Source organism: Drosophila novamexicana, unplaced genomic scaffold (genome assembly GCF_003285875.2).
Source record: "Drosophila novamexicana strain 15010-1031.04,08,12 unplaced genomic scaffold, DnovRS2.1 tig00000008-arrow-pilon, whole genome shotgun sequence".
Classification (NCBI taxonomy): domain Eukaryota; kingdom Metazoa; phylum Arthropoda; class Insecta; order Diptera; family Drosophilidae; genus Drosophila; species Drosophila novamexicana.
The window spans coordinates 6,310,508-6,365,562 of record NW_020824765.1 but is presented as its reverse complement, the minus strand read 5'-3'; the positions used below and the strand labels follow the sequence as shown (position 1 = coordinate 6,365,562).

Below are 55,055 nucleotides of genomic sequence, written 5' to 3'. Positions count from 1 at the left end.
TTTGTTCCTTACTAGCTCTAAGCATTTAGAGACATTCTTTTAATACGAAACTACTTTATAAATATACAAATTTGAACGTTTGAAGAAATGAACATTTATCAAGCAAGAAAATTATATATTAATGGTTTTCTGACATTTCTTTTATAAGCTACATCTTTCTTTGCAAAGCTCTTTCAAGGGAAACATATTAATTTTGTATAACATATTGCAAGCTCTTTAAATTTTGTAATCTTTGCGGCTCAAGTTGAAGCATAAACTTCATTTAAAAGAAAATAAGAATAACTTTTTTTATTTGATTTTTCTTTTGGTCGCATAACTTTTCATCTAACCCATTTGAACTTTAAAGAGTAGAATTTTCATGCAGAAAAATGGCCTGAAAATTATGAATTGCCATAGGGCGAACGGACAGCGCGATTATATTCAAAATATTATGTTAAGGTCGCTTTTGTCGTTATGCCTGGCCATTTCGTACAGAAAGTAGAACCCCTGTTTAAGCCCTGTGGCACTGGTTAAATAGAATTGGGCAACATATGTATGCGCAGCAGGCCTTAAGCCATATATAACTCACATACATGTGAGTTTATTTGAGTGTTAGTGTTGCAAGGCCATAAATTTATGCAGAAAGCGTAACTAACGCACAGTCCTTATAGAAGAGGCGAACAACTTTTGGCGATTAAAACATTTGTGCGAATCAATTTTTGCCGCTTCGTGACCAGAGCGAAAACTTTTGCCATTGTCAATAATAAATGTAAGTGCCAGGCGTGGGGCTGCTGGCTATGACCAAGGCGTTCAAATGTGCGCGCATTAATCTGTAAAATTGACAGCAACAACAACAACAGCAAAGAGTTCTGTGGCACATTATGCAGAGTTGTGGCAACGACGCACAGTCTGACAAATAAAAAAAAAAGCATGGCATCCTTAAAATGAAATAGCCAATCAATCTGCTATGCATGCATTTACAGTTTTCGATTGCTGCTATCGATATGATTTGTTTAAAAGTACAAAAAAAAAAAAAAACAAATAGGTATAAATTTCAAAAATAAAATGCATAGCATTTGAATAATCCTTAGAATAAAATTGTTAAATAACCAGTTATTTGTGCGTTTTCAAGTATTCAATTACTGCTATATATACTTTGTTTATAATTTTCAAAAATAATCAGTCGATTGCTGCTATCGATTAATTTTGTATAAAAGTACAACAAAAAAAACTTGAGCAAATTAAATAAATAATTTTAATGGCGTTTGAGAAATGTGTAACAGGAAAGTTATCAAGTTACCGATTGCTGAACATTGCATACAACTTTGAAATAATCAATCAGTTATCGATTGCTGCTATCAATCTATCACGCCTGAAATAATCCTTGCTGCCAATTCCATAGTTTCGATTTGATGTCAAATATGCCAAGCTTAAAATACCAGATCTGTAGTTTTTCGTGCGGGCATTCCATATATTCGCACCACTGTGCAACGCTTTCGCGCCTCGCCTTGCCTTTGCTTTGTCGTCTGGGGCGGGGAGTTTGTGAATGCTAAAGATGAATTTACACCATTTTGCCCACAACAAGAAAACGACTTTTCATGTCAAAGTTTTGTGTTTTGCTGCTTCTGCTTCTTCTTCTTCTTCTTCTTGCTGCTATCTGGCAGATACATTCACAATATGCAAAGTAATATTTCATCAGATATGCCTTTAAGCAACTGACAATGCCGCAACTAACATTTATTAATTATGTATATACCATTTATTTGCATTTTTAGCTAAAATTCAAATTTAAAAAAATGAAAATATGTGAAAAGTTAAACAAACAAAAAAAAAAAAATGTGAAAAACTGGCAAAAGTTTTTTATGGCATGGCAAAAAGTTGAAAAGCCAAACTTTTGTGGCTGGTCGATAAAGACAAAAGTCTGCCCGTTCCATCATATGCCATATAGCAGCTCGTAAAATGATCGGAAAGGGTTGCCTTAATTATGCGTCGCAGTTAAGCGAAGAGTCGGTTGTTGCCTGTGGGCGTTGACAAGGCGGGGCTGGGCGGGGCGGGGCGGGGCAGGCTGATGTCTTAAACATTTTGCGGCATATCATTGCTGTCGTTGGCGATGGGCGGGGTATGGGCGGCAGGCGCAACCACAAGAATTTGCGGACAGGGCTTATCAATAATTCGTTTTTGCTCGCATTAAAAAACAACACAAAACCCAACACAAAGACAACAGCAAAAGCAACAGACAACCAAAATATCCCAAAGAAAATCCATTAATAATGAAGACCTTTTAAGCTAGTTGAGAATTTTCAACAGGTTAACAGCGGTAAAAATTAAATATGCAACACAGGTAAATGGGGCAAGAGGGACGCGATTAAATACCCTTGCAAATGGTTTTTTAAATGTTCTACAGTTTATTAAAATACTCATAAAATCCAGGTAACTATATCTACTTTAACAGGGAAATCTTTTGTGAGTGTTTTTATATCTTTTCAGTCATCTGTTGAAATTCTCTTCGTTATTATTATTTTAAAATTTAGTGAGCCCTTTTTTTCCATCTATTGAAAAGTATACTATATAAAGTAAGCGCAAAATTAACAACCTTTAGATGCCTATGAATATTATATTTTCTATAGATATAATCGTCCAAGTCTGTTATTCTAGGTAAAAAGTTATATATATTTTGAATTTTGAGCATAAACTTGCATTGTTTTTTTGGTTGGATAAACGAGACTAATATCAAATTAAATGTTTAATGCTTATAAACATTTTTAAAAACCATGGCTACATTTTATGCCTTCAAAATTACAAAGACTCAACAAAGGAAATGAAGCTTGACAGAAATGAAACTTAACATCAAGCATTTGACATAACAAACATGCTGTCAAGGCGGTAATGCCCGCATTTGACAGGAGCTTTACTTAATTGTTTTGCTTAATGGACATAATGAAATAATCGTATGCATAATAAATTCGGAGCTGTAGCTATGTGTGAAATTTCATAAATTAACTAGGGAATGGCCAAAGGCGGCAGACAGCTGGGGCAAATACAATAACAACTGGAGCAACAACAACCGCAGAGGCAATCAAAGCTAGTCCAATTAGCTGTCTCAAAGGGGGGTATTTCAAGCTGCCAAAGTCAAACTTGCTGCAAACTGTTGCAAAATCGATGCTGACAGCAGTTGCTGCTCCTGCCGCTGCTAAACTGACAGTTAAGTTAAACAATGCTGAAGGGTCGCTGGGGAGCTGGTTGACAGTGGCAGTAGGCAACACATGCAAATCTCTAACGTCTAATTAAAAGCTAGATGGCAACTTTAACATGTAGCTAGCACCTGTGACAGACGCCGGAAGTGCACAAATGGGAAACTGTAGCAAATCATTTGACAAACAGAGTTCGAACCCAAGCTAGGAGCATTGTTGCCGCCCCCTAGGCACAAACAGTCCAAGGCGGATGAAAATGTTATTAGTTGTCTGTTGCCAGTTGTCTGTTGCCAGTTGACAGTTGCCAATTGTCATTGCGACTGTCAAACGCCATGTGGCAGCAACCAGACAGACAATAGCTCTGTTAGCGGCTGCAACAAAGTGTGTGTGCAGGTGTGTGCGTGTGTGTGTGCAAACGGTAATTGAACAACATTTGTTGAATGGCTTGGAACAAATTGCTGCCACACAGTGCAGCACGTACGAGTGACAGGGACAGCAACAACGACAGAGACAGAGACAGAGCGTGTCTAAGTGCTGCAACATCAGGTGTTGCGACTGTGTTCACGTTGTCAACGCCAGACAGGTGGCTTTTTTTATTATTGTTTTATTTTTTTTTTTGTTATATTAACTTCGAGGCCATATGTACTGCTGCTGCGGCTGTCAACTTTTCATACCCTGCAAGCAATAAAAAAAATTGGCCATCAAAAGGGTGTCATAAAGTAGTGCGAGCTTATGCCAGACACACAGTGGCCAATGTTTATAGCTCTTTCTTTTGACTAGCATCGACGAATTTAGACTAGTTTGTCTGTAGTTCATTGATCTGTGCATACGGGCCGTCCTCTAAAAAGAGCTAATCCTTTGGCTAAACAAGAAGCCAGAAGCCGCATATCCAAATTAACTTGTGTATTCTCCCATTCGGTCTGTGACTTGTTCATGAGTTTGTTATCGTAAAACGATATTTTACGTTTGTGCAGCCAAATGTTTAACTTTTCTCAACAATTATAGCTTTAGTTAAGAAATTCTAACCGTCTAGCTGTGTGGCTTACTTCTACGATCTTATAACTTAAAATTGCATTTGCTTTCATGAATCTTACATAGGTCGAAAATTGAGTATAGAAATTTATCGGAAATTTGCAATGTATTTTGGTCTCTAGCAGTCCGATGGCAAAAGTTCTGACTTGCTGAAACAAAACGTGTTGCTTTTTGGTATCATATATATTTCTGGGAATCTGTTGCTCATGAAATTTCATAAGAATCGTTAAATCAATACAGAAGTTATTTGAAACACAGTAAATTCTGCTGAAGAGATTTTCAAGCGTGAATTTACTAGAACATCAGTGTAGCGCTTGAGACATGCGTCATATATTTCTGTTTTTTCAAGCCGCACAATTTAGGCATCTTTCTTCTTCTTGGCAATACTGGTGCGCTGTACATGGGCCACAATATGGCCTTGGAACAGCTGCACTTGGCGGCGCTTATAGCCAAATTGAACGGAGACAGGCGTTTCCATCATAACAGCTGGTATTAGACTCAGGTCCAGTCGAAAGCCGCGCATATAGTAGGCCTTGCCCTGCTCAAAGGGGCAATGTCGAGGGAAATTGCTGTAGCGGTCAAGTATATCGCGTGCGATGCGCAGCAGCGGTACTTGATTCTTATTCGAGAGCAACTGGCAGCCATCTGTGGTCACATTGAGCAGCACAAAGTCCACTGTGCGACGTGGTATTACAATGAGCATGTGGAACTCGTGCTCGTTAAGCGGTTCCAGGAGCGCGAATTCCATGTGCATAGTGCGCCGTTTGGGATTCTTGCTGAGACCGCAATGGAAACTCTTCAGGGGATTTGCCTTTGAAGCACTGCCGCGAATGCATGTAAAATTCTCAAACTGCAGCTCAAAGTCCGTCTGCAAACACATAAAAAACTGCGTAAAGCAATGGCTTAACCATTACGTATACGCACCTTGGCCGCAATCGGTGGGACCAGTCGATAGCCAAAAATAATGGCGATAAATGCCAAGGGCGTTACGTACATTTCGTCGCTTTCTTCCAAACTAAACTCATTAAGCAATAACAAAAGCAATTGAATTGTAAATTTTATTCGTTAATCAAAATCGCCAAATAATGCCAGTAAATATTGTCATCCACTGAGGCTTGACTAATGTGCGACTGAATAAATAATGTTTATCAGCGTGGTAAAATAAACATGCTTTGAACGTTATATATAAAATCAAAGCGTATTTAGATTTGTTTTGTATTATCGCTGTGTGAAAATTTCATTAAAATTGGATTAGTTTATGTGCATGCTGTATGCGAATATGTGCATTGAAATAATAGAATTATTATTTTATTGTAATTCTTACTAATATAGATACAATAATAATAATGATTCTTATTAATGTTCGATTATATTATAATTCATAGAACACATTCCTAACCTTTTTTATTATTTTATTTTATAATTTATTTACTACCTTATTTTTAATATTCTTACTCCGCTTACTTATTGCAATCAAATGAAACCAAGTCCGACATATCTATTAAAATGTACACATAGTTGTCAAGGAGACAAAATATTTTAAGAACAACAAGTTTGTCTTATTTTGAATTATCCTGTGTAATTCGAGATTAATTTTAAATTTGTTTTCTTTTTATATTTTTCTTTTGAAATTTGAACATTTGATTTATATAACTGATGGGATTCTTATCATTTAATAAATTAGATATGGATGTAAGACATTGTTTCTGTATGATATACTCTTTTCCTTTGACATGCACAAAATGTTGTTGTTTTATTATGCGCTGGCATAATAGCGAAAGACTGTAAATATAAAGATTTATGAGAGATATTTTCAATGAAGGGGATTGAGGAAAATGGGGAATAAGTTGATCTGATCTTCAATCTTTGTTACTCCGTCTATCGCGTTAGATTGAATTGAATCTTTACAAAATTACCTTTTTATAAGCCTAGAAAATGTAAAAAGGTTTCATTTATTTTTCCATACTAAGGAGCTTTTAAAAAATTGAATAGCTGGTTATTGATAATTATTTAAATCAAGCCAATTTTATAATATCTCGTTAGATAGCTGTGCTGCGCTTTTTAATTGATTTCATATACAAATTTATAAATATAATTTTGACCCAAACACATTTAAAAGCAGATTGTTAATCATATTTAATGGTTTATTGTTATAAAAAATACTAATAATTATGATGTGTAATTATTAAAGCAATTAGTGCATAATTGTTCACATTACATATGCATATATTTCAGGTAAATTATTATGTACATTTTAAATGTTTTTTAGTTGTTCGTTGTTTTAAGTTGCCTTTGGTTACATGAATTCAACATATTTTTACGTGCTTTTGTTAATTTTAAGCATGGCCGTGCATGTTGCCAGCGCCATGGTTAGCAACGGTATACATATAGTAATTGTTTTAAATATTAATTCCAAACTGACCGCAGACAAAGTTTTTTATGATGTTTAACAACTGCAGCTGCAGTTCGGATGATCCCGAAAAGTTGCTCACCCATTTGAACTGCAGCCTGGGTAGAAGCTGGCGACGTCGCACCTTCTCGATTGAGCTAAAGTTTCGTCAGCCTGTGGCAAAGTTTCTTGTTAACATGGCCAGTGTGCTGCCACGAGTTAACGGTCCGGATTTTACACTGTTCAACCTGAGCAACATCAATGGCTGCCAATTGCTGGCCAACAAAAATCAGATACCGTTTATACAGCTCGGCCGTCTTACAATGGAGAGCTTCAGTAATGTGCCCAAGCGTTGTCCCTTTCCCAAGGACGAGCTCATCTATGTGCGCAGCTTTCGCTCCAATATGCAGAATATGCCCGCTTTCAGTTTTGAATCGGATATGCATATACATTTCGCAGTGCTCGTTAATGGCAATAAGATCATAAAGGGCTTCATACAGAGCCGCGTTCAGCATCATCGAAGCGGCAAAAGGGACGAACTCTTGTAGCCCAGCGGCCATTCGTGCTGCCAATGCCAACAAATCGCTGAAAAGCAACTAAGCAAATGGCATGTGGCAAACTGTTGCAATAAAATAAAAATAAAAATTCCATGCCAATTAAGGTACTTGTTGCGAACTTTGTGTACCCTAACGGCAACTATTTTGAATATGTTCTCAAGAGAGTTGTAACTCTTTATTTTAGGTATTCTTGATAGGAATGAGGCTCTGGGCTTTTATGGAAATTCGTTGCAGTTGTTATATTATTACTCCAGGCTTTTAATACCCTGAACCCATTAAAAATGGGTATAAGGGTATATTGTATTTGTGCAAAGTCCAAATGTATGTAACAGGCAGGAGGAAGCATCTCCGACCTCATTAAGTATATATATTCTTGATCAGCACCAATAGCCGAGTCGATCTAGCCATGCCCGTCTGTCCGTATGTATGAACGAAAAGGATATTAGAACCTATAAGAGCTAGAGACATTTTGGTCTCTTTTTAGATGTAAGTCCTCCTAGTGCCTGCGCAGATCGAGTTTGTTTCCGATAATCGATAACCTACTTTGTTTCCAAGCAATCGATAAAATCGAAATCAATATCCTGTTTTTTGGGCAATTTTGGTAAATAATAAGAGCTAGAGTCACCAAACTTAACATATAGCTTCTAAAATAGAATATATATATGCATTTGATGTTGGAAGAAGAGGGTTTGGGTATCGGGAGCTCCCGACTAGAACCTCTTACTTGTTTTTATTAGATATTTATATAATCCATCATTGCAATTATCGATATCATCGCTAGTGTTAAATAAAACTCTCATTTTAAATGTTATTTACACTAGTATAGTCTATATATGATAAGGCTGTTGATAAATATTTTTGACGCTTAGAACTATGTAGGATTTAAAACATTGGCTTAGGGCCTAATATAAATATGCTGTCGATTATTTTAAATATTTGTAAAAGTGTATCAATTTATACTGTCTAAAGAATCGATGTTGTGAAACTGAGAATGCTTCAAATGTCGCTCGCATTGTCAATATATTTATCTACCCTTTTATCTGTGTGTCTCAGTAAAGCTACTTTCATGAAATTTGATAGACATATTTTTCTCCACTGGAGCTGTCAAATGCATCAGAATAAGACATATCAGCTTCTACTCAAAAGATTTCTAGAAAATTTGCCAGATTTGGCTAAAATGTTGGCCAATCTTCCATATAAAAGACCATCTAATCAACGCTACCCGCAAAAAGTGTACCATTTGCCTGCAATTTTTCTGCGGCCAGCCAAGTGTGTGAAGTTTGTGGCACAAAAAAAAATTGCGAAATGTATTATCGCATTTCCGTGCCGCACTATATGTTGCACGTGACGCACGTTCTGCCGTCCACTGCCCACATATAGTATGCATGCGCATTCATATATAAATATATTGGAATTAAAAATGCTAGTCGCGTTTTCACGTTTGGGTTCCTGTTGGTTCGTTTTCAGATGTTTTCATTTTTTTGCCCAGAGTTTAAGGTAAATTTGTTCAAATGAGCGCAGGCTCCAAGCGTTTGCCGCTGGCCCTGCACTTGTTGCATATTTATTTGTGCAATCTATTTTAATGTTATTAAATTACTTGACTTCAAAAAGGCCGGGTGCTCAGCTAAAGTAGCTCGACAGGCAGAGCAGCCTGCGCTAAGTATCTGGTCAATAAGCTGAGGAGTTTGCATTACTCTTCAGCTTGCTGCTTTAAATGTAGACGGACTTTATTTTAAAATTAAAATGATTTGTTTGCTCTGCAAAGAACCACTTCCACCACTTATATTAATTGTGATTTTTGGCATGGGATTAATTAAAAAAAATAAATAAAAATAAAAAATATTTGTTATAGAAAGCAAACAAAAATGTTTTTCACATAGCTGAGAGTAAGTGAGTTTTTTTTGTAAAGCATTCGTATAGTTTTTTCAACACTTTTTCAACACTTTGCTGAATTCCTGGATTTCATTTTAAAGTTTTTTATTATTTTAATTGAAAAAAAAGTTTTTTGTTTTGTAAAGTTTGTTTTACCTGTTGCCATTTTTTTATTACGGCTTGTGATTTTTGGTATATCAAATAAATAAATATATATTTTAGTTATCTGAACTAAAGAGTTTTTTGTGGTGCATGCCTGTTGTTTCTTCTGTATTACCAATGCATTTTTAATTTTTTCGTTATTCGAATTTCTGATATTGGTTTTAAATGTTGTTTTTTTTTGCTGCTGCTTTTGCCGTTGCCTGTGCAAAGTTTTGACCAACAAACCTTTTAACGTGAACGCAAAGTATGCTCATGGCATCCTCAGCCAATGCTCTGGCAAACACATGAGCAGCTCATGCTGGAGAGTGCTCATATCATCAGTCTAATCATGTGGAATAAGGCGGAAACGGAAATTGCACATACACACACTTGGAACACTATTGCCCGGCTGTCAGTTAAAGTAGCATACGTGAGGATGTACGTGTGGGCTGAAGCCTGTGTGTGTGGGTTAACCAGATTCATGTAGCCATATGTTAGTGGTTGCCCTGCACCTGATTCTCTCCCCGGAGCGGATATGTTGGATATGAAAATTTTGTGGTTAGACATTATGTCCAGCATTTGGTACAGCGGGAAACATACCAGGGATTTTGAGTTTAGCTTATTAATTAAAATTGCATTTACTGTTCAACTGCAGTTGGCAAGTTGTGTGCATAATTTTCACCTGACTGCGTCACATGAGGCTTAGCTAACCGGGCGGGCTATTACCATGGGCCTTATTAACGCTGTGGCAGGCAACGTTTGTTATCAGTGCCAAGCACACATGCCGCATAGTCGCTTATCACTTGACTGAATTTTTGATGAGAAGTCGGCGTGTTGAACGACTTGCTGTGTGTCAATGACACCAGCTGAAAATTAAACCTTTCGATTTCGCTCTCAAAGCAGTATGACAGTTAAAGAGTAGCTCATAGGAGGATGGAGCATATGCTTTTTGAGCTTAAAGCTTTCTGTTGGTAAGTGCTTTAAGAAATTATCAGGTTAAAGATTTCTAATTTACTAATGCGATAATTATAAACTTTAAATATGCTAGAGACAACGAGAAAGCCTTTCGATTTCGCTGTCAAAGCAGCATAACAGCTTAGGAGTATCTCATAGGAGGATAGAGCATATGCTTTTTTAACCTTAAAGCTTTCGGTTCCTAATTGCTTTAAGAAATTATCAAGTTAAGGTTTTCTAACTAACTAATGCTATAATTATAAACATTTAGTAGGCTAGAGACAGCGATAAAGCTTTGAGTGAATATATTATATTGAAGATGTAAATCAAGCTTTAAGGTTCTAACCAAACACTCTTCCGCTCTCTCTTTTTGGTTCTTGCTACATTTCCCTCGCCAAAATCCGTATTATTTTCAGCTAATGCCATTCGCCCATAACCATAAACCTTAATCAATTGCCACTTTGGTGCTTGCATCAAATGTCAAAGGTAAATGATAAGAATCTAAACATTTGGCTAACCCTCGCTCTGGTTCTCTCGCTCTCTGACATTGACACACACACACACACACACACACGCATATCCGTTCCTGTCGCCTTTGGAAATTTAATGCCATTTACTCATTTTCCCATTCAATAATAAAATAATAAAAAAAAAAATATATAAACGATGCTTTCTGGCGCAACAGCTGTCAGTCTTGCGGTAGCTCGGTTATTGTTGCCAGTTGTTGCTGCTGTTGCTGCCTCTCGGAATTTCACTCAGAATTTCCATGAACCGGCACCTGAGTGGTAACCGCTGTTCCTGCTGCCCGTGGGCGTTAAAAAAAAAAATGAATGAAACAATTTATTAAAAACGTCAGTAAAATTTATGTTTTCCACAACGACTTTGGCTTATTGTGTTAAAGGGCCGTCAACGGTAAATAAACTGACCAGGCTGCGTGCGACATTTGCAACATAAGCTTTACATACCCATGCTTTGCTGTTATAGAGGGTATGTGCGGAAAAGCTTGTGAATTATTTCACATAATTAATAACTAAAGCTTCCACGTAGCTGTGCTAACAATAAGGTACCTAATAAATACAATGGTAATAACTAAATGTTATAGTACAAGTTTTTTCGTTGTGCTGCTAGTTGTTACTTTCTGCTACTCGTTATTGTTACTCGTTGGCTTTCAAGGTCTGGGGAGGCTCTTTAGATTGCAATTTAGGATTTTGTTTGTCTCTAGTGGGGCTATTGCCATTTATATTTCTTTTTCCTTTTCCTACTCGTTCCTTTTTACATGGGGATGGGTTATCTCCTGTGTATTCCTTTCTGGTTATTATTCCAGTTATTCTCGTTATTCTCGTTACGTTCTCTCCTTGCTGTTACTGGTGACGTTGTTGATCTACTTCCCGAATTTGAATTTCTCGTCGCTTTGCCCACTCGCTACTTTGCTCCTTCTCGTTGCTGTCACTTGCTTTTATAAGCTGCCTGAATATATTCTACATTCAGTTGTTTTATATTATTGGTCTATTCCTAAAAATGATTTTAGTTTTTGGCACACATCCTCACAAACAGTCGTCCTAGGTGCACATATTTATTCATAGTAGTCCATTTTCTGCTGACTATTTAATAATTTTGTATTCACCGCTGTTTATCCACAAAGTGTGGCACAAAATGAATATTAACAAATTAAACTTTAGCTTTTGTGTGCGTGTGGTTGTTGCATATTCGCTAAACTACACGCGAATGTGTTGTTACAAATAAGCTATGATAAAATCCAAGCAAAACAATTGCAATTGTGAAATGTACTACAAATGATTAACAACGAAATTAACTTGTTAATTTAATTAAGTGTCTGTCATTTGTCTTTTTGCAGTTTCGCCCAGTAGAAAGCAGCGCTTCTGTAGGCGCACCGGCCGCAACCATTCCTATGCCAGCCCGCAAGGGGCTGTTAGCGCCCCAGAACACATTCCTGGACACAATTGCCACACGCTTCGATGGCACGCGTAAGTTACAAAAAAAAATATATATATATGTATTATATACGAGAGTAAGTGAGAGTCAAACAGTTGCTTTTGTTGTCGGGTGCTAAAGATTTAATATACTTGAAAACATTTCAATTAAATAAAGTGCAATAGTAATTGATACTACATCAAAAAATGATTTGAAAAATAGGGATTAATAGGGAATAATAAAGAATATTATTATCACTATATGCAGGCATCACTTTTGTAATGCAGAGTTTTAGCTAGATGTATCTAAAACAGTTTTGTGTACAAGTACCCAAGCTTTAGATAAAACCTTTAACTAATCCCTACTACATGAGCATAGCCTGCAGAAATTGCAGGAAATACAGATATATTAAGTGACATTAACACAGCGTAACTGAACGACTTCGAATAGATTCTCAAATTTGACGACTCAGCGCGATGTACTGATTAATACTTTATAGGCCCGGAAGTGCCTCCCACCGGAAGCGCGTAGCACATTTCGTCACAAAATTAGAATGCCCAGCATAACCATAAAAAGCAAAAGTTAAACGATATTTACTTAGTCCTTCAGCCTTATATAATTTTCAATGTATTATTTATGTGTGTTTTATTGAGCGGGCACGGATAAAACGGGACATAACGGCATGTATGCATAAGCCCAAGCGGCGAGTCATAAAAATATCACAGAATATGTGCACAGAATGGGTGCATGCATACCAAAAAGAAGAAAATAACAAAAATAAAAATAACAAAAAATGCGAACCTCTGAATTCTGACGTTTGCCCACAGACAAGGAACAACATATCGGCAGAAAGGGCGCAGACAAGGGCAAGGACAATGCGTGTCCCAATAGAAATCTGCACTGGTAAATTAAAACTACATATGTGTGTGTGTGTGTGTGTGTGTGTGTGTGTGTTGTATCCTGTCGCCAGGCAACGGAACACACAAAGGCGCCGCAGGCGCATGGAAGCTTGTAAAATGTTTTCCATTTGTCATAAGATTTGTAGTTTTTTCCATTTAATGCCAAACTTCTGTGCAAGCTTTTGTGCTTTAAACAATGGAAATGTCATTAGCTAGAAATTTGTAAGTGCAATGATAATAAGCATGTTGATTTTGCTTTGTCCTTTAACCTTTCGTTTGCCTGCAAGCTGCACTTTGAGACAAATGCGTCACACCGAACTATTTGACATTTGCAGCATACGTGCAAATCGATTCTGGTTATGAGTAGTTTCCTGTTTCCTTTCGAAATGTCAAATAAAGTTATTTATTGTTTTTTATACCCTTCGCTCGTATTTTTTCTTTAAAAAAGGGTAGAGGTGTAGGCTGTATGTAAAGGGCAAGTAGATATGTCTTTAAGTTTCTCCTTCTCAAATAATGATCACCGTTGTATGCGATTTTCAAAAACTCGAGCAATACGTATAGATCTCGATACTCTCTCTCGTTACACTTACACCTAATATAAATAACATATCAAAAAATAGTTTTAACACGGTCCTACTTATGAAATCAATAAAGTTTAAGATTTGAGATTTTCAGTTATGAGTTTCTGGGAGGAGCGTGTTCCATAAGTTTTGTTCTGGTACCTTTTTTATTAATATTTTATTTAGCCTTTTATCGCCTTTCTATGCGTTTTTCGAAAATACATGTATATTTGTTGTCTTAAGATTAAAGTAATGCGCTTATGCTAAGTGCCTGTTTTAAAGGATTTGTCTTAGTAATTTATTGCTTACTATTTAACTTAAACTATAATTGCTCAACTATGTAATTTTCATAAGCTCCCATTATTCCGACAGGACATTTAACATTACTTTATACACGTATTTATAAGATAGTGAACGCAATTTCTGTCGTAGCTGACCTTTCCTCTCTCTCTCTCTCTGTCTCTCTCCCTCTCTCTCTTCCTCTCTCCAAAAGCTTCCTTATGCGATTTTAATTACCTTAATTCTCACAGATTTCAAGACATAATACTAAATAAACAGCCGACAGGCAATCATTTTAAGGGGCCCAAAGCCTGCAAGTAATTTGTAGGCCGGGCGCACATGGCGTATGATTGTTGTTGTGCACAAGTTTAATGCGTTGACAAACTGTGTGCAAGAGCCATAAATTACATACATATTTATTTGCTTTATAGATATATATAAACAACAATTTTGACTTGTCAGCAATTCAGTGCGTACGAACAGTATGCTGCTCAGTCAAGTATTTAATATGCCGAGAACGTGGCCAGCAGTCAAGTTGTATTTTTAGGTCAGTTAACTTTTTCATGGCATCAAATGTTACACAAATTTATTATTAACAAACTTCTTTTTTTGTCAGATTTGCATTTAACTTAATGCTCGTTAGGGTTTCAATAGATTAATTATATGATTTACGTCCAGCTCTTTGTGCGGCTGCATCTGTGTAGTCTTGCATTGAGTGCGAATTGATATTGGTTGTATTCATAGCTTTTCCCTTTGCGAGCACACAAATTATTAATGGCACTGCCAATTGTCGACACAAACAAATAGGCTTAAATGGGGCTTTGCGAGCAATACTCGAATGATATTTGCTCGTATTTGCTACACTATTTACAACTGGCTCGTAATAGACCTTTAATCAGCTGCGGTTCTACAAAACGGAGTCTATCAATTTTCATTTTCATAATTAGAATTGCAAACACCATTCAGAAGCTTAATTAACATGAGTATCGTGGCAGAAAGCGAAGTCCATTAGATACAATTTTTACTTTAATTTAAGAATTTACATTTGCACCTGGTAAAAATGGAAATTAAATGGACTCGCAATGTCTCTTAACCAATATAAAAGCACAATTGATACAAATCCATCAAATTGAAGCAAACAAAAGGAGTTTCATGATTTTTAATATATTTTTTATGTTATTTCTGCTTGGAAAAGGATATCCATGAAATGATTTTCATGTATTCGCATTTGCAGTTCGTTTTTTACGCTGGAGCTCTTTTTTTTTGGCATCTCTCACTGGAGCTGGAGAGTCGCCACACTTTCTGATAAAAAGCCATTGCAAGAATTTAATTTTACTTCATTCTCAGCTCAGATAGAGAAAAAATGAGAACGAGCAAGAAGCCAGAGCGCGGAGCGTAGCTGAAATTTAATTAAATTGGTTGTTTGTTGGAAATTTTTATTTTGTTAAAATAATAAACTGTGCTGGTGGCGGGTCAAAATGTTAAAAGGTTACCAAGCCAAGCAAATAAGACCCAGAATTATTATGAATTTATTTATTTGAAGCCAAAAAGCGAATGTTGTGAGTGGCATTCGGTCGGACAATTGAACAGCAGGTAGTCCATTTTATATAAGAAACGATATCATATGATGAAAACATATCCGACAAACCTAATGCTCCTCCTTACTCTCTCTCCCTCTTGCTCACTTTGTTGTTTGCTTTTCTTTACAGATTCGAATTTTGTGCTCGGCAATGCGCAGGCAAATGGCAATCCAATTGTTTATTGCTCGGATGGGTTCGTGGATTTGACAGGATATTCACGCGCGCAAATTATGCAAAAGGGTAAGACAATTGCAAAGACGGACGGACTGGGGAATTGGCAACATGTTGACGGACAGACAAACAGCTCGCAACACTTCAATACTCATTTCAATGTATTTGTACATTTTACTCAATTGTTTGCCAACGACAACGCACAACAACAACCATGCAACAACAACGACAACATCGCGAAACAGGCTGCTCATGTCATTTCCTTTACGGGCCGGATACAAAGGAGGAGCACAAGCAGCAAATTGAGAAAAGTCTTTCAAATAAGATGGAACTTAAGTTGGAAGTTATTTTCTACAAAAAGGAAGGTAAGAGCCAACAACAAAACAAAAGCGAACCAGAAATTGTGCGTACTTGTGCTTGTAAATTGTTTTCATTTTTAATTAAAAACATTTTTTTTTTTTTTTTTGCTTAAACTTCATTTAGTATTTGAGGTAATTTGCGCGCAACAAAGAGGAAATTACATGCCTCAGTTGTTTGTGGCAGCAAAATGTAAAATATGGCAATTATTGCAACTGCGATGGATGTGGTCAGCAACTGTTTACAGAAATTAGCCGAGAATTGTGATATTTGATAAGCCAAAAAATTCAAAGTTTTTTCATTTGTTTAGGCTGAATAATTATAAGTTTTCCTACTTTAATATTTAAATTTATCATTCGTTGATTCGGGAATCGGACAATAATTTGTTTCGGAAATGCGTTTTCTTCTTTTTAATTGCATTAAAAAAAAAAAAAATGCTTTTTAAATGATCATAATTCTTAAACTAACCTTCTAATTGAATTTGGACTGAAATTTAAAATCATATACTTTTTTGCATAACATGAAATGCATATTTTAATAATAATATCAATTCGGTAGTCCACTTTGAAAATGATTTCTTCCGCTGTTTAAGACTAAGAGTCTAAGTGCTAAGTGTGACTATTAGGTCATAGACTATGCTATGCGGTCGTATTATAAGTATGCTTAGACTTACTCAAATACTTATTTCAATGAATATTGGGAAACTATCAGTAGAACGTGTCAAACCTCAGCTAGTTTTTTGTAGTAAGTCAACTGACTTAAACTCAGGAGCGAACCTCAATTCCGAAACAGCTTAAAGCTTTCACTAAAGGTTAAAGACTTATCCAATAAATGTAACTTAAAGCTTTCATGTGATCGTTATATCCTGCTTAAGCCTTAAAAGTGGTCGCTTTAACTACTGAGGCTGTTCTTTTGCATAATATGCTAATTTTATATATGACTAAGTCTCGTTTCTGCATTAATTGGGTTAACAGATTGTATCTTAATATGTCTTTGAATATCTAGGGCAGCTTAAAGTTGCACTGAGAGCAGTTAGTGTCTTCTATTGCGTTTTATTTGTAAACTGCTACAACAATTTGATACAATATATCTTTCTTTCTATGCGAAAAGCAATCAACACACTTAATTAAATATTTAAGTTTCACTTGCAACAAGTGTCATTGGTATTTAAACTGGTTCTGTGTGCGCTTTCCCACACAACTAAAAAGCTGTGGCTTGCCACGTGACAGAAAACTGTGTAAAGTTTCGAAAACAGCTGCAAAAGGATTATCACAATTGCTGGCCAAGCAACAACAACAACAAGAGCAAGAACAAAAAGAAGAACAAGAACAACAACAAGTAGTGTAATAAGTGAAAAGCTGTAAGTCAATTGTGGCACACGTCCACGTGCGCCGTTTGCACAACAAGTTTTTGTGTGGTGGCAAACCACCAGCCAGTGGCTCAAGAGTTGCCTGTGGCACTCTGTGGGAGCTTTAACCATCTTCGTATTGACTTTTAATTTAAGATACTGCCTGCTGCTGCTGCTGTTTCTGATGCCGCATCAATTTTCCAGTGCGTGGCCTGCATGAGCTGGCTTTTATTAAGTTAGGAGCTTTGCCTTGAACTAGTTTCCATGGACAGCAGCCGCCTGTGGTTTCTCGTAGTCTCCCAGGAGCTGAGCAGCTTCTGGCAAGCGTGTGCATACCCACTTGTTGTGTGTGTGTGTGTGTGTGTGTGTACGTGTGCGTGATTGTGTGTGGGCACACAAAACAATAAATTTGTTCGCAGCATTTTTGCACGTTCGTATCGCATGTTTTATTTATTTTATTTTTATTTTTTGTTGGGCTTTAATGAGGTCACGATTAATCAGCCAAACTACCAAAGGCTAGGGAAGTGTTTGCCTGGATATTATATCGACTGGTCTAGGCTATTAACTTGTCTATAAGTTTTCTAATTAGCACTTCGCTTAAAACTTTTAATAGACTACAGATAGGCTTTCCCGTTTTAGCAGAATAATATTCTTATTAATTATGAGGCAGTTTGCGGTCTGAACACCTCGAGCGACTCTTTCAAACGACATAATTAAAACTGGCAGCTATATAATTGTGGTATACTTAAGCTGAAATGCAATCATTTTTTGCATACCATTAACCGCTAATTAACTCCACCCCGTGGCGCGACAAAGGCTTTCGAGTCGAACACCACGGGCTGCTTATGACAAATTCGTATTTAAATCTTTGCATTTTTGCAGCCACAAGTGAAAATCAATATGCTCCACATGCAAATTGCTCTCAAAGTGGTCAATTGCAGCCCAAAAGGTATAATTAATAAAATTGTTATTTGACATACTCAAATGAAATCGTTGAAATCAAACAAGGCAGGAAAAAACAAATAACTACTAGAGCTATGTATCGTATTTTTATTTCTTCTGACTAAATACCAACTCTTCTGACATTCGTCGGTCATTTAATAAATTGTTATATTTATGTCAATTCAGTTTTTGTTTATGCTTCCTCTATGGCCAATTAAACGAGAGTCGTTTAAGCTGATATTTCCTTTAATGTAGTAGGCTTTGCGTTTAATCAATTACATCCTCCATGTTCCCATTCTTTGCTGTTTTGATTATTTGTGTTATGATTTTGATCAGTATTTCCGTGGTCAAAGCATTTCTTAAGTAATAAACTTGTTCCCCCTGGTTACTTTAGTTATTCAGTAAAAAAAGTTCTTTAAAATTTATCCTTATTCAGGTGCTCCCTTTTGGTGTCTGTTTGACATTGTGCCCATCAAGAATGAGAAGCGCGATGTGGTGCTTTTCCTGGCCTCGCACAAGGACATCACGCACACCAAGATGCTGGAGATGAATGTGAACGAGGAATGTGATAGCGGTAAGTAGGCAAAAAATGGCAGCAAACCAAAAGAAATGATAAGCAAATAAGTATAATAAATAAATCAATAAAATTGTAAGCCTTATATTGCATATGGCCAGGCCATGGCAGCAGATAAAATTGGAAATTCACATGAGTTAATGCATTATTTCGCGCACAAAGTATCAAGCAATAATTAACAATTGACACGCCCACAAAAGTGCACGGTCAACTGTTGATACAATATCCTCAGCACAAGCATAACAACACATATGCCAACCCACACACACACACGCAAACACACACACACACACGCACACACTCACACCCACACACACTCATGATAGCCAAGTATAAGTGTTAAATTATCCATAAATTAATAAAGCAGATGTGCAAAAGTTTGTAAATTGGTTAACCAAACGCCACGTCAAAGGCAAAATGATATATTTAATATATATATATATATATATATATATATATAAATATGAATATGCATATATATTGCCTGTGCGTGCGTGTGCCTGTTGGCGCTTGCTCGGTTTTTCAGTCTTCTTATATTTTTTTTCTATATACATTTTTTATTTTTCCTTTTTGCCATGTCATCTTGTCAACTTTGTGGAATTTGTACTCACTTTGCGTATGCTGAAGTTTTGGTTAACCTGTTCATGTTTCAGCTTTTTTTTACATTTCCCACAACTCGCTGGCATTTGAAAATTAATATTTAAATACCTTACTCATTCGATGTTATATTTTTATTCTGTTTTGTCACCTTTTGACTCCGTTTGCGGTATTTTATTGCGTTGTAGCAGGATAGATTAAATACATTTGTCGCTACGTAGTTTTATTGTATAATTTCCTCTATTTAAATTAAACTAAAGTTAATTTTGATTCAAATTACTGCAAATAATGTTTTTATATTCATATATGTTACGTATTTATTCTAGTATGTCTATCAACATATTATTATTCAATTAAATTTGTTTTATATATATATAAATTCCTAATTGTACAATGGATATAACAGTTATAACTAAGAGTAATGTTAGTTTAAATTGAATTTATTTCAAATTTTAAATTAATTTAATTGAATATATTAAATGTATAAATTAATTTAAGTTAAATTTAAATTAAAATAACTCCTATTCGGATTAATTTCCATTTAACGTATATTCAAAGATGATTCCTAATGATAACTTTTCATTCCAATTTCAATTTAAATGTAATTCAATTTCAACTGGAATACAACAAAAATTGTGGCTCATAAAGTTTCTGTTTCATAAAATATGCGCATAATTTCATTTTAAAAATTAAAACAAACTTTATACAAAACATTTAACATATTCATTGTAAACTTATATTCGGTATAAATTAATTTCTGTGCAATTCCAAATTAATTTAAATGCACATGAAATTTGAATAAGTCTTTTCCGAGAACTTAGTAATAGGCATTAAAACTTTTTGAATTTACTTTATCATTTAGTATTTATCTGTGCTTGTCCTCCTTAATTATATATTAAATATGCTTACAACTGAATTTGGTGAATTAGTTAGCATGAAAATGTCTCCATTATTCTCCAGGGACGAAATTGGTAGAACTAAAGAAATTGTAACGCATGCTTAAATATTGATGTGCAGAAAGTCAACTCCAAATGGTTGCTTCCGAAAAGAAAATAAAACCAATTGCAAACAGAGAATGCCAAGAGAATTGTTTAGCTTGTGCGCATGAAGTGAATTTATTCGCGTAGGTCATTGCGCATCCAACTAATGCGAATTAGTGAGCAGACAGAGTTCTGGGCTTCTAACTAAAGGTGAGGTCGGGGTTGGGTTTTTGAGGTCTGCTTTTCGAGCATTGTTCGGCTGCTTGGTTGCTTGCACTCTGGCATTTTCTGGCAGGTTTCATTTGCAGTTTTATTACCATCATTATTTAGTGGTCGTGGCTTTGTTGTCACTGCTCTTGACTTGACTTGGCTTGACTTGACTTGACTGACTTGACTGTTTTGTGGTTTTTGTGAGCCTTGCAGCCATGCAAAATGGATGAGCTGCTCACAGACAACGGCAGCTGCTTTAATCGCTCCTCCACAGTTCTCACAGTTTGAGTTGAGCTCTTAAATTATTTAGTGCTGATGACATCGTTTTGGCATAATAAACAGCGTGCAACGGCGCCGTTGTCATAATTATTAAAAATTTATATTTAATAGCAGCTCGGTGTGCACAACTGTTGCACAAACTGTTGCATGCGACAGCTGCCACGTCGATTGCAACAGGACAGTTGCAGTTGATTTGGCTTTGCAGCTGCTTAACATGCATTTGTTTTTGACAGCTTTTGGGCTCATATCAATTGGTTAACATATATGAATTTTGTAAGGTATACCACATTAATTACAAAATTGTGTTTAATGTTGGATTGAATAGACTTATAGACTTTAACCTTCCTCTTCTAATAGAGTGTACTAGGAGGTGATGATATTATTATGTATGCTATAAACAATTATATTCTTAAAATATTCTATACTCTTAAGTATTTTATATTCCTAATTTTTATATTGTCCTAACATATTGAATTATTTTATTTTATGGACTTGATATAGTATGATTTTATGTTTCATTGGAAATTAGACTAGAAATTATGTTTTATTATTAAGCGTAGAGTTTATTTCTTGGCTATTTATAGGGCTTTTTTCTAGTTAAATATCAAAGTTTATTTGAATTGTCAACTGCATATACTTCTCAGACACGTGGCGTATACGTAATCTTGTGAAATTTTCCGAAATTAGTTAGTCTTGACATTTGCGGCAAATCACAATGAATTGCTACTTTAGTTGGCGTATAAAAATAAACCACAAAATCATTCTGATTTTATTAAGAGCCTTTGGCATATACAGGCGGCTTAGTTTATATATCAACTGAATATATGGCGTATTCGTAAGCTTGTGAAAATTTCAAAATTAATTTGAGCATAAACTCTGACATTTGCAGCAAATGCCGCTGACTGGTGGTATATTGAGCGGCAATCCACAATCCACATCAATTGCAAATTAAGGCTTGTCAAAGCAGCATATTAACTGTGCTTTCAGACAGGCCAAGTAATTAGGCTGTAAATTTGAAGAATTTGCCATATTTGATGTGGCAAACGGGCGAGATTTCAAAGGCAATTGAATTATCATTCGCTCGACATTTATGTGAGCCGTGCGTCAGCGACAGTTAAAATGACCGTCATTTCACACATCATTAGGCTTGTCAGGAATGCGGCAGCAGCTCCTCTTAACAATTTTTCACCAATGCGGCATGTGCGACACTTTTTCCCAGCATTTTCCACGCTCGACTGAATCGCGCATATTTTGCACTTGTTTCGCCATATTTTTTCCCTTCGATATTTCTGTCAATTTGCTTCGTTTCTTTTTTTTTTTTTTTTTTGTGTATGCATTGAGCGTGCGCTACGTGCTGTTGAAATGTGGGAGTTGGTAACTCCCAAATATGTTGTTAGCCCACGGCCTGGATCATTGAGGTGCCTGGCAGCTTAATTGGCATTTCGATATGACAGCGAGGCTGGGCCGCGCTCGGGCTTGGGTTCGGGTTCGGGCTTGGGCTTGGTTACGGGCTCAAAATCGAAATCAAATTTGTTACGCTTATTTCAGACCCTTGTGCGAAGTAAAAAAAGCGGTTGTTTTCGGTTTGTCAATTGAATACCCTCGTTTATATATAAAAAGAAAAATGTCAATGTTTCTGCAAGAGCTATGTGCTTGTTTAACTGATGCGTATAGAATACATGCTCTTAATAAGTTTAATTGGAAAGTCTATTAAATCAACTTCAATTTAACATAGAAAGTCTTTAACCTTGATCCGTCGTTCCTATGGCTGCCAGGCGATTCTCCAATCTAGGTCTTAAAATATACACTCTCTTGGATACTAGGAAGCATCTATAACAATTTTCATCCCTTTAGCTTTGCCGAGAGCTCAGTTCGCATAGTGGGCTTAACTTCCTAATCCAATGGGTTACATATTTGATACAAAATTTGCATACCCTTTGCTGGGTAATAAAACAAAGAAAAAATACGTTTTTAATAAGCCGGATCGGCACCATTTTTACACTTTGTTACGACATCGAAAATTAAATCCGTATAATTAGTATGCTGCTCTGTCCCACAGTTTTTTGTTTGTCTATTTACTTTTTTTGGGGTCAAATTTTTCACAATCAAGCTAATTGTAATTTATAGCAGCACGCGTCGCCTTTGAGTTGGACGACGAAAATAAAATTAAGTTAAATTTAATGAGCCTGCTAGAGGTTGCGGCCCGGTTCTTTGTGTGCTTGAGATTGTGGTTTACTTTCATCCTGGCACCATACACTATGCATACCAGGCTTGTTTACATGCCAACAAATTCACGGACATGAGTATTTGGCGCCTCACGCCTGGCAACTTATCATGCCTTCGAGCCGGGCTGTGAATTATTATATTTATTCTCATGCTTTTTTCTATTTTTATGCTGTGAACTGATATTTCGGGTAAATATTTGTTTGACTCATGAATTTAAGCTGAAAAAACATTTTTGATTTAAATTTTAATTAAATATTTTGATAGTTGTTTCTTTAGAATCATTGTGGCAAAATAATTGTAAAAATATAATTCATTTTAGTTAAAATATTTTGTATATTGCAATTTGTTGAGCTTTTTACTCAGAAGTAATATGAGCTTGAGCTAAAAAATTTGACATATGTATTTCCATAAGCCATAGCTGCCAGCTGCATTTGCCATGCATTAAGTAAATTACGACACTATGCAGGCTGTTGATAGTGTAGTATTGCTAAGTTCTCAAATAAAGCTGAATTGAAGTCAGATAATATCACAAACTCACACAGACAAACACATGCAGCTTGTACTTTGTGTCGCTTTAAGGCTGAATTACTAAATTTATGATACACATTATCTATGTGTGTGTGCGTGCGTGTGTGTGGTGTGTGTGTGTGTGTGTGTGTGTGTGTGTGTGTGTGTGTGTGTGTGTGTGTATGTCCGCCTTTTTTAGCCGATTGCTAAATACATTTTAAAACAATTGAATTAAACAAAAACTGTAAACAATATAATTGATTCAAACTGTATTTGTACAATATCTGCATATTTTCTTTCTTTGTGCTCTTTTTTCTTACTCTAACCGGCATCATCATTGTAATTAAACCGACATAAAAAACAACCCAAACTAAAAAAAAAATATATATCCAAATCCATAAAATAAAACCTAATAATAAATATAATTAAATTGTCGAATCGTACAACTCGCTTGTGTGCTGCTTGCTGCATCAATTGAAATTATTGTGTTGCGACTCTGTAAGTTTTTGCCCTTACAGCTGCACTCCTGGGCGCTAGATTCCGTGCCGGCTCCAATGCCGGCATTCTGGGCCTGGGCGGCCTGCCCGGCCTGGGCGGACCGTCGTCTGGTGATGGCGGCGATACGGATACCGGTGAGGGTAATAATTTGGATGTGCCCGCCGGCTGTAATATGGGAAGACGTCGCAGTCGTGCGGTTCTATATCAGCTATCCGGTCATTACAAGCCCGAAAAGGGCGGGGTCAAAACCAAATTGAAGCTGGGCAATGTGAGTATGATAACCACACTCAAACCACACACACACACACACACACTCCAACCACAACATCGAATCTGCTATTGCGACCCAAATTCAATTAAACGTATATGGCTTTAAATCCCCTTTTGTTGTTGTCGAAGGTAATGGCTCGGAATATACACTCGGCGTGTAGGGTATTATTCAAATGGAATTTAGAGGGCTTTTCTTTTTGCCATTTCAACAATTTTGAGGGTCTTTTGATATCACTGTTGCATTGGAAATGTTTGTTTCGATTACAATTTTTTGATTTCAAATATTATATTCAACAAATATGATTCAAACAATTTTCGTTTTAAAGGACAAATAGTTAAAATTCGGATAAATATCGATAATAAATTAAATTAATCTTTAAGATTATTATCTTTTATTCAATTTATTTATTATTATTCTTATAATATTGGAACTATATGGAGTTATAATTTTAAAAGGTATTGAGACATATTTAAAACTATTCTGCTTACAAGAATATTTTATATATTAAAAATAATTCGTTAGTATAATCTCTTTGTGCTATACTTTTTCTTCGAGTGTGCCCTTAATTGAATTAACAATTTTCGCCGCTGCCTTTTCACGTTCTAATGCGGCAATCCGTGCATTTAACTTAATCCTTTCACGCGGCGTATTTAATTGAAATTCACTTTTGATGTAAACTTTCTTTTCTGTTATTCTTTTTTTATATTCTATTTTTGTAGAACTTTATGCATTCAACCGAGGCTCCATTTCCCGAATACAAAACGCAGTCGATAAAAAAGTCACGCTTGATTTTACCCCATTATGGTGTATTCAAAGGCATCTGGGATTGGGTCATATTGGTGGCCACCTTCTATGTGGCATTGATGGTGCCCTACAATGCGGCATTTGCCAAAGCGGATCGCCAGACCATGGTCTCCGATGTAATTGTCGAGGCGCTATTCATTGTCGGTGAGTACCACATATGATGATGATGATGATGATGAGCTGTTGCCCTTTTTGGCATTCGGTTGTCCAGTTGATGCTTTGTTACATTTATATGGACAACCTGTTAGCCACACTTATATCCTCATCATCATCATCCTTTAGGGCCCTTGGCTGGCTATTGAATTCAGCTCAAAGCTCAATATGGGTTTTTAGTTTAATTCTCTTGTGTCTTACTTACTTACTCGTTTCCTGTCCTCTATCCTTTTCTTTTATTGCTCTTTTATTGCAGATATTTTATTGAACTTTCGCACAACCTTTGTCTCGCGCAAAGGTGAGGTCGTATCCAACTCTAAACAGATTGCCATCAATTATTTCCGTGGCTGGTTTGCCCTGGACTTATTGGCCGCCCTGCCCTTTGATCATCTATATGCCTCCGATTTGTACGACGGCGAGGTGAGTAATTGTCTCTAAATTGTTTCCAACGCCATTTAACAAATAGTTTTTCCTTTTGTGTCACATTTGAGAAATGAATTCGCTATTTGCATACCCCGGAAAATTGCAAGCTGGGGCACAAGACGAGGGTGTGAGTGTGTGATTGCTGCAGTTAAAATGCACAAGCTGAGCTAAAGCTGGCTTCGCTGGCATTGTGATTGTGTCTGGGGAGTAGGCTTTGTGAGCAGATTGCGTTAAGTATTTGTTGTTTTTATACGTTTGAAATCTGGTTTAAAAGAACTGGAAATGCATTTGATATTTATTTAAATCAGTTGAACAGTTAGACATATGTCCTTCATAGTAACTTTAATCCGCGCTCTTTTATCTATTTTGTATGTTCTATTTATCTAAAGTTAAATTCTCTATATGTACTCCCTCTCAAGATTGTGCTGAAACTCTAATCAATCTTTATTTAACGCTTATATTAGCTGCTTATACTGCACAGTATGTCTAATCACATAAACAAATATCCCCAAAGTAATTCTCAGAAACAAAGTTTCTCATTTTTCACTAACATTGCGTTATATTTTGCGTAGGTCTTTTTGTGTTCATGTTCAACTTCAAGGTAACTCTACTTGTGACCTTTTTAAAAAGTTCTTTCGTAATCTTTATCTTCATCTCAGTTATTAATTGCTATTCATAATAATTGCTTAATTGAAATGTTCGTTAGCTTCACTTTGTGCTGAGTGTTAAATTAACAATTATATTTGCGCATTAAACATATCATGTTGCACACATTGTTGAGCATTAATTTGATATGCTTGCCGTTTGGTTGGCTAATCAAATTTAATTGCCACCGATTCGAGCATTTTGCTTGGTTAAACATATTTAATTGATTTTAAGGTAAAATGAAGAAATCACTTTCCACAAGTGAATTTTATCACCACAAACTTGTATTTGCTGGTCTTTGTGAAAGTCGGGAGGGGTCGAAAGCTCATTTGCAACTGCACTTGGATTATCAGTGAACTTTGCTTTTAGCTTACACATGGCCTGCTGAACCCTCCATTGACATTAAATATTTAAGCCGAATTTCAAGTGTAAGAGGATTTGCATTAAAGTCTGTTTTATCGCATGCATACCGCATGTCTTTTATAAGGGATTTTATTGTTATTTTCGACTTGACTGAATTTAATTCGGCTTTAATAGCTTTACAAATAATTGCATTTAATTAGAATTGAGTTGCATGTAAGTGCTGAGCATAGTTTTCATATTTATTTTTAGTTGCGCAACTCGTTTAAGCCGCTTTTCTATTTGCCCCAGCAAGTGGAATCCTTTAGAGTGCACTTGACGCTCATCAGACGGATTTAAGTCATGTCCTCGCCGACTGTCGGTAACTGAGTAGGTAAATGCGGTGCCATCGTTGCGCCATTCTGACCCAAATGTGTATCAACTGAATGTGAGCTCCAAAAAGTATGCTACGTTTTGCATTATTTGCAGTTGTCTGTCAGGGGTTTCAGGTATTGCTCATTGACCGGACTTTCCTTTGGTCTAGCCTTTTGTCCTGGTTTTTCAAGCACCTAACTTGAGGCTAGAATTTGTTTTATTTGCTTCTTTGCTGGCGAAGTCAGTTTTTTCATTAAGTGCTCCGCCCTTCTTGGACAACAAGAAAGAATTTCGAGGCCGATTGTTACTCGACTGTTAGATACTTTATTTCCGGATAGAAAAGGGAATGGAAAGTGGATGACAGTCATGGAACAGTTGATACTTTGTTCTTGTTATACGTAGAAAGAGCTTAGTTGATTGCTAAAAATATTATTTTCTCTTTGAAGTATTATATTCATATACATTGTAAATAAATTTACCTTGAAACTAGTAGAGATACGTGGTCTCATTTACCTGATCTTTTAAGGAATAGTAATAAACAAATTTAAATAACTTTATATTAAACAAGCCGTGGCTTTAATATGGGAAAGCGCTTGTCCGTTGTCTAGTACAAATAATAATACAAATAAATAATACTACGTTTGATGACTTCAATCCTAAAAATTGGGATTTAAGGAGCCCACGCTGATTCGCCCATAGATGGAAATTTTTAATTTCCGCTTTTCGAAACATTTTACTTTTGCTATCTTTAGTGCCACTTTTATGGTTTAAATATGCCCTCCTTCGCTTTAGCGAAGAGTGTATGCGAAAAAAATAAAGAAATAAAAGTCAAATTCGCTCTTGGCAGCCATTATGAACATTTCAAGTATCCTTCTGCTTGTGTTTTAAGCTGCCATTTTTGTTCTGAGTTAATTTTCAAGCTGACTTTTCACTGATTTTATGCATTGTCATGGCTTTCGCATTGATTGCGCTGCCGACCAAAGTTTTCTTTTTGTGTGTGCCTCGTTTCATTTGTTGACTGTGGCTCGTTAGAACTACCCCCAGCAACAACAACTTTCAGCTTAGCTGTGATTCCTTCCGATCAAATCAAATACATTTTAGCTGCCTCGTTGACTCAAGTAGACAGTTGTGAAATTTTCTGTATACCCGTACTCCAAGACCTGAAGTACTTAGGGTATGTTGAGCTCTTGGGTTAAAGCAAGCATCAAATATCTGACAAAAAATTTGACTACTTAGCTACAGGACTTTGCTTTTAACTTGTAGTAAATATGAGTTGGCTAATGAAGTAGGTTTAAGCATGGGATGTAGTTTTAACAAAGTCAGAACTTGTTGTTGCCAAAAAGGCAAATCCTTGCCAAGGCCAGCAAAAACTTGGTCTGTCTCGATGTTAACTTAAATATGTGTTTACTTTTTAAAATTTTTCGAAGGCCACAACAAAAATGTGAAAAAATCGGAGCGTGTCTTAAGCTTTTTTAATGCCACATTTGGGCGCCATCAGAACTTAACTTATTTTTTTCTTTTATAATACTTAAATGTGTTCTAATTGCAAGCATTTCCGCCTCCCCTCTCTCTCTCTCCCTCTTTTCAAGTTTGTGAGTTTTATGTGGTTTAAAGCTCTTAAGTGGCCGAGAAAAAAAAACCTCAATAATATGTTATTATTTGGCTACTTTTGACAAATTTTGGATAGGTCTTGCGCTCAGCTTTCGTTATTCAAAAGTATTTTCTTTTTGACGTTTTCTTAGCTGCTTCTGCTTACTTTTAAAGTGGTGTATCTTGTTCTCACAGTAGCTGCATACCAATTTCCAGCTAATGCACCAGAAACTTTGCATATTTAGTTGATTTCCAAGTTTTAATTATCTTTGAGACCCAAAAAAAAAAGAGAAGAGAGAAGAAAAAGTTGACAAGAGCTCGACCAACGGAAACGGAAGTTGCCAGCCATGGCATTCAAGTTGAGTCAAGTTACTTCGCGTTGCTTCCGTTGTAGCTGTTGTTGTTGTTGTTGTTCTTGTTGTTGGCGCCTCAACGTGCGACAAAGTAAACAAAATGTGAGCAGGCGGCGCAAAACTTTACCTAAAGCCAGCCAGGCAGGCATTGAATGAAGCAAAGAATGAAGCTAACGAAAGCGAAAGCGCAGCGCAAATTGCAACATGAATTACAATTTTGCTTGACAACGGCACACAGATACACGAACACACGCACACGCATATAAACAGTCACGTGGCGTATAAAAGCGAAAAGCCGTATAAAGGAAAACAAAAGCGTCTATTGTGCCGCTTTTCTTAAAGCTACAACGCCTCGACATGTTCTCTGCTGTCTGTTCATCTGTCTGTGTGTATTATTTTTTTGTATATCCTGTACTTTTACATGTTTAAGGCGTGTATGATATGGTTTTGTATATTGCTTATATTAATACGGTGCCTATTTTTGCGTTATTATCTATATTTAGCTTAGAAAATGTATCTCTTGTGAATTAGTGTGCCGCTGCGAAGATACATTTTAATTGGTGAAAGAATATTCATTGTTTTTCAAAGCTTTGATGCATTTTGTTTTCGAAACAGCAAATGATCTTCAAATGAATGCTTTGCTCATATATTATAGCTAAACTATCTTGGGTTTCGTTATTGCATATTTTATACACTTTGAATAATTTTCACTATACATGAAAAGTTTTATTATGATGCCAAAAATTTTAATTCCAAGGTCCATGTGTTTTTCGTTTTATATACAATTGGCTTGTAGCTAGCTTGTTGCGTTGCTGCAGCTTTTTCTAGGGTATGATGTAGTCGAACTACTCAAATTTGCTTGTACGCTTTAAACGCCTTTTACTTAGCTTCTTGACAGCCTCGCGTATACTTCTCTCTATTGAATTTATTGCAAGGCTGTTGCAGGCTAAATGCTTAGATCGCAGGTTTTTTTTCAGCTCTTTCAGCAATTTATAAACTGTGCCCATTTTAGAAAAGACGCCTCAACAGTTGCACGTTTATAATATTTTTACTTTTCATCATAAAATATATTTTTATATACATAAGTTGCCAGCTTCAAGATTAAATGATAGCTCAAAGCTTCTCTTTAGTCAACCTGCCCGCCCTTCTGGGCAGCCTGATAAGCTTGTTTATGTTTACATTTCGGCTTTTTGATGACAGCCCCTTTGATTTGATTTTTGTTCAACTATCCCATTTATTCTGCTTGCTTTCTTTGTTGAGTTGGGGCGGAAGTTATAATACGGCGAAGGCCGGAAATGCTAGCTAATAAATGGGCATGTGTCAAAATTTTTGGGAACTCAGCGTGTGTTGGGTCTGCATATGAGTATGTGTGTGTGTGTGTGTGTGTGCGTGTACTCTAATGAGATTTACGCCCGAGTAAAAGTGGGCAACGTAATTGGAGCAAACTTCGAGGGGTCAAAATTATATTAGAGCCAAAATGCCATTAGCTGCTATGAAAAGCTTATTACTGCATTTCGCTTGAAGCTGGAAATAACTTTTCAACTCAACTTTAAAACTCAACTCAACTTTTTTGTTTAGTTTACTTTTTGTAGAGTGTATAAAAAGTTAACATTAGCCCACTTTTAAATTGGCATTTACGCCGAGTTCATGAGTCAATTCTGTTTATTCAACTACACCAGGAGTTCCGACTCTTTCACAATTATTTAAAATCATCAACTCACACAATTTATTGTATTTATTTCAAGCTGTTTGAAAATTCCAAGACTTAACACTTATATTCACAAGCAGTTAATGTCAATAGCCACATCACTTCCTCTTCCGCATATTTGTTCAGCTGCGCTTCGTAATTGTTATCTGAATTAAAATCATACAAACAGTCCTTGATCTAGAACAAAATGAAGAATTTAATCATCCGACTTATACCCTAGATAGAGCCATCGATAGCCTTATAGAGACCCATCAACATACCTAGCATAAGCCAATATTTATAAGTAAATAAGTAAAAGTTTATGAATATAGGTTGCTGTAATAAAAAAATCAGTGCAATTAACATGCCGACCGATAAGTTGACCATCGATACGCACGATAGTGTCATCGATAAATTTATGCAGCGCTAACAATGCATCTCGTTTAACAATGTATCTCGTTACTTTTCAACTCTCTCTTTCTCTCTCTCTTTCTCGATGTGTCTCTATGCACAGGAATCACACATTCATCTTGTCAAATTGACGCGTTTGTTGCGCCTGGCCAGGCTATTGCAAAAAATTGATCGATATTCACAGCACACGGCCATGATTCTGACGCTTCTGATGTTTTCATTTACGCTGGCGGCGCACTGGCTCGCCTGCATCTGGTATGTCATCGCCGTAAAGGAGTACGAGTGGTTTCCCGAGAGTAACATTGGTGAGTAGCGGACGCGCAGCATGGACCGACGCATGGACTGGCTAAAAGCCAAGGTCATCTTGCAGCCCATCAGCCCATTCACATATACATAAGTGTTGGGTGTGTGTTAACGTGTGTGTGTGTGTGTGTTAGTTGGACAGTAATTTGGTTAGTTTGCCGCCAGCGTTGATTGTGTTTGCCTGGCTCGTCAAACGCCAAATGAAATTGTTGCCTTTGCCCCGCACCACAAACTGACACACACACACACGCACACACAGTCACGGAAACACACACACATGTTTTGGCTAATGTATTCTGCTGGCAACAGGCACGCTCAAAGTTTAAAATCAGCTCAGGTGTAAAGCTGAAGGGGGAAATGACGGTTATTAACACATTCGAATGACAAAGTTTGCACAAAACTCGTGCGAAACAATATCAAATCAACGTTTATTGTGATTTAAATCTATGTGTGTGTGTGAGCCTTAAAAAGTTTTTATTGTTACTTTGTGTACCCTGTGCTGGCATTGGGCAGCAGGGTTTAGTGTACATGGGAGTACAAAATGCTTTGATTTCCGACGCCATAACTGCAAATTGTTACTTTGTATACCCTGTAGTCAGTTGATGAGTATATACTACTTTTATGTAAAAATCCGGACTTTTAAACTGTTTTCTACTCGCATTGGAAGCCAGACAATTTGTAAGTCAAAATAGCTCAACAATACTATAATAATTAATGAATAGAAAACTTTCATCTTATCTACAATTGTTGTCCTCTTTTTACTTTGTGCACTTTATTAGGGAATCGGAAGGGGTCTATAAAACTTCAACATAATACATTTAGCAGTCCGGAAAAATCATCAAAAACTTTCTTCAATTCCAACCGACATTAACTTAATTTAACCTTTTAGTTCACAAACTTATCCTTTCACTTCTTAGTTTATATACCCTGCAATGTTAGTAAACAGAACATGCTTCATTGTATAGCAATCTTTCCACCTGACTTCTGAGAGTTCCAAAATTCCTTAATTGCAATCAAGTATCTCTAGGGTATATCTTCCATTCACGTCGCTGTTAATTTAACATTTTCGCAGATTAGCATTTATTTATGCATTATGCCATGTGTATTCCCCGGGTAAATTGTAATATTCCACTCTTGATAAACTGACAGCCAGGGAAAATCACATACGCAAGCAACAAATTGCCAGTTACTTTTCACATCAATATGCACTGTGAACATGATACAAAAATTCGAGATAGAAAAATTTGTTTGGCAAAAAGTTCAGCAACTGCCATTTGCCATTTGCCATTTGGCGTTTGCCGTTTGACGTTTCCGTTGCCATTTTGGCCTAAGCATTTAGCCGGATTTGACACGCTTCATGTCCGTGAGGCTCTGACAGCTTACTGACTGATACTTTGATGGACAGCGGCGGCAAAGTCGAAAACTTTTGGCCAAGTCATTGTCAGTTTAATAAGCGGCTGAATTACACAACAAAAAAATAATAATAATAATACGTATGTGTCTGGTGCCATGGGCTTTGCTAATGCCTGATTTACTAAACAAAGTTTATATGCCTTTTCTTTTCTTTTTCGCCTTTTTTCTCTTTTCCTATTAAAATCTTGAAGTCTTGTTCACAGGTTGGCTGCAGCTGCTGGCTGAGAGAAAAAATGCCTCTGTTGCCATACTAACAACGGCTGAGACTTACTCGACAGCGTTGTATTTCACATTCACCAGCCTCACCTCTGTGGGCTTTGGTAATGTGTCGGCGAATACAACGGCCGAGAAGGTTTTCACCATTATAATGATGCTGATTGGCGGTAGGTAATCATCCACGTGTGCTACCTACTCCCTCCCCACTTTCACGAATGTTATATGAAATCATATTTTACTGCCTTTCAACATTAAATTCTGAATTCTCTCCTTTGGCATTCAGCTCTGATGCATGCTGTAGTCTTCGGTAATGTGACGGCCATCATACAACGCATGTATTCACGTCGCTCCCTTTATGAGAGCAAATGGCGGGACCTGAAGGATTTCGTGGCCTTGCATAATGTAAGTATTAATCGGTTAAATGTTAAAGCCATATGTGCTCGCCATTCATGTGGAAATGCAATAAACGCGTTTACACTTTTCTGTCCACGTTGGGCGCCAATTAATTAGGCATATTGTGTAAATAACGTGCATAGTCATCGAAAGCTGTTGCAGTTCCTTGTCTGTGTAGCTTGTTCGATGTCTATTCACGATATCAAAAGTGATTCATGGCTGGTTCTATCCCACATTGTGCGCCAACCGCACAACTGTGCACATTTATTTTTCTATCGAGTGCACCAAAGTGATACTTAAGCCTTATGGGCCGGTCTCATTAATAGTTGATTATCGATGGCAAAACCGCAATGGCCTTGGGCATTGGAAATGAATTTTTGCCCCTGTGGCTGCCAACTGGTCGACACACACGCCTTATGCATGCAGTCCATGTTCCGAGCGCCTACTTTCTCAGTTTCATTGGAATGCAGCTCACATTCGCCATATGCCGCGCAACATTAGGCAGCGTGGGGGCGGATGCCTAGCCAGAGCCATAAGCGAACGATTGAGTTGGTTGCGGTTGCCAGCCACCCATTCCTGTGAAGGGCTATGTTTAGCTGGGAGACGTGACCGTGTCACACAACCTGTTGATGGTGCAATCTTGCACGCGCACATAATACGACGACTGCCAGTGGCTGCATTAGGCAGTTGCCATACGGCGTATACGCAATGCGCAACATAATTAAGTGCGTTTGTTCTGCTCGCACGCATCGAACGCATGCAAATGAGCTGCAGACACACTCAGATAAAAACTGCAGCTCATTAGCTAATGACATTTGTGAAAAGAGAAAGAAGAGAAAAACCCATTATAATTATTATTTTCTCTATCTTCAAAATTTCAGATGCCCAAAGAGCTGAAGCAGCGCATTGAGGACTACTTTCAAACTTCATGGTCACTCAGCCACGGCATCGATATCTACGAGGTAAAGTATGAGTAGATGACTGTATGCGTATGAATACGAGTGCGAGCATGAGTGCATAACAGATATCTGTGTGTGTGGGTCCATTCGTAAATCATTTATGCAGACACACAGAAGTTGTCGACACAGCGCAAAATCTTTGGCAATCTGGGCGGGCGGCGCGGCTCCATTGGCATTTTGATATGTCTGTGCCTTTAATTAAGCAAATGCCTGTTGGGTATCCCATTTATATATATATATATATAAAGACATATATTGCGGTGGAAGTCAAATATCAGTTGTGTGCTTGGTCGCTTATGTGACTTATTGATTGGCATTGGGCAAAAATGGCAAAGGACTGAATCCCCTTTGATTGCATGTCAGCCAGCAGGTAGCTACATATATACAATAAGTTGGTATCCTGGGGGTTGGTACAAAAAGTATTTTCAATTGGATTTAACTGAATTCAATTATTTTTAATTGAAATTAACTCGCAAATACGCTGACATATGTGTATAGCAAAACGTTAAGCGTCACTTTGATGTATTAAGCGTACACTTAAAAATTTGTAGAAAACACAGTTCTATTAAATATGTTATAAACAACATAAAGTTCTTAAATCTCACATAATTTAGTTCTGCCAGCTTTTGCTTTTACTTCCCCATTCGTCTAACTATAAAATAAAAGCATTTACGCTTGATTCTTTATACCAGCAACTTTATTCCCCACAGGTAATGCGATATTCACAGCCATTTATAACTGTTGCTGGCAGTTGAAGCGTCCCACGTTGGGCGCCACATTTAATGGGTGTTCTATTTAAAGCTATTGAAAACTGCTTCTGCAACACTTTGGGCGCCAAATTTAAGTTTCACACATTTCGAGCTGTTTTAATTAAAGAGTTGCATTTAACTTGAACACTTAACAATTTCTGCGAGCTATTAAAAACGACGATCGAATATCTTTAAACTACCCTCGTATGTACAGTTAACGGCAGCTTGTCTGACTGTGGCTTGATAAGATATCGCCTGCATATTTAAATGCTTAAATTGATTTCCATATTGCATTTATATGAATATGCTCAGACCTATTATAAGTTGATGAATTGACTTTTGTTTATCGCCCGAGCTTAAATGATCTATTTGCAAATGGAAGATTGTTTAAGTGCACACAATTTGCAAAAGTTGTCCATTTGTTTTGCGCCTTTTGCGAAAATCGATTCAACACAGCGCCAAGCAATCATAATACCATTTGTAGTTTCATTAAATCTGACCCAGCAGGGGTAAATCTATTTAAGTTTGAGTTTCAACCTGAACTTGGTTTTATGTTTCATGGCAAACTTTGCCCTAACCGCACAGCATACACAAAGTGTGGCAGCTATCCCAAAGCTCTCACTCTCGTTTTTTCTCCCTGTCTCTGTTCCGCTTCATTCAACTGTGGAAGAGCCAAATTGGCACAAAGTTGCATGCAACGCATGCACACTTTATGCAGCACTAGCACGTGCATTTGCCATGCCATTCACTAATTGCCGTTATCATAACAAAAGTCAAATAAAAGTTCCCGCTGGGCTTTTTCCCCTCGGCCACTGGTGTAAACAATTCGTGCTGCAATTTTGTTGCCATGAGCTGCAAATTAATTAGCGCATTTGTTGGGCTGCCTCGCTACGTTGTGCACAACACATGAAAAGTGTGCCGTTGACTTTGAAGTTGCCTGAACTGAACTCCTCCTGACAGCGCCTGCCAGAGAGATCCTATTCAATGTCTGACAGGCACACGCTTCAATGGCTTTGGCCAGGAATTTTGCGTACTGCCTCACGGGGCTTAGACTTGTCTCCACCCAAAACTTGTCTAATTAATTTCAGCGTGCAACCATTTGAATACCATTTGATAGGACCAAATTTGCTTCGTTAAGGCCCAAAATTAAAGCATAAAGTTTAGCTAAGCTAGCTAAGCACTATGTTTTAACTAACTTCTTAAGCCTTTCATCAACACATGCTTCAGGTGGAGTTCGTAGAAGTTGCTGTCAGCTAGACATTGTACAAATTTGCTGAAAATTCGCTTTAAATTGAAAAACTACTTACCCTGGTTAAAAATTAATGTAAAAAAGGGTACCCTTAAATATTCTATATAGACATAGGTCGAACTTTTTCACTCCCACAACTCGGTCAAATCTCATCAGAATGGCACGAGGTTTAGCTTTATGATGAACAACTGCTGTTAATGATTGACAAGCTTTACCAAAATATATATGAGATTTTAGCTGCTTGCCAATTCATTAAAATCAAATTTAATTTAATTATATTTGAGAAACATGAATGATATATATACATCATACACTCATAAGGGTACTAAATAAATTGCATGCAAGATGGGGCGCCAGTTGCCAGGCAGTAAATTAAAATGTTAATTTATTGCGCATGAAAATTAACTGGAAAAATGTCAGAGCTGTTGGCCCCTCGGATGCCCCCCCAAACGTTCCTCTGGCCCATCTGTTGCTCGACAATGCGAGTGTTCATTGTATCAGAAATGGTGTTGGCGTGTTTGCGCGTAATTTTCAAGACAAATTTGGCCAGCATAATGAAACGCCCTGCGTTTAGTTAGGACTGACACACGCCCTTTAACGTTGCGCACAGTTTTTGGGCCAACTTGTTGTTGTTGGCCGCTGCTTGCAATTAGTGTAAAATATTTTACACTTCTTTGGATTTTGTGGTTGAGAAACACATATAAATAACAATTCCAAGTTGCCCCTCGGGGAAATGTTCCATTAAGTAAGTAAATATTCAAACTCAGACACACACGCACACCCGGCGCGTGGTAAGCTTTTAAAACTTTATACATACTTTCATTGGTTAGTTTTTGTTGCTGTTTGTATTGGTTTTTAGTTAAATTTTTGCCCATGTCAACGTAAATAATACTCGAAGGCACGAGAGTAATTTTAGCCAAACATTCCGTATATTCATTTAACCAAAAAATGTCTAACATTTCGTGATGGTTTTGTGGCTAACACAAAAAAAAGCTTCTAATTTCGACTAAGTTGAAACTTATGCACATATCTGTCTCTCATATTATTGATTTTATTACTATTGTGTGCGTTCTGCACACATATGTTATTTTCCATTGAATATTATGCTTCTCTATAAATGCAAATTTCTAACAAATATTGTTTACTGAATATTTCGTAGAACTTAAAAGCGATTAATGTGCATTCAATTGAATTCAATTAAATTAAATGCCAGTATTCTGGGATTACATATACTAAATTGGGTTAAATATTCCATCTGTGATTGCTTCCAGTCAATATTTGTGTCTTATATACATCAATGTTTTACAGATTATTTTTTTTATTAACAATTTAATTAATTTTTGGACTATTTAAAATTTTAAAAGCTTTTTGCATGAAGAAGTTAAAAGAGTGGGAACCCCTGTCACGTTGCAGGCATAAGCCTGTTTTACAAATATTTATTTCTTTATTAATTTAAAATGCACGCCTTTTAAATACTTTACTGCAACTTAAGCGTGTTTTTTAAGCCCTTTTTTTTTACAAATGTTGGTATATTTTCCTATATTTGTTTGAAATTAATTCGTTAATTTGTGAAAAGGAATAATTTTGAAATCTAGACATTGCTTTTTTGTTTTAACCAGCTGCCGGAAAAGGTTAGAAAAGCATTTACTGGCAGAGGTCTTAACTTTCCTGCTAACCTTCCTGTTTGTTTGCTTGTGAAGTCAAGTGCGCCGCATGCCATACACCACTGCACAATATTTGCTCACGCATTTTGTTTACGTCTTGTTGTCAAACAAATTACATGGAAGATACGCAAGCGTACAAATTTTGAGTAATATTCATTCATAAATTCAACAGATAGCCACATATTCAAGGCATATATGTGTGTTTGTTTGTGTGTACTGCAAGCCTCTGGAGGTTATATACTTATGTATCTGAAGCAAAGAATCGAGGGCAACCACCAAACAAAAATGTAAACAAACAAAATGCAAAAGCTTTTCAATTTTCCTATTAATCCTCTCAACAATTTTATCCAATACACTTGCCCGCACCTTTGGGACTGAGACATAAACAAAATGATAAAAAAAAAGCAAAATTCGCAGGAGACAGAGATATTTATTTTACATGTTACGTATGAAAAGTATGGCAGAAAATGACGGAAAAAACTGCAAGGAGCAAAAGAAAAATAAAGTCCAATGCTTACAATTTCGTTCAATTCAATTTGCAACTATGTAGGTGTGTGTGTGTGTGTGTGTGTGCTTTAAAGGATATGTAAGTTTTGGGATCCGGCACTTGACACTCGTGTTTACCATAACCTCCTTTCATTCACTCTTACTTATTCTGCTTTTCTCTCTCTTTCTCTTTTCTCTTTTCAACAGACGCTGCGCGAATTTCCGGAGGAGCTGCGTGGCGATGTCTCCATGCATCTACATCGTGAAATATTACAGCTGCCGATATTCGAGGCTGCCTCACAGGTGAGTCGTATCTATAGCTATGTGTGTGTGTGTGTGTGGGTGTGTGCGTGTGTGTTTGTTTCCCTGGTGCCTTTCATGTTATTGCTGGGGTCGACGCCGCTTTAAAAGCCATACAAGCTCTCAAACAAATGGTCTTATGATGCTGATGCTGATGGCAATGCCAAAATAATCGGCAGCTAACTTGGCCAGGGCAGTCAAAAGTCAACAGACGCACACACAAATACACACACCCAGATCCACACTCAAACACACACACACGCCCAAACAATTGCACAGGTAAAAGTTTCGGTTATTCATTGAATGATTTGCGCGTGTGTGCCTTTTGGCCAACAGCTCGACACGGGCAACGACTGAAGCATGAAAAAGGTTTTAGGCAAAACGTTTGGCCACAAATAAATAGAGACTGAGAAAGAGAAAGTGTGAGGAAGCTACAGAGAGAGAGAGAGAACGAGAGAGAGAGAGAGAGAGAGGGCTAGTCGCAGTAAAAGCGAATGCAACGGTGCGAGTTGTGATGTTTATCGTAGACGACAATGTCAATACCCTTGTCATTTGCCACACTAAGCTGTGGCACACACACACACACACACACAGACACTTACAAACTTACATTTGTGCGTGGTAAATGGTGCCAAAATCTGAAGCGTGCTTCGTGTGCGTCTAGAGTAATTGATTTTCCAATTAAGCTTCACTTGCATTATCGCCACAGGGTCGAGTCATTGCTTTACTAATAAACCCGGAAAGTTTTCCGTACTGTCGACTCCCGATTTTCTTGCCAAGTTTGTTGCGCAAGAAAAGGATAAACAAAAGTTTACAGTTGCTCTCTGAGTTGAACTTTCAACTTGAGTACAGCATTCATCCAATTGTAGCGAAGGACTCAACTTTGGCTGCATAAACGATTTTTGGAAAAAAAAATAGTCGTTTAAAATTGCAACATGAAATTACTCATTCTGAATAAGTAGCACTTGGGACTTTATGGGTACCTGGATAGGGACAAAACATGAATGAGAATTCCGTAAAAGAAAAGTCAAGGATTTTTGTTTGTATTCCAGAATTTATTATCTATAGCGGGGTACAATTTGTTAAACTTGCAATAATATTGCAAATGCTCGAATAAAAGTAGGAAATGAATAATTTTTGTAAATTTACATTTTAAATAGATATCTTTAGTTTGTTACAAATTGGCCATAGAATTCATTTTATTTATTTGCATATGTATACTTATTTTATATTTACAAAAATATTAAAATATTTTTTAAACAAATTTATGCTTTAAATTAAGCGGTTTTGCTCAAGTGTTCTGATTATTTGGTAAAGTCTGTTGCACAAAAATAAATCTTGAGTAACTATGATTGAATTTATGCTGCAATATATTAGAAGAGATAAATATTTGACCAACTTCGTCTTCTTTAGCAATTCGACCAATTAAATTCCTTTCCTTAAAATATTTAGAAATATTTTAAATATTCAAATATTATTAACACTTTCACTTTGGCCTTACTTGAGTCTATTTAGTAAAGTCTATTTATTGCAAACAAATCTTTGACTTAGCATGTTTGAATTTATGTTTGCAATCTGTGCGAATCGATAAAGATTGCCTCCAGCTTAATATAGATGAAAAGAAAAAGCCAGCTTAGCTTATTAAGATTTTGTAAAATAAATGTTGTTGTTTGTTCAGCAAAGTGCTAAGTACGGACATCTTTATCAACTGGAAGCAGACTATTGCATGACCCTGACATTTTCTTAGCCGATTAAATTTTCAACTTTCTCGCACAGCGAATCAACAAAACACGCCAAATGCAAGTTGACCATAAAATAGTAAACTGAACGAGTGTACGACAATACGAAGTGCAAACATTAATAAAGCTTATGCAGAGATGGCAAACAGAAAACACTCAACGACAATAAGCGCGCTTTAAGCCACTTTTCGTGGCAGCCACTGAACCACGCGGCAATATGCAGCTTGTCACACAGAAAGTTCACGATATTTCTATATACTGAAGCTCGCCTGTTGCTCCTTGACCCACTCAACTCAAAGGTGCCAGAGGAATAAACTTGCATCAAATCTTATTTACGTCCATTTCTTACTTCAGTATTTCATGTTCTTGTTTTTGTGGTTGTTTTTGCAGGGCTGCCTGAAATTGTTGTCACTGCACATAAAGACGAACTTTTGTGCACCCGGCGAATATCTGATACACAAAGGCGATGCACTTAACTATATATATTATCTGTGCAATGGATCCATGGAAGTGATCAAGGACGACATGGTTGTTGCCATTTTGGGTAAGTCTTGAGTGCATTCATTTAACTGTTCGATTTGCTGTTGGTTTGAGCGTGTTTGAAGTACTTTGGGTTTTCAAGTCGCGTTCGCTTAAATGGCCATGTTTCCATTTTGTTTATCTTTATTGAAGGCGTTTATTGAACTCGAAAGTTCGTTCGCTTCTCAATGTTTGGCTTTACCATTTGGCCCAGGCAGCCAGCTGCTTGTTTATGCATTCACGACGTTGCCTAGACAAATGGTTGCTATTTTTATGCTTATTGATTCTTACTTAGCGACTGACCTTTTGTTTTTTCTCTGTTTTAAACACACACAAACATTCACAAACACACACACATAAATACACATAGGCAAGGGCGATCTCGTGGGCTCGGACATAAATGTGCATCTGGTTGCCACCAGCAACGGACAAATGACCGCTACCACAAACAGCGCTGGCCAGGATGTTGTCGTACGCAGCAGCAGCGACATAAAGGTAAGCCCAAATGACAACAGCTAAAAGTGGGCAGTACAAAATTAATTACAACTTGTCTAGAAATAGTCGCAGCTATGAGAGTAATCATATGATTTAGGCAGTTATTCAGCTGGGCTTCAAGTCAAATTGGCAATTGGAATCATTTTTGCTGAAGCTTTAATGTGCTTTTAAGCTCTTATAGTTACATAGTAAACTTAGTATTAAATTAAGTGCCTTTAAAACTAAGGCAATGCTTTATATTAATCTTCCTATTTGCCTAAATACCCCTAAGGCTAAAGCAAAGCCTTCTAATTGCACACGCAAAATAATTTATTTACTCATTTTTGATAAGCTTATGTCAAAGCTTTCTAAGTATGTTCTACACTATATTTGTTGCTTACTTTAAAGCTTCCATTTTAATACAAAGCTTCGAAATACTTTCCAAATTGTTCAAAGCTATCTCTCAGTACATGGGTATTGCATGCCAGGGCATTTTCTGAAATGTAATTTATTTAAAGTTTTTTAAATTTAGTAATTTTACTTTTTGAAGAGCTTATATTTGGTGTTAAATGGCTTATACTTATTATGTGTCGCATTTTGCACTCTTTTAAGCCCAAGGCTCAATCCACAGTTTTAGCCAGTGTCATTTAGCTTAAAATATATTTCGCTTTGTATTCAAATGCTGACAAAACTTTATGTGAATGCTCCCCGGGTATTTGAATGTGTTGTGCTTTCTAGTTGAGTTGCGTGGGCTTTTAATTAAATAGATTTTATGTTTATTCGAATTTTGTTAGTTATTTTATTTTTTTCTTCCTTTTATATGTGTGTTAATTATGTTTTTATCGAGGCTGCCATTTAAGGGCGAAGCTTAAAGTTCAAGCATTGTTTGTGCTCTTTTTGCTTATTTGCTTATTTTTGTTATCTCTTGTTGTTTGTTTGCTTCTCGTAAATTTTATCACGTTAAGCGCAGACAAACGACGCGCCGTTCGAGCATTTAGGCATCTGTAGACGACTTTCCACTTGACTGCAACGTGGCATATAGTATATTCAATATTTTCTCTGCGTTTTTTTTCCAAATTTAAAGTGGCTGTAAGCTGGCCGCAAAAGCCGCAGCAGCCGCAGGCGAATTATGTGTGGCTTGCATAAATGTCAGTCAATGAATGCAATAATGTGTCGGGGCGAATTCGCCTGAAAAACGTGGGCGCATGATTTAAATTTAAATTAAGAGATCATCGCTTAATTAGTGGAAAGCATGGCAATTAATTCATAGTTGTGGGCGTGCGGAAAATGCTTTTGTGGTTCTGTTTATCCATTTTCCCAGTCATTTATTTTGCACGCTTTTCTTTAGCATTTACTTTCTCTTTCGTTATTGTTGTTGTTGCTTTTGCCTTTGTGGACAGTTTATTTGCATGTCTGCCTCCACGTCAAAATAAAGCGCAGACATTTGCTTTGTGCTGCACGCAGCGGGCGCTCTCTGAGGCGCCACTCCAGGTACGGCCCGAAGTGGCAGTCGGCCAACAAGAGCAACAACGGGGCGTATGGGTGATACTTAAGCGTAATGTGTGTGTACGCGTGCTCGTCCGTGTGTGTGTTGTGTGTGCGCCAAGATGGTGCACTTGAGCATGTAAAGAAGACGCCAAGGCGCCAACATTATTGAGTGGAAAAAGTTGAAGACAAGCCGACTAAGTGTTGCCCTATAAAAGAGAATGTAAAGTGCGTGACTCACTGAATATATCTAAGGCAAACTGTATTATTTTTATTAACATTATTAATTATTTCATTTTATTTTATTATTTGCTTTAACAAATTGTAATACTTGAATTTATCATTACGCTAATTATTTTGTATAATTTTTTTTTTTATAAAATTAATGAAGTAAATGTGAAAGTTTTACATTATATTATGCGAGAATGTTTTGCTTAAAATGTATTTTTAAGCTGTTATAATTAAGAACTCAAGGAGGAGTGAAAATGGAATTATATGCTCCACACATTACTTTATTTTGCATGAAGTCAAAATTGTAGACAAATACATTGACAGAAGAATTTATAATTGTAAAAAGCCAAAATCTAGCTACAACCGGAGTACATTAGTTTGATGAAATGATATGCATGAGAATGGTAGAGTTTCAGAATGTGTTTTCAAATAATGTATGGGTTATAAATTTAAAATTGGACCTAAAAATTTAAAAATAGTGAAAAACATATAAAAGTAAGTGTAGCTTGAAAAGTATTTGTGAATGGAGAAGTTATTTAAAATTAATTAAAAATAAAATTAAAATTAAAATAATTATAATAATAGTTATATCCAAAACTGTGCGAGCTAAGCAGTCTAAATTAGGCGCTTACTTATGAAGTTATAAAACTGAAATTTGTTACTCATTCCTAAGCTATTTAAAGCTATATTTAAGAGGAAATTTTAGTTGTAGTCAATGTTCCCCATGGACCCTGGCCTTGTTGACTAAAAATACGGTCTCCTGCTGTTGGGAACTCATTGAGAGACCCCTGCAGGCAGGCAGGAAAGGCAGGCAACAGACTTGAGAGTAGTGCATAATCATTTAACATAAAACGTTTTCGTGTTTTCGTTTTTGTAGGCGCTCACCTACTGCGATCTGAAGTGCATACACATGGGCGGTCTGGTGGAGGTGCTCCGACTATATCCAGAGTATCAGCAGCAGTTTGCGAATGACATACAGCATGATCTGACATTCAATTTGCGTGAGGGCTACGAAAATCAAGAATCGGACATTGGACCCACATTTCCGTTGCCCAGCATCAGTGAGGATGATGAGAATCGTGAGGAGGCCGATTGCAATGGCGAACAGGATAAGGAGACTCCAGCTGCTGTTGGCGGCATTGCAGGCGGTCCTCTAGCAACATCAGCATCGCCTTCGCCGCATCACAGCATCACACGGTCGCCGCTGCTGGGCATGAATAGTCCGCGTCATCAACGATTGCATCAGCGTGGACGCTCCTTGATAACCCTGCGGGACACAAACAAACGACAACGTCCACTGAACATGGCTAGCAGCTTGGATCGCAACTCCTTTGAGGAGGTGGAGCCCCCAATTGAGGAGGAGTCAGGCAAACGTCCCTCGCTGGAGCGTCTCGACTCACAGGTGTCCACACTGCATCAGGATGTCGCCCAGCTAAGCGCTGAGGTGCGCAATGCAATTAGCGCGCTGCAGGAAATGACTTATTCATCCGCTGCCATGAGTTCGCATGGTTCGCTCAAATTTCCACCGGCGCGTTCCATTCCCAACATCAGTGGGGTTGCGGCCGCACGGGCTGGCCTGGGTTTGGCTGGCGGCGATGTGCCGCTAATGGGCGGCACTTTGGCCATGGGCATGGTTAACGAGGCGGCGGCCTTGCAGCGCAGCTCCTCGCATCCGCCCGAGGTGTGGGGACGTGAAATGCAGCTGCCGCCCATGGCCACAGCGACCAGCTCAAAGGCCGCCTCGCCGGCCAGCGTGGAGCCAGCCACACCGAAGACGAGTCGCAGCTGTCAAACGGATTTCTATCGCATCGATTTTCCCACCTTTGAGCGCTTTGTGCTGGCCAATCCGCGCCTGGTGCTGGGCCTGCTGGGCATTGAGCCGGCCATTAAGAATGAAATTGAGCTCTTGCAGCAGAAGCAAGTGCTGCAAATCTCGCCACTTAATACCATCGATGAGTGCGTCTCGCCGCTGGCAACGGAGCCCAGCTTGAGCAGCTCCAAGGAACGTTTGCCGCCGCCGCCGGCAACTGGACGCATCTATCCGCCGCTGGATGATGAGAACTCCAATGATTTTCGCTGGACCATGAAGCATTCCGCCAGTCATCAAAGCTGTTGCAAGAGCACCGATGCATTGCTAACGCCTGAGGAGCCGCCCGCAGGCCAGGAGCTGCTCCAGGAGCAGCAACAGCTGCAACCACAGCAACAACAACAACAGCCGCAGCAGCAGCAGCAGCTGCACCGCAGCAAACGCGGCATGCGTCGCAGCGGCAGCGGTGGCAGCAACTCTAGCCTTTCCAGCAGCAGCTCCGGCTCCAACTGTCTCGTGTCGCAGAGCACCGGCAATCTGACCACCACCAACGCCTCGGTGCACTGCAGCAACAGCAGTCACAGTGTGGCAAATACGCGACGCGCTTCCTGGAAGCTGCAGAATTCGCGTAGCGGCGAGTATCGACGCCTGTCTGAGGCAAATGCCGAGTACTCGCCGCCGGCAAAGATACCTGTGCCCGTGCCAGCTGCCAGCGTGGCCAGCTATGGCCTGGACGAAGAGGAGAGCATTGAGCTCCTTGGGCCCAGGCGTGGCTCGCGCAGTGCCATGTTGGATGTGGGCAGCGGCAGCGGTAGCGGCGAAGCAGCCAACGGCATTGTCGCCGGCAAGCAGCGCAGTCGGTTTTTGTTAGGCGTCAACCAGAGCCAGGCACAGGGCCAAAGCCTGGGACACACCATGAATTTTCGCTTTTCCGCCGGCGATGCGGATAAATTGGAGAAGGGCTTGCGTGGTTTGCCATCCACACGTTCATTGCGCGATCCCAACGCAAAGTAAGCGAGAAGTGGGGGCTGCGGGGCTGCATTGTTTATGCTGGGCGTTTTGTTTTGGCAGCTGGCAATTGGGCTGAAAGTTGGGAAGGTGAGGGTGGCTTTTGGTTTCCATGAGGGTGGGCTGTGGCTTCAAGGTTGCCAAACGTGGGCAGACGTGTGTGGATTCATTTACATGCATGCCGACGTGCGTGATTTATTTGCTAATTAATACTGAAATACGAAGACGCTTGTACTTTTAATATCTATAAGATATCAACAAATACAGTTACAATTATACACAACACGCCCACACACACACGCAAACACACCAACACACACATTGATTATCAATTTATTGCCCTTCAGTTTTGCCTAATTGGTTTTATTTGTGTGTTGAGCGCCATATCAAGTTTCAGTCAAAAAAAGCCAAAAAATAAAAAGATGATTGTGTCGATTAAGTTCGTTTTCAGAGAGCTTTCATGAGCTTGTGTGTGGTTTTCATAGCAGTGATTGATTGCAATACATATCCGAAAGCACATTAAAGCTTCCGCGTGCATTCTTAGTTTCATGCACAGATTAAATATATTACAGACAGTCGAGCTACGCTCTCATAAGAGTTTGGTTTTAAAAGAACATTTAAGCACATTCCAGTTTATATGTGCTTTTAAATTGTTGTTTATGAAGCTTACATATTGGCACCATCAATATGTAATGCAGCAAGTCGAGTTTTACTCAATCTCGTTAACATATAAATCAAAAACTCGATATATATTTCAAGAGCTTTCGTTTGAGTTACATATGAATAAATGCAAGCTAGAGCTTTGGTCAATACAATAAAAGCTCGTTAAATTGTTCGTTTTGCTTTTGTTTTTTGAAGATTAATTGGTTTTATATTTTAAGTTTATGAATACATTAAGTCAAGGATAATTATAATGTAAGCAAAGCATATTTATTCCTAGCATATCAGATCTATAGCCACTACGAAAACTCTATTTTTTTAAGACTTAAGCAAAACAATTAATTCAAAACTGTGCAAATACTGCGCTCTTATCATGTGAATGTGAGGCTGTCAATGGGAAGTGCAAAAAAATTGAAACAAAGCTAAAATAATAATATTCTACTAAAAGTGCGGTATATTAAAATATGGAGCAGGCAAGGATTTAGGTAATGCATTTATGCAACAGACTCACACACACACACATACATTTAGATAAAGAAGAAATACCTATATACATGTTAAAATATTTACTATTCATTGCAAATCAAATATTATATATATCTGAATGTTAAATGTCAACTACAGGAACTTGATGTATCTTTGTGTATGATAATATAGATTTATTGTACAATATGCAAATATCCCAGAAATTTGTCAGGTTATGCAACTGTGAGGTCTGTAGTACAAATTTCAAAGAACATATATCAGAGACAGCAAAGGAGAGAAACTTACGCTCAATAAAAGATATAAAAAAAAATAATATTTGATCAATTGTGAAGTGTTTAATGCTCAATAACAAATAAAAGAATATGTTTGAATATGTGTATTCAAAAATTTTAAAATTAAATAAACTATGTAAAGATGTACAGCAAGCAGGAGAGTATAATAGTTAGGCAACGTTTAAGAGACAAATTTATAGAATGTGGGGTATGAATAAATATTTATGGCAGAAATGAAAAAAATGAAAAGTAGAACTCGTTTACAAAAAATAATTTACATCAATAAATCAAAAAGAAAGAGCATTAAAATATGTGTAAAAAAATTAAAATTAAATTTAAATATTTGACAATCGTTTGCGCAAAGAAAAAATATAAGAAAAACATGAAAAATTACAATTTTTACTTATAAAGTGAAAATGATTAGAATTTGTGATTTCATGTAGTTGTCGGGCATGTGAGTTGGAATGCAGGACATCTTATATCAGAATAATACAGCTATTTTTATAGAGTGGGCAATGCAAAGGATCCACCTAAGCATAGAACGTGAGTTACTAAGGACTAGGACATATATAAGATAAATTATTTGTAGTCTTAAGTATTAGATGGTATCTGTTGAAAGCTGGTATAAATACCAATAAAATATAGCTCTGTATATTTCTAACTATCTGGTAGTTGCAAAAGCTAGTGTATATATGTATTTATATGTAAATGTTCCCAACAACTATAAAGACTTGTGCTTCATTCTATTTTCGATGTAAGCATTCTACGATAATACTTAACTGTGTAAGTTTGTGCATATGACTTTTATATGTATATGGTATTCGTATATTTTAACCGGGCAGAGTTCATGTGTTTTATATATATTTAAGCAGAATTTATTGTATTGTATGTACCGTAGAGATTATATTATATGTATATTTACTAAATATGGCAACAAATTTTGGTCGATAGGTTCAAGCGGAATTCTTAAACGTTTTTAAATGTTTTAATTCATGTTATTAAAGAAAATCCAGAAAGAAATATTCAATATTTAAAAGAAATACACAATAAACTTGATGTCAAATTCAGCAAAACCGAAATTTCCTAAATTGCGTTCCGGGCTTGAGTTTTTTTAATTCTTTAATTATTAGCAGCTTTTTCTCAGATTCCATTCGTTAATCCAAGATAGGGTTCGTTTTCGTCCTTTTAGCCCCGTTTTTCATGTGAATACCTTATGCATGTGAGCTTTTGCTTTAATGCGATTATCTCAATTGCGCTCAACTGTGACTGAGCGGCCCTTGGTAGTGTCTTTCGACCATAATCCGATAAACTTTTTGCCAAGTTTATTTGTTGTCGTTGTCAAGTCCATATGTCAATCAAGGTATTAAGGTCACAGGAAATTCCCCGAAGTCTGTCGTCGATTGGGCTTTAAGTATAATCTTATTATTAGAATAAATATGTTTTTATATGCCTTTCTAAGCATAATTTAAGGATTGTTCCTTTAGGCCTTCATATATCTACAATGTTTAACGGTTTACATGGGATTCTAAGTTTTAGATCAGATTGCATGCATTCAAATTGCAAATCCTTTTGCAGTATAAAAGCTGTTTTCTTAAAAGCGTAGTTTAGCTTAGGTGCAAACCAAGGCTGGAAGTCCTTTAAAAGCTTGAAAGCTGTTCTCTTCAGTCAACAGCTTAAATTGGAAACTGGAAATAATTGGTTTATGTCATTAAATCTTTGTTTCAAGCTTAAACCAAAGGTCAAAGTCAAATGAGAAAGCTTTAAAATGTATAAGAGCTTTAAGCGCTGTTAAGCTTATCAGATGATTTTCTAAGGTTCACAACCCTTGTTGCTGTGCTTTAGAAACTAAGCTAAAAAGTACCGAAACGGGAAAATTTATAAAGCTCTGCTAAGGGCGTTTATTTTCTATTCAAGCTTTTAAGTTGTCGAGTTTATTTTTTCGAACTTTGTGGAAATGTAACAGCTCAATATTTAAATAGTTATTAATTTAAAAGTGTGAGCGTAGTTGTCTAATCTAATACGAAGTTTTTCTTCCACAAAAATTATCTGGTAATTAGCTCAAAGTCGTTAGCGAGTGCTCGCCGGCAGCTGAAACTCGAACTTGATAAGCAAAAAATGGGGAAAAAAAAACTTTTAACTGATGCAGTTTGCAGCGAAATCACCTTGCCCCATGAGAGAATGTACGGCAAGAAAAAATAATTATGTTAATAACTAGCAACTATTCTGAAACTTATTGCATTGTTTTAATGGCAATAGTTGAAGTTAATTTTTTGTTTTTGCAGTGTATCAGAGGAAAGAGAAAGCATGTTGCAATTCTGTTTAAAAATGTTCTGTCTTATACACTTTTCCCACTTGAAAATTATAGAATTAAGTTTACTGAAGAGTCTGGAAAGAGGAGGAGTCAGAGAAAAAGGTGGAGAAAAGAACTCACTCGCTCATGCCCTCACGTTTTAAGTGGTCTTTAGCCAGGCGGGTTGAAACATTTTTAAAGACTGCCGATTGAATAGTTTTAATTAGATGGCTTGGCACAGCTGGACTCCTAGCCAGACCGTTGGCAATTAGAGTAAGGCAATGAAATGCGGCTTTGCTCTTAATTACGCCAAGCACACAAATTGGTATATGGCATGCACTCTGATTTTGTATTCGCAATTTGAGCTGGCCATCTAGACGGAGAGATAGAGCCTTTGCCAATGCCACAAGGCAGACATTCATGATGCCGCCGTTGCCACAACCATAACAATCGGTATTGATTACATGCACCAACCAAAATGTGACTCGCACTTAGAGGCAATGATACAGGCAGACGATCATATATGCCTGGGAAGTACCCTGTATTTAATGAGATGAGAGTATCAGAGATGAGCGTATAGAATGGAATACGTATATTATTATTCTTATTGTTATAATATAATATAATATTTATCATTATATTTCTTATTATTATTAATTCATTTATGAAACGTCGACAAAATGAACGTCAACCTAATAGATAAAAATATAAAACTTAAAGGCTAAGAGTCTAATTAGAACAAAAATATTTCTAATAGCATCACCGACATTATTATATCTAATATCTATTATTATTATTATCTAATATTTGTTATTCTAATATTATTATTGTTTCTTTTATTAGTCCTTTTGTTATTATAAAAATAATAATAATAATAATTATTGTTATTATTAATATTATAATTACTAATTACTATTATTATTATTATTATTATTATTATTATTATTATTATTATTATTATTATTATTATTATTATTATTATTATTATTATTATTATTATTATTATAATTATTATTATTATTATTATTAATATTATTATTATTATTATTATTATTATTATCGCATTAATCTACTACAATACTAAGCACACACTTGATTCCTAACTTCCATAGAAGAGCAATTCCTTTGAATTGAATTCAAAGCAGTATTCACCATATCAACATAAACAAGATTGACCTACATTCTTATTTTTTTTAAATAGCTCCTATAATTTTGGTGATTTTACCATTAATAAATTTTAAGATTTTTCTTCTTATATTATAAGGAACTAAATGGGCTTTAAAAATATATATATTTTGTTTGATTGATTTAGCAGCGTGTGGTTGTCGTATGACAATATACTGCTCATAAAAACTGTATTTATAGGGTATTAAAAATGGCTGCAATAGCCGTAGTCAGACGAGCAGCCGTGCTTTGGTCGAAGTCATAAGCGTAATTTCTGCTCTAATTCTGTTGCAGTTTCCATTACACAGCCAACACGCTGATAATATGCGTGTCCTGCGTGGCGAGTGTGGGTGTGTGTGCGGTTGTGTGCTTATGTGTATGTGGGTGCGTTTAATTGTGCCTCATTTCACATTATAAGGCGCGCCTGCAGCTCAGCTTTCAGTTGTCTCAGCCGCTGGAGGCAGTTGCTATTGTTGTTGTTGTTGTTCTTGTTGTTCTGGTTGTTGTTGTTCTTGTTAATGGCCATCGGCTTTCAATTGAATTGAAGTTGTGGATGTACTTTAACTTTTATTTGATGCCTGTTCCCATTTGTGTTTATTACACAATTTTGCTGCCACTTGAAATCAATTGGCCGGCCGCTGGCTGGCTGTGGCCAAAGGGGCGAGAAGCCAACCCCGAAAAACTGCTGATGCTCCAATAATTTCTAATTTATATTTCTGGTGAAAAGCCAAAGCCAAAGCAAATGCACATAAACCAAATTACCAGCCCACTAATCGATGAAGGCGTACAAGTGGGCGTGAACAGGACTTGTCGAGCCGCAAAAAACGTTTCAGCTCCACAATAAAAGCAAGAAGAATGCTAGGCAGCTGGAGGGAGGGAGGGCACGGTTTCGTTGGGCAACTGCAAAAACTTTTACACTGAAATTCAATTGAACTGCAACCAGGCAGGGAGTCAGTCGGTCAGTCAGTCAGTCAGTCAGTGGGTCAGTCAGCCAGTGGAGCTGGCAACACTCTGTGTGGAATCATTGAATGAGAGGAGACCCGTTTGCAGCACATCGTAATTTCTGGTGCGCGTTAAATGCGTTTGAGCAAGAAATGCCAATAAGTCAGCGTCCTGGTAGCATATCCTGGCCAGCCTGAAATGCTGTCGCCTGCACTAATGTGCGGTTCATTAGACAAAGTTGACCACACACACACACACACACACACACACACACACACACACACACACACACACACACACACACACACACACACACATACACACATGGCCAGAACCCTCGTCCGCCTGCCTGTCTGTCTATGGGTCAGCTGCTCAATCGAATCGCGTAATCGTATTAAAAGGATTCAAGGGACTAATTAGCAAAGCGCCGATGCATTGGCTCGCTCATGCGTTCATCTCCAGCCCAAGTGACCGGTTGCCAGTTACCAGTTGCCACTCGGCTGTCGCCTGATGCCAGTTGCAGCCTCAGCTCCATCATTTGATTAGCGTAATGCAGTTCTGCTCTAATTGCTAGCCATCAGACACCACGCCCACGCGCCAACCGCCCATGCCTAGCCGCAAAAAACTTAACTCATATGAAGGGGCAAAATGAAAAAAAAAAACTCGTAAAAACTGTCTCAATTGCCTGATGCGGCAAGCAGGTAACAAAGAGACTGCACTTTTTGTAACTTTTGGCGGCAGCTCTTGCAACTTTGCCGTTTGTGGGAACTTTCAGTCAAGCAGCTCTTACTTTTCGATACCATGTAAGCATAGAAAAGCTTAAAAAAATGGGGTATAAAAAGCAACTGTGTAGCTATCTCAGTCGAAATAGATGAGAGGGCACTTAATAGTTTTGTTAAATGATCAAAATAAAAATTGAGCTAATTCATATGATATAAATTAAAATAAAATTATATTTTTAATTTATTTTACTATAAGCTCTCTACCAAGTCTCACATGGTCATGATTTTTGTGCATTTATCTGAATACCCTCTCAATTTAGAAATACCCTCTCAATAGAAAATTCATATTAATTCAAAACTTTATTCTAAATACAAACACAATTATTATTGAAGAACACAGGGAATTGTGCTTAATTGCAGGGTATATCCCATTCGATCACGTTTGTTTCTTATGTATGCTTCATACATTTTTTTTGTTTCCTGTGACTGAGCAATTTTTATAAAAGCTGGAAAAGTTACGATTTACAAAGGGGTATGAGTTTTGCCCGCGGCACCTACCCCTCACCACAACCACCCAACCACACAACCCCCCCCCTGCGCTTTACCATTCTCTTAGCCAACTCTTGAGCCACTTTGCGCTCAAAGTCTGCTGCGTGGAGTCTGCGAAGCGTATGGCATTCACAAAGCATTCAGTTAATACGTACTTAATAGTCAAGTCATAAATTTTAAATACTGCTAAATGGCTGCCTCAAGATATGTTCGAGTGTGCTTATATGTCAGATATGCGCATGTAAAGCAGCGGTTACACACACACACACACACACACATACACACATGTGTATCTATATGCACTTATATATCATTCGCAGACCCGATCGAGCGGTTACAGCCCCACGAAAATCTTAGTTACATTTGGCATCAGTGAAAGTTAAGCCACAGTAATTTATGAGTAATGCTTGAGGTCTGGTGGCTTGCGCCAGGCATTAAAATCACAATGGTTGGCGCAGCTTTTATTTTAGTTAATATTACTTTCAACCAAGGGTAGACACCATTTTGCTGGAACTGTTGATATTTACAACCTAATGATAATGAAAGTTTGCTTTTAGCTGCAACTAGGATTTTAAAGATACTTTAAAGACTTTTAGTTTGAATCTAGGCAAGAGAAAACTGGATTAATTTTCTTTGTTTTATTTTAATTTTCAGTTAATATTTGATCTTCTATATCCTACTTCAATACATTTCAAAAAGTGGCTTAAAAATGATTTCATCGCGGAACGTTGAAACTACATTTCACAGGTAAGTTACAAGTTTTGATTATTTTATCTAAATATTGATTGTGTCTTGGAAAAAAATGTAATTTTTTAAATATTTTTCCAATATAGCAAATCAGTTATTTTTATATATATTATATTATTTATTTAATTTCACAAAGCCTTTCGCATGGCTCAGACACTTAAAAAAGTTAAGAGATTTCGCGGCAATTCGACTTTGACGAGGTCAAAAGTTGTTTCCATTACAAAGTTCCTTATAGAATATTTGTATATTCTTCTTCTACTTCATGAAAATTCTATTTGTGTAAGAAACAGTTCCAAGTGTCTCCATAATTTTCATGCTTATCATTATCAATTGAAAGTCGGCTTAGGCTTAAGCACAATCATTTCATTTAAGTTTTATGCACTGCTTACATATATAATCCCCAATCTAGGCTTTCAATTTTGAGCACATTTTGTTCTAGGCAAGTTCTTAGGCGTTTTCTTCAACTTTTCCAGCTGCCATTTTACGACTTTGTCTAGCAAAGTCAGTTGCCTTTCATTTTTTTTCGCACGAGTGTATTTATGTGCTATGTGTCACACACAATGCATGCCACAAACACACACACACACACACATACACACGCATACACACACTTTTGAGAAACTTCGACGAGCGCATAAAAATGATGAGTTATTTGTTTTTTAGTGCATAATTTATGAGTTAAATGAGTTTTTCATATGCGAGTGCGTGTAGGTTCGACTTCGTTATGGCGCTGGGCGTTGCTTTACAGATTTGTCAAACACACACACACACATGTCCGCACACCCCCACATACACACACATGCGTTGCTTGGTTGGCATTTTATTTATGACTTTTACGCGTGAAACTTCATTCGAAAGCGTTTAAGTGGAAGCGCACACAAAAAGATTTCCCTGCGCGCTTTTCCCCCAGCCAAACAAAACTTTTGTAGCTGCCGCTAAACGTTCCTCAAACGCATATGGGACACTTAAACATGCTCTTTGTGGCTTGCTTTGATGGCTCCACACACACGCACAAACACACAAACACACAGACAACAACACACACGCACGTTTATCATGCAAATTGCGCCTAATTGTCTGGAATGGGATTTACTTGTGGCTCTTAACTGGCACTACGCATATT

General features: G+C 37.2%; 3 protein-coding genes across 4 annotated transcripts; 2 read left to right on the top strand and 1 right to left on the bottom strand.

Annotated features, from left to right (window-relative positions):
• Positions 1–4,560: 4,560 nt before the first annotated feature.
• LOC115764102 lies at positions 4,561–5,198 on the bottom strand. Its single transcript, XM_030706958.1, has 2 exons — positions 5,127–5,198; positions 4,561–5,070 (listed from the first exon to the last, which is right to left on the bottom strand). The coding sequence occupies exons 1-2, from the start codon at positions 5,196–5,198 to the stop codon at positions 4,561–4,563; spliced, it is 582 nt and encodes a 193-aa protein (XP_030562818.1).
• Positions 5,199–6,641: 1,443 nt separating this feature from the next.
• Positions 6,642–7,139, top strand: LOC115764069. Its single transcript, XM_030706920.1, has one exon. It carries the CDS (start codon positions 6,642–6,644, stop codon positions 7,137–7,139), a length of 498 nt encoding a protein of 165 aa, XP_030562780.1.
• Positions 7,140–12,024: 4,885 nt separating this feature from the next.
• Positions 12,025–46,272, top strand: LOC115764952 (potassium voltage-gated channel subfamily H member 8). 2 transcript variants are annotated; one of them, XM_030708277.1, is made up of 16 exons: positions 12,025–12,100; positions 15,495–15,605; positions 15,782–15,901; positions 18,620–18,757; positions 24,075–24,322; positions 25,045–25,273; positions 25,539–25,702; positions 31,209–31,410; positions 33,013–33,204; positions 33,321–33,439; positions 34,312–34,392; positions 38,745–38,840; positions 40,967–41,120; positions 41,466–41,590; positions 44,163–45,880; positions 45,950–46,272. In XM_030708277.1, the coding sequence occupies exons 1-16, from the start codon at positions 12,025–12,027 to the stop codon at positions 46,104–46,106; spliced, it is 3,930 nt and encodes a 1,309-aa protein (XP_030564137.1). In that variant the 3' UTR covers positions 46,107–46,272. The 2 variants fall into 2 exon arrangements, with proteins under 2 accessions (XP_030564137.1, XP_030564144.1); XM_030708284.1 differs by having other exon boundaries at positions 24,060–24,322; positions 33,025–33,204.
• The last annotated feature ends 8,783 nt before the right edge of the window (positions 46,273–55,055 follow it).

Bases quoted from the DNA above. Each gene is read 5' to 3' on its own strand.
- LOC115764069 (XM_030706920.1), top strand. From the start codon at position 6,642: ATGATGTTTAACAACTGCAGCTGCAGTTCGGATGATCCCGAAAAGTTG.
- LOC115764102 (XM_030706958.1), bottom strand. From the start codon at position 5,198: ATGTACGTAACGCCCTTGGCATTTATCGCCATTATTTTTGGCTATCGA. The intron at 5,071-5,126 runs GTGCGTATACGT...ATGTGTTTGCAG, and splicing joins TCCCACCGATTGCGGCCAAG to ACGGACTTTGAGCTGCAGTT.
- LOC115764952 (XM_030708284.1), top strand. From the start codon at position 12,025: ATGCCAGCCCGCAAGGGGCTGTTAGCGCCCCAGAACACATTCCTGGAC. The intron at 24,323-25,044 runs GTGAGTATGATA...CTATTTTTGTAG, and splicing joins CCAAATTGAAGCTGGGCAAT to AACTTTATGCATTCAACCGA. The intron at 45,881-45,949 runs GTTGGATGTGGG...CAAGCAGCGCAG, and splicing joins CGTGGCTCGCGCAGTGCCAT to TCGGTTTTTGTTAGGCGTCA.